Source organism: Citrus sinensis, chromosome 2 (assembly GCF_022201045.2).
Source record: "Citrus sinensis cultivar Valencia sweet orange chromosome 2, DVS_A1.0, whole genome shotgun sequence".
Taxonomy (NCBI): domain Eukaryota; kingdom Viridiplantae; phylum Streptophyta; class Magnoliopsida; order Sapindales; family Rutaceae; genus Citrus; species Citrus sinensis.
The window spans coordinates 8,545,554-8,606,501 of NC_068557.1; the positions used below are offsets into that span (position 1 = coordinate 8,545,554).

Sequence of the window (60,948 nt, forward strand, 5' to 3'; positions counted from 1 at the left end):
ATGACTAGTGGTTCTTTGTTGGGTACTTTGTCATGACAGGAGAACTGCCTATCTAGTACTTTAGAAGTTAGTCTAGGAGATCTTCTCGGTGTGGGCTTTGAAGTAATTTTACACTCTACTTTTTCAGGGATTTATTGAGGAGTTGCTTACGAAATTGTGGTGGGAGTGTCTTTAATTTTACTCTTCACAGATTTTGGAGTTGACTTACCCGATGGGAAATCAGCCTATGCAATAATCAAAATACATACCATTAGTAGTAATACACGCATATACAAATGAAAATAAAATAATGACATGTAACATGCTATATACCTTTCTTTTTCCAAGAGTTTCAGGGGATTGTTGATCATTGTCAATCTGAACACCAGTGGAAGTTTTGGGCTTAGGAAAGTTAGAACTTCCAACTTCAGTATTGTTGTACGCATTTAACCTTGCATTCATGCGTTCTAATTTAGCAAACATGAATTGGAAACTCTCTTGATACATCTTTCTTTCTCTTGCTAACTCAGTGGCATCAGGGACATGAAAGTACATAGATGGGGTGACGAATTGCCCCACTCCTTGCACCATGCTTCCATTTGGCTGCTTCTGAAGAGCTTCACCTAGAATGTCATGTGACCCTTGTGATTGGAATGTTCCTTGTTCAACTTGACTCTTTAGCTCATTCTACAAAAAATTTATTTTGTAAATCTGCAATTATGAGTACAAGACATCAGCTAAACTAAACTAATATCCTTCTTGAATCTTCAACACAGAGCAAGTCCATATACAATTCAAATTGAAACTACAGAAAATATTACAAGACAACACCTCACACAAGTTTTAACCTTTTTATATGCAAAGAAATAAGTTCTGATAAAATCTTACTGAGTTTATGTCACTTGTAAATGTTGCCATACAATTATTACAAAAAGCAGTATATATATACGTAAATATCTAACCACACACACACACATTATAAAGAAAATTCATAAGAATTAAGTATACAAGTGACTTACTATTTTCTCAGTAATTGGCGTCACATCAGAAGCATATTTGCCATCTTGGTCTGCTCGTGCTATTAACTAAGCTTCACTGCGGTCAATCTCCCGCTCAGAAACTCCACTCTCCTTTTTCTGTTACAAGGTGACATAAAAAATAAATAATTGATTCTATTATATTATATGTATTAAATTACTTATGTCACTGTAATTAGTATATTTACCACACATACTTTTCTATACAACATGCCACCATATCTTGTGCTACCCAAGCGATGGTTGTACACATTCTTTGCTCTTTTATCTTTTGCCTTTTTACTTTTTTCCTGCACAAACAGTTTATATGAAGAACAAAAGGTTACCATTGATTATTAGTAACTAGCAACAAACAAATCAGATAATATTAACAAACAACACACCTGAAATTGTTCAGACAAAACTTTGTCAACAAAAAGTTTCCAATCTTCCTTTTTAATGCTTGGATATTCAATAGGAGGCAACCTTAGTGACTTTCGATCGTCCTTGTTAGGTAGAACGAATTCAGTTGCCAGTTCACATCGAAAGTTTCTTGATGCAACCCCCATCCACTTTAATACTTGGCTTTTGCATTTCAAGCTCAATTTGAACTGTAAACCAATAACATGGATTAGAAACAACTTTAAACAAATCTGGAAGTTATATAAAATTTTTAAACATACTATGAAACAAGTAAACAAAACCTGAAAATGAGCCCACAAAGTTTCCTTCATCTCCAGTGGCACACACCTCCAATCATCAAGTAAAATTGAAATTGTTTCACGTACAATGACTCCAATGTAACTCCTAAGATCATTTCTTCCCTTTCCAACTGGAACACCATAAGAATTGTACTCGATTGTAGCTTCATGACTAACTTCTTGTTTTTGCAAACTTTTTTTTTGTTTGTTTTCTTCTCCTTGGTCTTCCGTCGAGCTCCGGAAGACTGAACTCAATATCTTCAGCCATCTCCTACAATCCTGAAAATGATTAAAATAAATAAGTATATCATTTACATTAATAAGTTAATACAAGAGCAATAGCATATAATGAAATAAATAAATCACTTACTGGAAAACTGTGAAAATTAGTGCTGGAAACTAACTACCATAATGCATTCACTGATTTTCTAAATCAATACCTATTGGAATAGCATCACAATCTTTTCTGTCATAAATTTCTTCATCATCTTTCTCATCCAACTCACATACTGGAAGTTTGTTAGATAATGAAGAAAATACATCCACGTCTTCACATCTTTCCTCATTTAACTTATAAGCTTTGTCGGTCACTGAACAAACTATTGATTTATTATTATCTAGCTGGTCCTTTACATAAAATACTTGCTTTGCATGACAAGCTAGAATAAAGCAATCAGATTTATAGCCAATCCGATTTAAATCAAGGGATATTATCATTTTACTACTAAAGTTTTACTGACATATCATGTCAGTACCAAGGTTTGCCGAAAAGTGCATTTTACTACCAAAGTTTTGCGTCATTATCAATTTACTACCATTCCGTTAACAACGTCAAAAATTTATTAATGTCATAAGGGCATCAAAGACATTTCCAGCTGTAAGAGTAAAATTGTCTATTAATTTGATAGATAAATTATCATTTTACTACCAAAATTTTAGGAGAATTATCATTTTACTACCGAATTTTTAAGGGAATTATCATTTTACTACCAAACTCTTGGGGTTAAAATCGACTTTTAACTCAATTTCCGTTAAACATTAACTTTTTCTTAACGAAATGGTAGTGAATTGATAACGGCGCAAAACTTTAGTAGTAAAATGCACTTTTCGGCAAACCTTGGTACTGACATGATATGTCAGTAAAACTTTGGTAGTAAAATGATAATTTCCCTTAAATCAACTACAGTGAAACCTAAATTGTCAGTTCAAACCCCTCTATCATCTATCCAATCACACTTGAAAAGTGTTTTTTTATCCATTAGATAATCAAGCTGCCAAATCTCATCAATGACTCCATAAAACGTCATGTCTCCAAAATGAGGACTTTTATCTTTTGAGCTTGAAATTTGTAGAGTGTTAGTAATAACCCTAACACCATTATTTTGGGTCATACGATTACAGTCCTGGTCCCTTGTTTTAAAATTGAAGCCATTTATCTCGTACCCAGAGAAGGTCACTACGCTTGAGCGTGGTTTGTTTGCCAACCAGCACAATATTTCGTCAATCAGCACATTATTTGCTTTATCATGTGCCACCTATAATTTAAATTAACAAGTACAGTAATTAGTAACATGTAGAAAAATCTTGTTAAAGTTTATATCCTATATTGTATTTAGTTAAGTAATTCTAACCTTTGTTTGTAACCAACCAGAAATTGTATATATGTGTTCATTTTGCAACCACAGATTTGTTTTTGCCTTATAGGGGTTTCTTGATGCCAAATAATGCATATGCTCCCTACAGTGAGACCATATTAAAATTTAAAAACTAGTATAGTAATCTAATAATACAATAGTAATATTTTTTTGGAAAAATTAACAACTTACTCGATATATATTTGGATTTCAAGGGTGTTCATTAGAACACACCGGTGTGCTTGTGCCAACAAAGGATCATCAACCACCTTTATGTTTGCACCTCCCAAAGGCTTTTTGATAGATAAATCAATTGGACAACCGGTAGGCAGCCTAATAACACCACAATTTGAGAGGTACTCAGCACAAAATGCAAGTGCTTCTTCTGCAATATAACTTTCTACAATACAACCCTCAGGGCGGTAGCGATTACGAACATAATCCTTGAGCGTTTTCATTTCTCTCTCAAAAGGATACATTCATCGAAGATAAACAGACCCACATAACTTAACTTGTTCAACTAAGTGGACTGTTAAATGGATCATTATGTCAAAAAAGCTAGGTGGAAAGTACTGTTGCAGTAAGCATAAAGTGATTACAAGTTCCTCTTGCAATTGGTCAAGAGTATTAGAATCTACCACTTTACAGCACAATTGTATTAAAAAAGAAGCACATCCTGATTATAGCCCTTCTCACATTTATAGGCAAACAGTTTCGAATGGCTAGTGGTAGAAATTGTTGCATCAAAGTATGATAGTCATGGGACTTAAAGCCTTGAAGCTGACAATCATCTATTGAAATAAGGTTTTGGACATTGGATAAGTACCCATCAGGGACTTTCACACTCAGCAAGGTTTCACAAACTGTTTTTTTTTTCTTTTTTACTCAAAGTATATCGAGCTGGAGGTAGAACTTTATTTTTTTTTTTTTTGTTTCATCAGGAACTAGTTTTCCCCTGATCTTCAAAGACTCAAGATCTTTTCGAGCATTAATCCCATATTTTGTTTTGCCTGGTTGATGAAGTAATGTGCCATATATGTTCTCGCACACATTTTTTCAATGTGCATCACATCTAATTGATGGTGAACTAATAAATGCTTCCAATCGTCTAACTCAAAAAAGATTGACTTTTTTTTGTACAATTTTTCAATTATGTTCTCATCACCATCACCGCCACCACCGCCATCATGTTTCCACTTTTTGGCCTTCTTTTTCCTGAACTTAATATCTATATCTTCCACCAGATTAAAGATTTCCTCACCAAACAAAGTTTTAGGAGGCTCATTCCACTCTTGCTTCCCATTAAAAACCTTTTTCAGTTTTCGAAATAGGTGACCAAGTGGTAGAAAACGGCGATGGCCCATATATGACATTTTTTTACTATGTGGCAGCCAACATGCACAAGTGTCTATCCCACAAATTGGGCAAGCATAATAGCCCTTAACAGCACAACCAGAGAGGTTTCCGTATGCTGGAAAGTCACTGATTGTCCACATCAAGACAGCCCGTAAATTAAAGGTTTCTTTTCTATAAGCATCATAAACATCAATACCTACATCCCATAGAGTTTTTAAGTCCTCAATCAAAGGTGCTAGGTATACATCTAGATCATTTCCAGGTTGTTTAAGGTCATATATCAAAAGTGACAACATAAAAAACTTTCTCTTCATACACAACTATGGAGGAAGATTATATGTTATTAACATAACAGGCCAACAACTATAAGTAGTGTTAAGTGTACTATGTGGGTTAACCCCATCAGTTGAGAGAGATAAACGAAGATTTCTAGGTTCTTATGCAAATTTTGGCCACTTATTGTCAATTAGTTGCTAGGCTGGTGAGTCTGCTGGGTGGCGAAGTTTGCCATCTCTAATTCTTTTATTAGCATGCCATGTTAAATTTTGAGCTGTTTGTGGTGATTGAAACAATTTTTTCAACCTAGGAATAGGTGGAAAATACCATAATACCTTTTTAGGAACCCCTTTCCTAAATTTTGTTGAGCTATCTTTTTTTCTTTGATACCTAGATGCTCCACAATTTGGGCATTCAGCAAGATCAACAAATTCATTCTTATACAAAATGCAGTCATTTGGATATGCATGTATTTTTTCATACTCTAAGCCTAGCACTTTCATTGTTTTCTTAACCTCATACATTGACATAGGTAGAGTATTATTATTTGGCAAAATATCAGCAAGGACTTCTAACAAAGTAGAAAATTCTTTATCGGACCACCCATAGTTCCCTTTCACATTGTAAAGTCTCATTAAACTAGATAACTTTGAATGTTTTGCCCCCGGATACAAAGGCTTTTCAGCAACTTCAAGCATATCCTTAAAAGAACTAGGATCTTTATCACAATGCTCGTAAGCATCTTCAACCATGTCAATTATGTTACTGTAATCATGACATCTAAATCTTTGACTATGTGAATGGTCTTCACACATTGTAAATGTAGATTTAAAGTCAGCCTCACCATGCCAAGTCCAAACAATATATCTTGGGAAAAAACCTTTTGCAAATAAATGATCCTTCACCTGTTGAGGAGTATGAAACTCCATATTACAACAAAAGGTGCAATGACATCTAATTGACATTCGATTTTCAGCATTCAAAATGGCAAAATCTAAGAAATCAGCAACTCCAGAACGATACTCTACAGACAATCTATCACAAGTTATCCAACTTCTGTCCATTTCAAATATTTTACCTGTTCACATATGTAATGTCAGTTTAAGTTTAATTAAATTGCATGATTAATTTAATGTTCAATGTTATTATGATTATAGTTGCAATAATAAACTTATAATTCTAGAAAATCATTAATAGCCCCTATAAATCATTAATTATAATAATAATTTAGACAAAATCCTGAAATTCAAACAAAAGAAGTTTTGAAACTTAAATAGGAGATTAATAGGTAAGATGGGTGCTAACGGCTTTTTAAGTAGTCGAACTAATTCATAAGTCAAGTAACTAACAAAAGTTAAGAGTTCAAATAAATAATGTCTTCATACCACTTTGCAAGCCATTTTTTAAGATTCTATAAATCACTTTTTAACTTCAAATACAACATGCAGAACTACTTTAAAACAAGCATTTCTTTCTTGAATCAAACACAAATCATCAACTTTATACAATCTCAAAATACTCACAACCACGAACTTAATTAATTCATATCATAGTCATTGTCTCTATTACAAATCTTCCAACCAAAACATAATAAATAAACAAGTAGGATTATATAACAAAATTTGCCTCTCTTCACATGAAACGGAGATGTAAATAGTTTGTAACCACTAAACACACAGTCATTCAGCCAATATAACACCCAAACAATCATCTACTAATCAGAAAGGCAAAAGCTAAAATGAAATTTCATATTTTAGTACATTCAAAATCAACTAACTTATTAATCAAAGTTAAGAAACGGAGCTAACAGTTTATTTCAGAAACTAAAAAAAATGCACATTCTTAGTTTTAAATAACAATGACAGTAAATCACATGCACAAAAGTTTGAAACCGACCTCAAATGTGGCAGAAAAAACAGAGTCGCAGCAGCAAGTGTTTTGAGTTTAAGTAATGCACCACTTAAAATGCCTGTATTTTTGGACTGCATGTGAGTGAAGATATAGAAAAATAAGAACAAAAATTTCAAGTTACAAATAAAGAAAAGAAAAAAAAATGGAAAACAAAACCCACTAGGGTCGCACTACTGTTCAATTTCTGAATATTTAAAACAACCCAAAAATAAAAATTAAAAAATATTATTCATAAGCCAAATTAAAACAAACCCATTAATTAAATTGCCCAAAAAAATAAAATATTCAGCCATTACCAACTAATAACCTCCTCTACAGTTCTTTCTCTGGACTTAACTTGTGAGGGAGAATGAGATTACCTGAATACGCAACCGATGGTGCCACTTCACCCCTTGTCAATGGCTTTTACTTGCTTGCCTAGTATAGGCACTGGATGGTTTAGTTGGAGAAAAAACCCCTTCGATAACAAACGATTAGGGTTTTGGTTTGTTTTTCAATTTGGGGAAAATGGAAAAACGAAACGGAGTTTTAGCTTTTCATTATCTATCTAAATTAATTGAATTTAATTTGTAAAAGGATAGTGCAAAACAGAAGAGATCGAGAAGAGAAAAACGAAAGAGAAAGTCAACGATAAAAGCAAGATAGAGACAGTAGTCTAGGTAGATGGGAAAAAGTCAAGTGAGTTTTATGTTGTTGTTATTTATATTTTCATTTTTTAATAATTTAAATATTATTATGACTTTGACTCATCTAGATTTGATGGTATGTGCTCCAAACATTAAAGTTTTAAATCTTAGAGCTCTCAGGTTCGAGTTCAAGTTAAAACAAATTTTTATGAATTTTTTTTATCATTGATACTTTAGTGTCAGTGATCTTTGATAGGGATGACAAAATAACCCGGACCCGGCCCGGACCCGGACGAACCCGGATAATCCGGGCCGGGTTGAACCTGCACCGCAATATTAAAAATTCAGGTCCGGAATAAATTTTAATAACCCGGATATATCCGGGTCCGGGTCCGGGTTTAGGTTAACCCGGACATCCGGAACCCAGACCCAGATATCTACTTTTAATATTATTTTTTAATTAATTTTATTGATTAATCTAGATGTGTTATTGTTTAGAAATGTATTAATTTTTTATTTTTAGAATTTTAGAAATTAATATTGATTTATTGATCTGGATTCAAAACCTGGAATCCGGAAACCCGGATTTTTTCGGGTTGAACTCGGACCCGGACCCGGGTAAAAAAATCCGGGTCCGGAAAAAGAAAATGGTATCCGGGTCCGGATCCGAAAAGGCTAAACCCGGACCCGGACCCGGATTTTGCCATCCCTAATCTTTGATGTTTAATTTATTGACACCCTAGTATCATTAATCTGTGATTCCTATTTGTCAAAAGCGGAAAATAGTGCATATGTACATAAGTATTGACACTTTTTGCGAAATGTCAGTAACGAAGTGTCAGTAAAGCCCATTTTTCTAGTAGTACCTTATCTTTTAGTGAATCTATTTCTTTATACAATTCACTATCTTAACCTTATCTTTTAGTGAATCTCTTTCTTCATACAAATCTCCACACCTATCATTTAATCTTTTAAAAAATTTTCAATTGTTTCGTAATAATCACAATAAGACAGTGTTAGCAGAAGATGAAACAACTTCATTATTTTGTATATTTTGAACACTTGGTAATCTGTGTCGAAGAAAAGATTGTAAATTGCTAGATGTATCTCTTGCTAATGGGCTTATGAAAAAAAATTCAAACAAATTTGTTGCTTTATAGCATCAAGAGCTGATTTAAAATCATAAAATCCTTGATAATCATGCTTGTAGAAATTTGTAATTTCTCTTAAATCTTTAGGCCAAGTATGGCATGTAAATCCTTTAAAAACTACATAAAAACTAAAATTTTTACCCAAGGATTTGCAGTGAATTTTTGAAAAATAAAACGTTAATGCATTTAAAGCTGTTAAGATCTTTCCACTATCACCTTTTGCATTCCAGATATTATCCAAAAGGCATTGTTGTAATTCATCTATCTAACTATCTAACTACCAAGTAAAGACTTGAAAGACAAATTAGTCTTCTTTTGGAAGGTTGATAGACTAATTTGACAAAATGGCATTCTCTTTACGTCCACTTGCAAAATAAAAAAGTATGTTACAATAAATTTATCTACTTAAATTATCAGTTAATCTATTATCTATACCCTTGATATGTTCAAATTCTACCTTGTAACCATTACTTGCTATAGTATTAATAAAATTTAACCATCTTTTATTGCTTAACTTCTTTTCATTACTTTTATTATAAAATCTAACTATTGCTTCACAAACTATCCTTACTACAAAAGACTGATTAAGAAATTGTAAAAGACTGATTAAGAAATAATGTGAAATTATTTAAAGCATCAATGACTCATAAAATTTCATAGTCTAAACTAGTTAAATTATTTTAAATTCTTTGTAGAGACATAATGAGTATCTACAAATCTTTTCAGTGTTCTTACTATCATATTTATTTGGTTTAGAGAGTAATACTGCTTCTCATATGTGTTCACTAGTTCGCTAGTACCTGTTTTTATAACCTTATACTCACTTTTTAATGGTAAGGCTAATTCTAATCATTGTTTATAAATTGGTTTTATTTTTCTAACTAATTCTATATCAGATGAGTTATAGAACTTTAGACATCCTAGTTTAGTCTTATGGTACAAAAGACTTACAAGCTGACTAAGATCTTTTATATACATCCTAGCGTAATTTAATATACCTAAAAAGTCTTGTAACTTCTTAGTATTTTCTATTTTATTTGGAAATTCTAATATTTTCTTTCCTATATGTTCTTGTAATTTAATTTTTCCTTTTTCTATTTTCATTCCTAAAAATTCTATACATTCTTTATAGAGTTTTATTTTCTTCTTACTAATTATAACTCTGTTATTGACAACCTCATTAAAGACTATAAGTAAGTGATCATAGTGGTCTTCTAAGTTTTCAATAAAAACTAATATATCATTAATATAAACCAAAAAAAAATTTACTATATTTTTAAATATTAGATCCATCTTACGTTTGAAATATATAAGGGGCATTTTTTTAGTTTAAATGACAAAACTATCTATTCAAAATATCCCTCAAGGCAGTTGAAGGCAATTTATTGAATAGAGTCCTCATCCATTTTAATTTGCCAAAATCATGATTTACAATCAAACCTACTAAATATGTTTGCATTTTGGATACAATTAATTAATTGATCTTTATCAGGGATTTTATAATGATCTTCACATGTACTATCATTTTGAGACTTATAGTTTATGACCATTCACGCTTTTCCTTTTTTAATTTCTGCATGATTTCTGTCCACAAATGTAGTACTTCAATGTCTACAGTTATTATGCCTAATTACTCATAGTCTTAATAATTTTGAATGCTAAATTCTTCCATGTCTTTTATACTATAGTCTCATTTAGTTGTTTTAATTGTAAAGTCTATATTTTTTTATGTCTAAATGAGCTTTAAATTTATTTCTATCCTAATATTTAATTGGGTCTTCTTCTAAAACTTGTGTAGTTTTTGCTAATCTAATTATTTCTTCTAAGTCCTTTTTTAAATTTTTTAAATTTGGGCATTCTAATTTGTATATCTATACTTTTTAGAATAAAATTAAGATCACAAAAATATCCAAAATCTAAATCTCTAAATTTTATATCTTTATTTATATATGGTTTTTCTAAATCTTCTCGGAAACTATCTATTTCTATTGTTAGATTTGTTATGTCTACGTATATGGAAAATCAAAACTATTACTAGCGGTTTCTATGTCTAAATCATGCAAAAAATCAAAACAACTACTGCTAGTTCTAAAATCAAAATCCAAACTACTATTGGTCCCACATCTGCATTCTACTTTAATTGATCATGTTGTAGATTTTGAGACAGACGAAAATCAATTAAGGTGATAATTATTCTTTTGAAAGATGCGACATAATTACTATTAATTAGCATATTGTCTTTACTATTACTATAAAATTTAATCATAAGATAAATTTAAATTTGAAATTTATTGGACTAACCCATACTTATGGTAAGTGATATTATTCATCAAATTCATTTTCTATTGATTAAAAGTTGATTTGAGCATCTCCGACACATATATCATATTCTAATCAAGTTCTATTCATTTGTTTAGCAAAATATTAGTTTTGACAATGTTTGCAAACAACCTGCTAGGACAATATTAATATCTATATGAGACTTGCTACTTCTTGTATCTATCATAGTTAATGTATCTATGGTACTACCATTTTTAAGTTTAATCTTACTAATAATACTGAGTAAGGGTGTTTGAAGTACGAGTGGTAAAAATTGACTAGAAATTTGTTTTTGTCTATCATCTAATGTCTTACAGTGTTGATCCAGATCTTCATCATTTACCTCAATAATTTGTTTATTTTTTTGCTTATTTTGATTTTGTTCTAATCTAAGAACTTCCTGTGTAAATTCAAACTTTTGTTTTTCTAATTGAAATTTTGATCTTTCTATTTCAAACTTTAATCATTATATTTCTAAAATTTGGGTCTTTATGGTTTGTTTAGGCAGTTGTGTTTCTATTTCTACCGACTGATTTTTATAGGTTTTAACTAAACAAAATTTACAAACTCCTATTTTATAATTCTTAAACTGATATCTAAATTCTATACTACAAAAAAGTTTACATATATGACATCTAATATTATTAGATCCCTATTTATGTATAAATTCATGTTGACATTCTATTTTTCATCTAATTTTTCTAGATCTAATTCTTCTAGATCTAATTCTTCTAGAACTATATCCACAAAGCTATAATCTTCATCATCTGAATCGGTGGATTTTTCATAATCAGATTCTAAATTTAAGTCTTCTAATTTTAGAGTTTCATAATCACTACTTATAATATAGGCTTCACTGTCATTACTATTTATGCTAACTACATCATCTTTTTGTTATGTGTCAAATTGACTTGTTCTTTAAAACGATCATTTCTCTTGCTAAGACATGCATTTGCAAGATACTTGGGATCTCCGAAAATGAAAAAAGTACATTTTCTCTTACTAGGCTTTTTAACATACTTATTACCCTTTTTTCCTTTCCTATATGTTTGACTTTTCTTAAGAAACCTCCTTTTATTACTGTATTTACGAGGCTTAAAATTTTTTTTGTACTTCTAATTTCTATATATTTTGTCTTTATCCCATTGGAGTATAAATAACCTTTTTACATATATCAAAAGATTGATTTTTAAGAGTCTTCGCAATATTAGCTTGTAAATATTTTTCTCTAACTATACTATATGTGAATACTATTATTCGCCCTATTCCTAAACCCATCTTAAATTTTTTACTCTTCCAATAGTTTTCTATTTATCTCCTAAAATTCTTAGTAATTTTCTAATATATTTATTTCATATTTCTTCATCAAATGACTTATCAGTTTTGCTGGTAATTGATGCATAATGATTACCAAATTCTCTAAGATACTTCTAACTTGAAAATCAAAGTAATTGGTCAAGATCTGTTGACACGACCCAAAAATGTATTACTCTCAAGTATAAGAGTGTTTAGTTATAATATAACCCGGTAAGTCTGAGGTCGAACCACATGAAATTTTAAATATAGTAGTCAATTTAAAACTAAGAAAAATAATTGTGGGGAAAAAAAATTATTTGAAATCAATTTAAAAACATGCTAATGTTCAGGATCCACTCTATGTATTCAAACAATAATTTTAATACTCTCTCATTTATATTTTGCCTCATTTTTATCAGTTAATTATTATATCATTTAATTCTATGTGTGTGGATAAATATAGAATAAAGTACCTAATGTGCCACACTATATTAATGTGTCGACATTATGTTAAAATACCATACAGATCCAAAGAAATTTATAAATTAACATGACATAAAAATAACTAGAAAAAAATAAAATAAACTTAAAAACTTATTTGAGAAAATAATAAATTTAATAATTTGAAACATTGAGCTTCACCATTTACCTCAGCTTAATAAAATTAGTCACTCATATTGAAAGAAAATAGAGCACTCTATTTATTTGATAAACTTTTGAAATACGTTACAAGAAAATTGATTACACAGCAAAAGAAGAAAAAAAAAAAGGCACAATTCCTCCGCTGCACTTTATTCTCTCTCGGCTTAAGCTCTCTCTGCTTAGCTCGCTAACTTCTCAATTCATCGCTCCATGCATTTCTTTGCCTTTAAAAGGCAAGGAATGCATTATCTTTATTTATTTTATTATTATTATATACATATGTACATTGAAATGTGTGATGGTCAGGAGGCACAATGGCCTCCTGATCATCACGAGCAACCAAAGTGGTTGCCTTTTGTTCTTTTTTTTTTGATTACATGTCCTTAATAATGCTTTTAAATTGCTCCAGCAATTCTTCTTTATTTCTGCTTTCAATTCTAATTTCATCTTTATTCCTGAAAAATATTTACAATTTAAAAATTAACATATTGGAATTAATTTAACATAAAAATATATTTGGGGAGTATTAAGATAATTTAAAAATAATGAGCGCATTAATCGACACAATAAGTGTAAAACTAATAATTTTATCTTTATTACACGTATACTTTTTAGTGTTAATCACACCCCCCCCAACCAACTTATTATAAGGCTCTAGTAATTTAAGTGATAAAAATTTAGAGAAATTTCAAAACCAATTTGAATTTTTTTTTTTTGAAAAAATTGTGTTTACTTATTTCATTAGAATAATGACAACAATCAAATAAAAGTATAAGCATTATGTTCAGCCTAAAGAAAATCACACCCGCACAAAACAGTTCAGTAAAGTTCTGTAAAATGATCAATTATCAGAGCTACATTAATCAAGCCACTTTTAAGAATGATACATCAAACCTCAAAATCTCATGATTAAGAGTAATTCTCTCAAAAGAAGATATACCCCAAATTAAATTGTCACTCTAAAAAAAATGGTAAATTTGAGAGAATAATAAAACAATATCACACGCTCTCACCAAGATGAAAAAATAATACCCACAGTTTAGAAATAAAATGATCTCAAGTCCAAGGAGTTACCAACAAAATTTATTTTTATTTTTATGCATCACAATATCTTTTAGTTCATATCACCAGCTTTACTTCAGACTATAGTTCTCTAAAATCAAGAAAGACTTTTATTAAGACTTAACGTAGGCTAGGGTCATGACTAACAAAAAATGGTAATAGGAAAAATAAAAATATATGTTTTGAAAAATAGGAGACTTTTTGGAGGTATCAAGGTGCTTTTTTTTCGCTTGGATTTTTTTTGCTCTTTTTTTCTTTTTTATTTTTATTTTATTTATTTATTTATTTATTCATATTATCTCTTTCTTTCTTTTTCATAGCACCATTATTAGGAATACATAATCATCCCTATTTTTAAACATAATTGGGTGATGAAATACATAAAACATAATGTGATACTCCACATTGAAGTAGGAAAAGATGATAGGTTACCAAAGAAAAAGTTTTTTTTTTTTAAAAGGCTCAAAGGGGTTAACTATGGATTCTTTATAATAGGGCTGGCTAGAAAGGCACAAACGGATCAAAGATGGCATTCTGTCATCTTTTAGGGCTCTAAATAATCTTTCATATCCACTAATTCAATGGACTTTTAGATGCGGCTACACAAACGTTTTTTCCTTTTTTTTAACTTTAAAGAAAATATAGAGATCTTGTACAGTAAATTGTGAAGCTATATAGGCAAACAAGGTTACTCTCCAAGGATAATAGGTTCAAAAACTCACTTGGTCTTTTCATGATATGTAATTCCTCCAAATGGCTTAATCAATTTCACTCATCAAATTTTTCAATTTACGTTTCAACATGTAAAGGAGAAAACATAGTGTAACATAACTCAAGGCCAAAGATAATACAAATACCAAAATTTAAAAATCATCATGTTATTCAATATTAAAAGATCACACTGAAAAAGAAAACTCTTTTTTTTTGTTAAAGAAACATTAAAAAATTGGGACTGATTGCGGAAACTTAAGGGAGATGATTAAGAAAAAAAAAAGAAAAAAAGAAAACAAAAAGTTAGAAAACAAGAAATTTTTTTTGAAGAATAAAACAATAAAATTAAGAACATGTTTTTCTAGAGACACTACATTCTATATTCTGTCATCTTTGACTTAAATTTTTATCCAAAGTTATTCTTTACAACAAAAATTAGTAAAAATATCACTAGAACTGAGACATTCCACAATTATCAACTATTTCCTCCCCCCAACCTGAAGGAGACATTGTCTTCAATGTCTAAAGAAATTGGTAGAATTTAGAAGATATCACCTAGCCACTGCTGAAAATATTTACAAGCGAAAAGTTAAATCTAATTTATACTTTTTACGAGGGTTACTGTCATCGTCATCAGTTGCCCAATCCAACGCCAAAGTCATGGGATCTGGCTCTAGTTTGTAAACTTGCAAAAGATCAAGTAACTCATTAGCAGTATGGGCACAAATGAAGAGTTTTTTCGCTGAGGATGGAATGAAATAATTTTTTTTGCATGATTAAGAAATGTTATTAAGCCATCATAAAAGTTATTAACATTTAACAAACCGATGGGTTTTTTATGGATATTCAAATGGGCCCAAGAAGCAAATGTAATTAGCGCCTCTAAAGTTGTAAAGTCTCCTAGCAAGAAAATGAAAGCGTCAGCATGATTTAACATTTCAAATATTCTTTCTTGCATACTTGAGACAACTAACTCTTCTCCAGTTAGTGGGTCTAGTAGACATCCTAAAGATTTTAAAGTTTTTGGAATGATGCCTAGCACTTGGCTTCCTCTAATGAAAGCAGCTTTAGAGACAAGTTTTGATAACCCTCGATCACCTCCTCCTTATACAAGATGTAGTTTCCTCTCTGCTATAGCATGACTAAGATCTATGGCTACCTGAACGAACTTTTTATACTTTCCATAGCGAAATTCAGAAAGCACACAAATGTTCTTCAGTTGTTTGCTTGAAGTTGCTGCCATTAGAAAAATTCTAAAAAGAAACAATTTGTAAGTGCTTGAAAAGGAGCTCATATTTAAGGATCTTGGTGACAGACATAATGATATACATCTGTAAATGGGGTGGTGTGTTTGTCAAATGACGTGTGAAGCTTTTAGCTTAATAACTCAAAGGTAAATAGTGAAAAAAAAAAAGCAAACATTGATTAGATATAAAAAAGACACACAATAATAATAATAATGCGAAAGATAAAAGAACAGTAAAATAAAAGGATATTTACCGGTAGTTGTGATTATGGCTCACATCTTCCTCTGGTTTTACGTCTAGTAATGGCTTGAAAGCCCTCTATGGGTCGAAGATAGGTTTCCCATCCAATTTCTTATAAACTGGCAAACATGGTTTTTTAGAGTCAGATTCCTAAGACTAAACTATGCATTTTCATTTTGGAACAACTTCCACAAATTTTGAATTTCACGTTGAACGTATCCGCTCGGATGCATCTCAAGAGATCGTAAGATATCATCCAATGATTCTTTACTCATGTCATCCTTAACGAATTTGATTTTATCTTCACAATTTACAGAAACCATTCCTAAAGTTTTACAACATGGATTTTTGCAAGCAAGTCTTACACAGTGACAACATTCAGAGCCAAGTCGCTTAGCTCTTCTTTTCTTAGCAAATGTACTTTTACCAAAACCATGCATGTAGGAAATGAACGGATCAAAAAACTCACCTGCCAGTCGAACCTTTGCTTCAATTAACCAGCGAATGTTAGCAGGAATCCCATTGATTATTAACAAACACAGTCGTTCACAACAAGCTTTGTAAATCTTCTTAAGAGCATTTTGAGGGAGAAAAGGAAAATGTTGATGTAATTTTTGTTGTATTTCTTCCATGCTTGACATTGAGGTTTCAATTATTGTGGAAAACTGAGAATACCGACTTAAAAAGTCACGGAGTACCTCTATCCGCCATTTATACGGGAGAGTGAATCAAAACAAAACAAATCAAATCTGCAAAATCAAATCAAAAGTGAAGAAGAACAACAAAATAAAACAAAAACACACAAGGAATATAATTCACCTTCGTCCTTTTATTGAATTTACATCTAGTTCTAATTGCATATTATAAATACCATCCTCTATTTCCTTGAGTTGTCTTTCTAGATCTTTCACATGGGATACTAACTCAAGTGGTTGTAGATTCCAAATAGGATGTGATTTACAAAATCGGAGCAATTTCCTCAGGTGAAATTTTACATGTAAAAGCTCTTTAAGATGATCGAAAAGGAAATTTCTCATGGAGGTACTCATGACAAGTATAAAAATTTGGTGAGCTAAAGCACAATTGTCAAACAACATAAAATTAAAAACAATGCAATGCACTCCATTCAAGACATAGGGAAAAGGAAAAAAATCAAACAATTCAAACGATAAAGTAACAATAAATCAAATTCACAAAAAGTTAAAATGAAAATACTTAATTAAAATTTGATGGGTCACTCAAATTGATTTCAGTATCTGCTTCACGTGGTTGGTATTTCATATATGGTTTCAATCTTTGACCATTAACTTTAAATGTGACATCATCCTTTGGATTCTCAATTTCTACGGCTCCATATGGATACACATTTTTTACAACAAATGGACCATTCTACTTTGACTTTAACTCCCTTGAAAATAAATGAAGACGAGAATTATAAAGCAACACTTTTTGACCAATTTCAAATGTTTTCTGAAAAATTCTTTTCTCATGAAAAAATTTGATTCTTGCCTTAATAATTTTGGAATTCTCATATGCATCATTCCTTAATTCCTCAAGTTTATTTAATTGTAATTTACGCACATTACCAGCATCATCAAGATTTGAATTAAAAGCTTTCATGGCCCAAAATAATTTATATTCAAGTTCAACTGGTAAGTGGTAAGATTTTCCATAAACAAGCCGATAGGTTATGCATGCCTCCACCAGATGGAGATGACAGGGGTTTACTTGATGACTCATAAGAACCAACTGTATCTCAATGTTATCCATTATGTGCTATGTAGGTCAAGATAGTCTAACGCGTCTTCAGGACTTTTATCCCTAAACTCACCATTACATATCATTTCAACGACTTGTCTACCTTGGGATGTTAATCCCTCGTAGAAATAAGACACTAATCTCCATGTTTCAAAACCGTGGTGTCGACAAATGTTAAGTAGTTCTTTAAACTTATCCCAACATTGGTAGAGGGTTTCTCCTGGTTTTTGAGTGAATGTGGTGATTTGTCTTTTGAAAGAATTAGTTCTATGGGGTGGGAATATTTTTTTCAAAAATTATGCTTGCATTTCATCTCAAGTTCTGATGGATCCTGACCTAAGATTTTGTAGCCAAGTTTTAGCTTTATCCTTTAGTGAGAAAGGAAAAAACTTAAGCCTGATTATATTTATGCTACAATTTTGATCAGTACATGTGTTACAGACTTTCTCAAATTCCCTTAAATGCAAATATGGATTTTTAGATTCAAAACCATGAAAAATATGAAGAAGTTGAATGATATCAGGTTTGAAATTAAAATGTGATGCATCAGGAGGGAAAACTATGCATGATGGTGACCCTGTTCTAGTAGGATGCATGAAGCCTCTAAGGGTCTTAGGTTGTTCATGAAGATTTTGCAAGGCTGGGTCATTTTCGTGCTCTGAAAAATTTTCAACTCCGAAAAATTTTCAGCACCTATATCAGTCATATCTAAGGGTGGTGAAGGTAATCTTCTAATTAGTATGCCACTATTTGTACGAGACCAACGACGCATGCAATGCTAATGATGTGTGCTAAACTGATGATGTATAAAACGCTAAATGAAAATTGCAGAAAATAAAAATAAACTGGAAATTAAATAAGCAAAAATGCAAAATAAAAATAAACAAACTGAAAAATAAATAAAATAAATAAATTAGGCAGTGAAACCAACCATAAAAAAAGAAATTAAAAGAAACAGTTTAAGCGGTATTTTAAAACCAGCCATACAATAAAACATAAAATTAAATAAATTAATGCACAAAATAAATAAACTGAAATTAAAATGTTATGCGATAGAACCGACCATATAAACAAAAATACATAAATTAATAAAATTTAAAAAACAGTCAAGCGGTAAAACTGACCATTTAAAATAAATGTGGAAAGTAAATTACAGAAATTAAAAGAAATAAATTCGATTTGGGGATTGATTTGCAATGGTTTCTGGGTTAAAATGAAGTTTTTCATAAATTTTATGGATAATGTTAAAGTTTGAAAAAAGGAGGGGTGCTAACAGAAGTTTTGCAAAAAGAGAATAAAAAAGAATCACGGAAAGATAGTAACGACAAAAAAAATAATAAAATAAAATAAAAATAAAATAAAGACAAACTAACATCAAATTTAGAAAACTCTCCAACAACGACGCCAAAAACTTGACACGACTTAAAAGTGTATTACTACCAACTATAAGAGTGTTTAGTTATAATATAACCCGATGAATTCGGGATCGATCCACAGAGAATTTTAAATCTAGTAGTTAATTTAAAATTAAGAAAATTAATTGCGGGGAAAAGAAATTATTTGAAATCAATTTAAAAATATGCTAAGGTTCGGGATCCACTCTCTGTATTCAAACTATAATTTTAATACTCTTTCATTTATATTTTGTCTCACTTTTACCAATTAATTATTATATCATTTAATTCTATGTGTGTGGATAAATATGGAATAAAATACATAATGTGCCACACTATATTAATGTGTCGATATTATGTTAAAATACCATACAGATCCAAAGGAATTTATAAATTAATATGACATAAAAAAAATTAGAAAATAATAAAATAAACTTAAAAACTCATTTGAGAAAATAATAAATTTAATAGTTTGAAACAATGAGCTTCACCATTCACCTCAACTTAATAAAATTAGCCACTCATATTGAAAGAAAACAGAGCACTCTATTTATTTGATAAACTTTTGAAATACATTACAAGAAAGTTGATTACACAACAAAAGAAGAAAAAGAAGAAAAAGGCATAATTCCTCATATGCACTCTATTCTCTCTCAGCTTAAGCTCTCTCTGCTCAGCTCTCTAACTTCTCAATTCATCGCTCCCTGCATTTCCTTACCTTTTATAGGCAAAGAATGCATTATCTTTATTTATTTTATTATTATTATTATTATATATATATGTACATTGAAATGTATGCCTTCTGACCATCACAAGCAACTAAAGTGGTTGCCTTTTGTTCTTTTTTTAATTTTTTTATTTTTTTATTTTTTGATTACATGTCCTTAATAATGCTTCCAAATTGCTTCAGCAATCCTTCTTTATTCCCGCTTTCAATTCCAATTCCGTCTTTATTCTTGAAAAATATTTACAAAATAAAAATTAACATATTGCGAATTAATTTAACATAAAAATATATTTGGGGGTATTAAGATAATTTAAAAATAATGAGCGCATTAATCGACACAATAAGTGTAAAACTAATAATTTATCTTTTTACACGTACACTTTTTAGATTTAATCATCTGCTAAGCCTACATCTTGTATAGAGGTGTTGCCTCTGGTTGGATCTAATCCTATTCATATTTCTCTAATAAAAATTGTAAAATTGTAGGGGTTATTTCGTAATGCTTTGGTTTCTAAAAGCCTATTTAACAAAATCTCTTTTATAAGTATGTATCAATTTCCTATTGTTTCTCCTAATAGCGTTTCTAAAAAATAATACATATCATCACTATGAGTTTGATTTTGCCAAGCTCTGACTGCATCTGTTTCCCATCTATGTATGACTTATAGTCATCGTTATGGATTCCAAGTTGCTAAATTTAATATGCTAGCAGATTGACTTGTTGTTTACATTGTCCTAATCTTATCTACAGGTTACCATAGGTTTCATAATCTTTGTTGTTTCCACTATAATTTCCTTTAGGTACAGGATATCTTCCTTCTAAATTATATGTTATATCCCTTGGTGCTGACTAGCTAAAATTTATTCTACCACGTTTAGGTAGATGGGTAATACTGCAACTAGTTTCCTCTACGACTTCATTCATTTTGACAGATTCTCATGTTTTAAATATCATGTTAGCTTCTAATTTACATTATATTATACCATCTATATATTGTGTATTATATTCTTTGTCTAAAACCTCTATTGTCTGATGGTGGCTCATTTCCATCATTAGTTCATCATATCAAGAATCAAGAATTTTGTCCATTTCTTTTCTTGTGAACTCTTATTTTACAACCACTAGACTACTTTCATTATCTTGGTTGCTGGTTGTGCTAGCTTAATAATTATAGTTTCCAAATCGTAAATCTATTAAACCGCCACTATTATGATAGTTACGCTATCTTCTAGTACTAAATTTGGTTTTTCTATAAAAAAATTTAGCTTCCAATCTAATCCTACATTAGTTTTTGCTGAGAAATTTTTTACTCAGATAGCCTTAACTCCTTTAGTTCCTAAAACGTTTATTATCTAATTATTATCTAATTTATATTTGTCATACTATTTTCACTAAGTCGTCCTATAAATTATGTGAAAACTAATCAATTATCCTCGTTCCATTTCATGTGGTAACCTCTAGTTTTTATTACTATTCTTAAATCTTTGTAAAAAGTATTAGCTTTTACTAAATAATTCAGGGCAAAATATATTATTCCTCTTTTTCAATTATTTTTGTCTAATCCTATGCTTTCTAAAAGTTCTTGTTCTATATTTGTAAAGATGTTATCATAAAGACAAACTAAGGCTTTTGCCCCTAGGTTTTCTCTATGTAACCAGTCCTAAATGAGATTGTTTGAGATTTTTATTACTAATCTAATTATAAGAATGTTTATCTATTAAGTATAATTTAATCATTTGATCTTCATGAGTACAAGATACATATCTTTCATTATAATTTTGATAGACCAAAGATTTACTAAATAAAATTTCATTTTTGTATATTATATTGAGATTGATCAAAATTTAATTTATTTAGCCTAAACCTTTCTATTTGTTCATATGAATCTATGAGGTTTTCAATTTTAACATCCTCATCTTTTTTTCTTCTTCTAAATAATATTTTCAAATAACTACCTCTAATTTACAGCCACTGAATATCTGCTTAGCCTTATTTATTAGTAATATCTATAGCTCTTTAAATTTCTTGGGTTTCAGGTTTTTTATATCAGTGTTAATTTTAATTTTTTTTTCAAATCTTCTAAATCTAAAACGGCTATAATTTCTGAGCTCTTGGCTTTTTCTACTTGTTTAAATTTTAATCTTCCTTCTCCTATCCTTGAAATTTTATCTAATTCTACTAAATTTTGATCCTTATAAAATATAATTTTTCTTACAAATTCTTAAGACTAACACTATTTTATCTTAAACTATCTAAAACTAACTTAAAATTCTTGTTTATTCTATCAAATTCTGATTTCAAATTTCTACCTAAATTAATTAATAAATCGACTAAGAATTTTCTATACGTAAATCATTCTAAAGTTTCCTTTTATATTACATTCTGATGCAGCGGAAGTTTAATGTTCAAAATATTCCGTTGATTTTAGAGAATACCGGAACAAAAGAACAACTAAATTCACGTTGATTCAAAAAAATACCGCGAATTTAGGGATTAAGACTCGTTGATTCCGCAGAATACCGAGAATTAACTGTTCAAATACTCACAAAGAGATTTGAAAATTGAAATATTATTAAACTCAAAAATCTCTGCTTGTAAAAGCTACAAAAGACACTTATTTATACTAAGTAAGACTTATCCTAATATGATTAGAAAACCTATTTTAATAAGACTTATGCCTAAATTAGGAATATTACCTAAATAAGCAATACCTAAACAATAAGACTCTAAATAGGAAACCAAATTAAACTAGAATACAAATTAATTAAAATATTCCTAAATATTATACATTTAAATATAATTAGGATTTCTTCAATTTCTTGCTCTGCATCACATTCTATATTATATCTATCTAAAGTTACCTTTGTACTATGAAAAATACTAATTTCTCAATTTAAATATTCAATTCTCTTCATAATCTATTGGATCTTCTAACTAGAATTAACTAGTTAAATTATACTCTGATACCAGTTCATGGTCGAGGTCGAGGTCAAGATCCAGTATATGAGAGTTGTGTATATTTAGAGACTGGGGGTGTAAGTGGATAATTCTCAATACTGAAAAACTTTTTATAATTTAAACTTATCAAAACTCATCGTTTTGTGTTTAATTTTGTTCTCGTTTTTGTGAGAGCATCATTTCCTCTCTACACATAGGCAGTATAAAATCAAATATTCAACCCAATGGTCCCCACAAACCGCTCAGTCCAAGTGGATTTTTAAACTAGATTTATCTCACATAACGTCCAATAAAAGGGTGGCACGCAAACTCCAGGTAAAATCCATCTGCTCAACGTGTAAAAGAATGATTGTTTTTTGTTGCTGGCTTGCGGGATTATTGTTGCGACTTCCACAATATGAGATGAATGCAAAGATTAGCTTAACAAAGTGATCATGACGTCTGAAATGAGTGAGGGTCTCACGCAAAAGACTCTCAAGCTGAAATAAACATTCCTCTCTTTATCAATCTTGTTAACCTTAAAGCATACATAAATTTTATTTTTCCAAGAGCTAAATGGCCTACTAGCAAGTCCTCCAAAAGCTCAAAGATTCACTCCCTCAAAAAGGCTCTAAGATCTACTTACGAACTATCTAAAGTATAAAAAACTCTCTTAAGAGTTCTTAAAAGCTCACTAACAAAATCTTATAACTAACTTGAGCATTAAAGGGTTCTCGTCGGCACCCCTAACAAATGAAAGCATGGTATGGATTTTTTTTTTTTTTATGCGTGTTAGTATTTCAAACTACACATTTATAAGAAAAGAGAGCAAAAATTGATTTAAATTGAGAAATTAGCTTCAAACTATTCTAAATCTCTTAGAATGTGTTTGGGATCAAGGTTGAAATATTATAAGTTTTCAACCAAAATGTGTTTAGTAAATTTTTAAAAAACTACTTATTTTATAAGTTTTTTCATTTGACAACAGCTTTTAAAAACATGTAGAGATTTACTTTTTATAAGTACCTTATTAAATAAGCTACATTTTTAAAAAAATTTCTATTATAATCTTAATATTTTAATAAAAAAAATTATGTCATATTTTTCCATAAAATGTAAAATACAAATAAAAGGTAATCTATAATATTTTAGTCATTATATAAAATAACAACTTTGTAATAAAATTTATAAAATATATGATATTCTACTTTTCTAACTCGCAACAACCATAATAACAAAGTTTTTCAAATATCAAACTTCTTTTTCAATTAACAACTTATTTTATCTGTCCAATAAAAGCAGTTTATTGTATCAACTACTGCAATCTCCAACTAGCACTTAATCAAGTGTTTATTTACTCCTTGCCTTTTTGTTTATTTTGTCTTTTACCAGTTATGATTTGGTTGTCTAATCTAAATTAACTTTATACTAATTAACACGAAAGGGCTAGGGCTTGTCCATACAAGCGAGTCGTGTGTGTAGCTCTCAAAAGTTCCTCCAAAACCTAATTAGTGCTCTCTATTATCTCCTTCAATTTTCTTGGTCCACTGTCTTCTTCGTCTTTCCTGCACTGAGAAATCATCCCCAGAGTGAAAATTGATCTTTAGCTCAGTGCTTATGCACGCTTCTGTGCCGTTGCCGCACTGCTGTTTTCGTATTGATGTGCCCGCCAATTTGATAAGGGTAGTATAAGTTTTGCTTCAGACGTCAATTTGATAAAATCTGTTTAATTAGCTGCTAAATCAAGATTGAAATTGTTCACCAAACACTTAGGAGCATTAGTTCAGAAGCACTAACATAGGTAGCCTTCCAATAGTCACATGACAACTCTAAATATCATACCAATTCATAGATGCAACCATGGATCCATGATACCATTACCCTACCACCAATAAAGCCAGTAATGGCAAATACACCTAAAGTAACCGAAAAGGAGATTTTATTCTACGAGCTGAAATTACAAAAGAACAACACTTGAGTTTCTGTGCTTTCTGAGGCATGACTAAGAACACAACTGTGAAAGATGCTTACCCAAACTACCAATTCTCCAAACATATGATGACTGATGACCTACAAGCATCAGTCTGGTCTTGTTCGTACCTCTACAAAATGAAAATGAGAACCGAATTTCATTTACATACTACTTGAGGTACAGAAGAACTACAGTTAGTTTCTTCACTCACAAGGTGGTTGAATGTACAGCTATTCGATTTTACATCACATCATGGAAGCCAGCTGTATCCAAGAGCACCGATTTGATCTGCTTGGGCAAGACATCCTGGCCTTCCCTGCATTGCTGTTAAAGAGAGAAGGAATTAATCTCTTGATTACCATATACCTGATGTGCTAAGAATTAGAAATCATGAATGAATCAGGCTGCTTTAACAATAAAATTTCTGATGCAGCCATAGAAGCAAGAATATGTTGTGCTCTGTTGAGATATTTGAAATGATTGCAGTCTATATAGCTAATATGAGGACAAGAGTTCAAGATGCCAAATTAAATGAAGGGAGCAATTGCTTTTAGTAGTGATTGAGAGCATGATAGCAATATTTAATGTGTGTCCAGTTAATTATTTTGCCATCTAATATTAGTCCTTCGATGATCAATGATAAACAGTAACAAATTAATAACTGATGTCTAAAAGGAAGGGCAAAGTTGACAAAGTTTAAACACTATTTCATCCGCCGATATCCATTGGGCTTGTGGAAACTACTCTTACAAAAAAGGCAGAAAATGTGCTCCCTTCAACTTGTATGTTTTGGTTTTCAAGACAATTTCTTCCAACTGTTTTCACTTGGCATTATCTTTCTAATTTTTTAACTGTTTCTTTAACCAGTATATTATATGATCATTTAGTAATGGTTATAATCAACATTTGAGAAAGGAAAAAAGCTCTGCTTCCTGTGCATAAAACTAGAACTGAAAAGACAAGAAAAAGTGTTTGTGCAGCAGGCGGTTGGGGAGAAGAAAAGAGGACCAAACATATTAGTTGAGAGTTTAAACATTATTTTACTTGTAAGATGCCAAAATCTGCTAGGCTAACCAAAACATCTAGGATACGACCCATGCAAAAAATGTTAGTTAATGATTGATATTTAAAAATGAGAAAACAGAGAGATAGCCGGGTCTTTGTCAATCTCTTTCATTGACTTTCCCCACTATAAAAGTCATATTTCAAGCCCCATCCCACTCCTCACAAAAATCCACATAAACAATCAATTATATATAATACTCCAAACGTATTGGTTGACTAACTATAGTTCTTCTTAGTCTCATAACAAAAACCAACAAGAAGTTTTCCATAAGTTTCACATTGTCCATCATTTTTGAGGAACATAACTAACAATGATGAATGTCGGATGCAAGTCAAAATTAAACTCTCAATTTTTTTCTTTACCAGGAATCGATTGTTTTTGCTTTATACTTGACAATTTGGGTCATGAAAAGAGATAACTAAGATAGACAAAGAAGCACACCTCTGCTCGGAAAACATCCAGTGCAAACCCATTGAAACAGCTGATGACAGCCTGCTGAATGTCCAACCCAAGGCTGTCCAGAGCCCTCATAGTAGAGAGCAAGAGACCCGGCCTACGAGCGCAGAACATGTGAATGTTCACAGCCCTTCCTTCTCTAATCCTAACTTCCACCTGCAAAATTTTGAAGGAACAAAAACTTGTAATAATGTATTTCACATTAAGGAAAAGCTGTTCATCGAAGGAAGAAAATAAGAAATTAATAATCTTATTTTGAATCCATTCTGACATATATGTAATCATGGGCATTGGACAGTGGTGTATGTGCAGCCACCTGTGTCCATGTAAAGTACTTTTAATTGTCAATGCCATGTGAAGAATTACAGCAATTTAGCATTTCATCTGAATTACAGTGATTCACCGAAACGATAAATGTATCACAGTTTCACACTAATAAGGAGCATGCAGTGAAAATCAGAATTGATGATACAACAAAATGGGGTCCGTAGATCAATTTTCAGCCTTAATTTTCTTATCATTTTCATTCCTATACTATATATCACACTTTCAAAATCACATTGTCCAATCATCAAACTTAATGATTTCCAACATGTGACCGCTCACTGCCTCATTGGTCAGTCTTATGTCCTTGGGCACATGTCACATGTATGAAAAGGATAAAACATTAGACCCAATTACCAAGTACATTCACAGAAGCATCTTCACTATTAAGGTGAATGATTGAACTTCAAAAATGAGTGTACATACGCAATAATGAAAGAAGTTCCAGTCTGCAAATCAAAGCTGGCTCACAAATCTACATAGCATGCTTGTTTGCAATAATAACTTAATTGCCACTCTGAGCATACAGACATATGCATGTGAGACACCATGTAAAAACAAAAGCACCCATGCCCAAGTTTCAACTTTTCAACTTAACTTAAACACTAGCCTTAAGGCCCTCAAGTAAGTCACAGTTAAAAATTTATAAACCACATAAAAGCATCAAGCAATTGCGGAAAAGTATAATCGAAGTCCTCTAGGCAAACCAAGCTCAAAGCTTAAAAAGTATATAATGAACAGAATTTACCCTTGCAGCTTCGCCTGTTGGACTCCGGCTTATTTCTTCCTTGACGCGGCACGGAAGGGTGGGTGGAGTTGGGGTCATAGGTTGGATGCTTGTAGAGGGCTGCATCAAAGAGCCAGTTGGGGTTGACTCCAATTCATTGTGAAGATCATTGATCCTCTGCAGGAGTTCCTTTAGGTAATCAATGGCATCCCCCAGTATTGAAGCCCTATCCATCTTCAAACACAACAAAGACAGTCATATACCATAGTGCTAACAACACATTATTATAATTCAATTGAATTGAAAAACAAAACAAAACAGAAAGTAAAATGAAATAAAATACCTTGCTAATCTTGGGCACAACAGACCTAAGCATGTAAAGCCTATCATTAAGCTTCTTCCTTCTCCTCCTCTCAGCCATCAAATTCTTTGCTGGCAAACCTTTCCTTTTCCCTTTATTATCCCCAACAGTCGCACTACCACCAGCATTCCAATTCTTGACACTCTCATCCACCTTACCATTCACATTATTGTCATTACTAGCATTATTATTATTATTGTTATTATTATACTCATCAGACTCATAATTCAAACTTGAAATATCAACACTAGCCTCCTCATTTTTCCGACACTTGATGTTCTCCAACAGCAAATTCCCTCCCAAAATCTCCAAGTTTTCTAATTTACCAGAACTCTGCCTCAAAGCCGCTCGCTTTTCAAACAGAGTTGGCTGTGACTGCGAACACACTTTAGCCTTGCTGTTACTGTTAAAAAACAGACCCTCTAAATTATCAAAGCAATTGCTATAAGAAGAACCGAACCCATGAAAATCAGAGTCATTAGTGGCACAAATCTGAGTTGTCGTTAGGCCCATGAAACCCGAAGCCGGCTGAATAAAACCAGCAGCTTCACCACCCAAATCAAAGCCACTTACAAAAGGGAGGTGGCTGTTGCTGTTGTTGTCGTTGTTGTTTGGTGGCAGCAGTGAATGTGTCGGGTTTAAGGTGAAAGGGTGTGATTCAATTGGTTGAAAAAAGAGGTTGGTTTCTTGAAAAGCGTTGAAAGCTCTGAGTTCTTGGTGGGTTTCTAATAAGCCGGTGGTGTTGGTAAAATCTTGAGGTGGGTTGTTTAGAGTTGAGTTCAAGAACCAGTCAGTGTCGAGAATTGATTTGAAACCCGACAGAGAGACAGCATTGACGTGCATTTCATCTTCTTTAGGCTCCGTGGTGGCACGGGCGGTGGTGGTGGCAGTGGCGGCGGCGGCTGTGGTCCAAGAAACTGAGAGTGGCTGCTCCTCTTCACCTTCCATCCAAACGGCGCCGTTTGGTTCCAGAACCATTTTTTCCTTCTTTTTATTTTCTTTAATGCTTTTTGTTAGTGAGAGAGAACCACAGAGGAGTAAAATTGTAAAAAGCTTGGTGGGTTTAGTAGCAGAGGCAGCAGAAGCAGGGCGTCATCGTTTGGGAAAGGAAATGGAGACAAGAGAGAAATTGATTCCAAGTTTGAACGTTATGTTATGTTATGAAAATTTGTACTGAAATGAATTGAGTCTGTTCTGTTTTTATCCATTGGCCATACTTTACTCTCTGCCTTACTGCCTTTGTTGCTGTTGTTGCCTTGTTGGTTTGGTAGAACTTTTCTTTTCAAATTTTTAATTTTTTTCTTTTTGCCCCCAAGAAAAACATGATTAGAATTTCCTTTTATTTAAAAAGAAAAATTAATTTATGTTACACTGTTTAAATTTCTTATCAAATCTTGAATGCAATATGCAATAGTTTGTCACATGTTATATTAATTAGTTTCTTTTGTGAAAAAGATACTTAAAGGACTTCTAAGTTTATCCATAATTTGAGAAATATGCAACTGGACTTAGGGCATTTGTTTTTTAAACTTAGTGATCTAATTGATTTAATTTTATTTAGTTAAGTCATCCAATTTATTTTTTTTAATTTAATTATTTTCAGTTATTAAATCATTAAGTTACTAAATTAAATTTTTTAAGTTTTTACTTAATCTAAAAAGTGCAATATCTCTATTTGAATTAACTCATTTTAATCTTATCTAAATTAAGCCTACTAATTAGCATTAACGTTATTTTTATTTTTACTTTTTTATTTTCTTCAAAATAACATTATTTATCTTAATAAATTTTTATGAATATTTTTTATAAAAAATATTATAAAATACAATAAAATTTATCAATATATTCTAGTTTAGCATACTAAAGGGTTGTATTCATTTTAACATAATGTATGTTATTATAAAATATTATATTATTTATGTTCTTTGAGTTATTTAATATTTCTTTAACATTAAAATTATATAAGAGCATAAATGTAAAATTACTTGATTTCAAATTTGCTAAGTTGAAAAAAAAAACAAAATACTTGTTACTTATTTTTAGAGATTCAAATAAAAAGAAACAAACATGTCACTAAAATTCAGACATACAAATCTATTCAAAATTCAAACTAACCAAAACTAACAAGCGCATAGATCAGCTAACATGAGATTGTTCTATCTTAATTAAGGTTCTCGATTCGAGACTTGTGAATGCAGTTGCGTTAAATATTTGTTGGAAAAATTTTACCGCCGTAATGGTCCTACTTAGCTTAAATCTGGGTTAGTCGAGGTTTAATGTGATCTTCGGATATCAGATAATTTAATACAATGAAAAAAAAACTTAACCAAACTCTTATATTTCTACGTAGCAATGATGAATTTGTAAATAGAATCATTAAAACATCTTAAATTCAATAATAATTGCAAGATTTTTGTGCGGTTATATGGATAACAAGATGGATCTAAAAGATTAAAATCATAAGGTAAAAAAATTGACCAAAAAATCTCTCTTATAGTCTTATTTAGTGAAATTAATCATTTCCTTTTTTATGTTTTCGAAATTATCAGAATAATATTATTAACCATAGAAGATTATGATGAATTTTAAAACAAGAAGGAAAACTGATTGATTTCTCTGAGTTTAAAATCTTGGGAAAAGTAGGGGACTGGTAAAAAATATATATTTGAGCTTTTATCCACCCCTCTACCTTTTAAAAATATAAATAAACAAATAAATAAAAGAGAACTGAGCAGAATTTTTTTATTATTTATATATAAGCATAATTTCAAAAATTGAAAACCCTTTATTCAATGAGATCACAAGACATGGCGCTTTTTCTCTCTTTCCCTATCATTTTAATTTGCCCAACGTCTTGAAAGATTCTGATATCAATTTGATTCATTTTGAATTGAACAATAATTCATGAGAGAGAACTGAGAAAGAATAGTGCACAGGAAATAACCCAAGGGGACCAGGAGTGAAAAGTAGATAGTAGATGCAACTTGTATTGCTTTCAAATTCCACCACTCATTCTAATAAAAATCAATTCTAGTTCTTCTTCCTCATAGCATATTGTTGAAAGAAGAATTCCGAACTTGCATGTAGCCACAATTCATTTGAAGATAAGATTAGCCATTTGACTGTGTTGTGTCAAATTGAGTTGTTTTGGCTGCTAGGAGGAAAAAAATAAAATAAGAAAAATAAAAAAAAGAAAGAAAAAGAAGAGAGAGATGATTTTTTTTTTTTTAACTCATATATGAAGGAATTTAAAAATTTACAAAAATATCGATTACCATTACTTGTAATTTTGTTTTTGCCCTTTTTTCTATAAATATTTTCCAGTAATGTCTTCGTTAATATGAAATAAAACTTTCCAGAATTTCTTAAAGCATACATTAGTAAACGACCACAAAAAATCCTTGTTATTGTTAACAAATTTTGTTTATTCAAAGCTTTAAGATACTTAATAATTTTAATAACGAGAAAGTCTTAGATAATAAGTAGATTGGGCGATATACTATGTCACTTTAGTTGTGGCCACAATCCAATTTTCATATAGCATACAATCACATAATACGAACACAATGTGTTTATGATAATTTTAAACTAAGTGTATACTTAATGATATACGATTAATTGGAGAATAGTATGCTAATGTAATGTGGTAGCATTGACGCCACCTAAATCTTTCTCAATGGTAACAACGATAAATTGGTGATCTTTTAACACATAGCATGATCTATTAAGACCGTACGTTCTACGCAAGTCTTTCTTCTCTAAAACGACACTACTAATTGTCAAAACACATGCATGCATTATCCAAGCAATTCCCCTTCGCACAGGAATGTGGCTATCGGTCGCTGTTCAAAGTAAAGCTGTTGTTGTAGCTTCCACTTTCAAATTACATGGAAACCCAGTTGCCATTTGAGCCATGCAATTGCAAAGACCTAATTTGGAATAAATTTTCCAGAAGAAATCCCAAGTTTCTCGTGACTCCTTTTCCTTTCACCGCACCTACTACCCAATCAAAACTTTAAATCAACTTCAATTCCCTCTAGTTCAATTCAAACAAGCTCATTGCCGCCTCCTCTACTTCTTTGGTTTACACGCGCCCCTTTCTCTCTCTATCTTGGAAATTAATAAATAATCCGAATCCAACTTTAACTCTTTCGAGCTTTTAACACATAATGAGGCTTCTGGGAACTCCAAACATGTTTAATTACCAGAGCCAAACCGTGGCTGCTGAGCCTGGGTTCCATCAACTCATAATCTCTTCACGTGATATTCTTGTGTGCGTAAAAATTACACGGCCATGATTATTATTAATGAACAATACAAGACAAACTCTGATTAATTAACACACACGTGGCAAACATGCAACTAGTTGATAAGACTGACCAATCAAAACTAAACAGTGTAGGGTCCTGATAAAGCATGAAAGGCCAGAAAATCATGCATGGCTGTAACTTGTACCTTTATTCGTTTTTGTACATGTATCATCAAATTTATCATAATCATCTTTGGCTGTTTGCCGGACATGCATGTGCAGCGGCTGACCAATGTGCTGTGCGGTGAATACAAATTCATCTGTAATTTTTTTTTTTTCCTTTCAAAAGGGGTTTCAATTCTCAAGCTTAATTTCACAGAAATTGATGGGAGAAAGATTTAGGTTTACAGTTAGCCCTGGACATGGAGGATCCAAGTTAGATATTTTTTTTAAAAAGAAAAAGAAAAGTTGTAATTAAGCAAATAATAGGTGAGGGGATGATGAGCACATGACAACTTGAAAAGAGGGACCATACCAAACCGTGGGGACCTTGTTCCATCCAAGGTCTGATATTAATACATAGCTCTGTTAAAAGCTTTGCTATCTAAATTTCTTGCAATATCGCATGCGAACCCATAGCCATGAGCAACATTGTTGTTGATGATAACGAAAGCAATATTACAGAGCAACCATTGTCAGTTACAAAACAATATCATTATTTTTTTTGTTAAACTTTTTTTTTTTGTAAACTTCTGCATTTTTCTTACACACCCTCTAGTTATACCTTTTTTTTTCCTTCTTTTTTAAAATAAGGGATGAAGTACAAATTCATTTTTTAACCTCTGCTAAAATTAGAATTTCGGTGGCCAACCACCCTCAACTTGTACATGTTAATATAAAGTTTATGATAATTAACGAGAACTTAAAGTTTGAGATATTTACTCTTTTTTAATCAAAACTACCTATAAAAATTCATATACTGATTCATACATTGAGTTCAAGAGTTGAGGATAATCCAAACTTTAAAGATTTAACCCAAAATTTATTCTAATCAGTCGATATGAGATGATGTCCCTAATACTCCCGTTAGAAGCATACAAGTCTTTTTTTATATATCTTTTTCATGTGGTAAGGTAACATGAGCCAAATTGTGTATTAATACTATATAGAAACTCATGGCTTACTTCATGCCAAAAAGCTAAAACATAAAATTGAGATTTGTACAAGCTTTATGTATCCAAGCCAAGTTTTGTTGTCAAGCTATTGAAGATTATGTCCCTAACTAATAACAAATGTCAGTTATTTTTTAAACTTCGACATTAGATATTTCACTATATTAAGTCGTCCTAACATTAACAGTAGCATGTTCTGACACCTAAAGGCTAAATTTAGATTTATCTCACATATATATATACATACTAGTTAGCCACCATAATCTGAGAAAGGGGAACTTATCAAGCGCAAATGCCCACATTTTGCAAAGTTATATATTGCTAAAAATCTGTAATTTTAATTGTATATTATCCTAAACATGAAAGCCAAAGCTTCAATGGTCCCGCCTCATTGTTGGAAATTTGGAATATTAGTTGATTTGTAGTAACTAGCAATGTAAGATCATTAAAATGTAGGACATTTTCTCGTGATGGAATTAAGATATTGACAACTCTATTTACCCTATGCCTATGGCAAACCATGTTAAAAAACAAAAAAAAAAAATTGCGGGTCACTTTGCCCTCCTCAAGTCACTGAGGACGGATAAATATGGGGCTATCCTAATTCCTACCCTTTATATCATTGCTTTTTAACAAGAATTTTGTGTTGGGCATAAGGGCAAATCCATTGTCATTACGACTGAGTTACCAAAAAAGAGCGGCCCCAAGTACTTATATTTTTGGATTTTATTGAATCAAAGACTTAAATATCTACTGAATTACGTATTGGTGCAGCAATAATTTCCAAAGCCGTGACCTCTTTTTAATCAATATCGCGAGTTAAGTAGCCAGCATTTCTAGTTTGCGGATGGTTAGGTCGGTGCCTTGTGGGCTCTATCAACCGTTATCCAAAACAGTTTTTTTTTTTTTTTTTGCGCGGGGTGGGGGGTTGGGAATGTTTATGATGTGGCTAGCTACGACGCATTTTTTTTATATACTAATATATTATAATTAGAATTTGATAATTTTACAATCTAACATTAATTAGGATTCTTATTTGTAATTCTAATTTTAATATGGGAGAAAAATTTATTTTACCCTTAAAACAGAAAGTCAAATAAACTCCTAATAAAGGAGAGTTGAGTCCCAACAATTGCTGGGACTCGAATTCATGCGCCCAAGATTATTAGACGCATGAGTTAAAAGAGAAGAAACGCTGAAGAAGCTATAGATTGAATAGTGTCTTGACCTTGTATAAAGTAAGGTTTTACTATAAACTACCCTAAAAATTCTTGATTAAATTAATTGCTCTAAATATACTGTTGTTGAATAGAAGTTCTTGGGCTAATATAATGTTTTTCAGAGAGCTTAATTTATACAATTATCAAGATAATCCAAAAACCACTTGCCAATATTTAGTTATCGTAGAAAATGAGGCAGAAACTTCCTCTACAAATCCCACATCAACACTCCCATTTTCGCTAATTGCCATGCATATTACACAAATTTCAAACAACTAGATTAGCTTAAAGTTGTGATCAAATTATTAAAAACTATTAAACCGAAAAGCAATAATATTACACAAACTGATCAGGAGAAGGGAACCCCAGATGCTTAAAGCAAGTGAATCCTCCATCCACCACAAGATTATGCCCCGTTACATACTTGGCATCATCTGATGCCAAATACAAAGCAGCCCTTGCCACATCAGTCTGCTCACACCTGACTCCCTTCAGCTCCCCAAGCCCGTTAATGATTTCAACTATTTGTTCTTCTGAGGCCCCGGGGTAAAATTTTGAGATCTGGGTCACAGACATTGGTGTTGGTATTGGGGCCGGTGAAATGCAATTGATCCTGATCCCATTGCTGCATAACTCACTGGCCATTGACTTGACAATCCCAGGAATTGTAAACTTTGATATTGTGTATGGATGTGGGCCTAGCCCACCCATTAGCCCACTAATACTAGATGTACAGAGAATGGAGCCCGAGCCCGTCGGTACCATCACTCGAGCCGCATGCTTTATCCCGGCGACCAAACCCCGGATGTTGACCTGCATAACTCTATCGAAGTCGTCTAGGTTAAGGTCCACAATGCTCGACGGGATAGTCGGGCCGGTTATTCCAGCGCTGTTGTACATTATATCAAGTTTTCCGTGGCGGGACACAACGGTATCCACTGCTTCGGCTACTTGAAGCTCGGCAGCGACGTCGCATTCGAGATAATGGGCCGCAGGGCCCAATTCCTTGGCTACTTTTGGGCCCATCTCAGAATCGACATCAGCAATAATCACTTGGGCTCCATGTTGAACAAATTCATCGGCCGTTGCCTTGCCAAGCCCATTTGCACCGCCTGTTATGAGTGCTACTTTACCTTCTAGCCTGTTTTAGAAAGCAGATAAATTATTAAATCATACAAATAATTGATAGATATATTCATGGTGCCGTTGAAAAAAATGCGACGACAAATCTACAAATCGGTCGTTTCTTTTGACAAATTTTTGGCAAAGTACAAGAAAAAAATTGAAAAGAGAATGTTGATAACGATAAGAATGTGAAGCCAATTCGACGTCCAATCAAAATAATTATTGCGGGCGGTCGATGATGGAATATGGACCAAACTTTCTCCATAATCATCATTATCACTAAAGACGATTGTGACTCGGAAAACAATTTCTTCTCCTTGCAACAACGGTCCTTTGAAAATGTTTTCTTTCTTTCGTTTTTTCTTTTTTTAAATAATGCTTCGAAGTCAATATTCTTAGATTATTTAATGCTATAAATAAGGTTACAAAGAAAAAATGTCAAAGTATACGGAAGAGATTGTGGCAACTTTTCAGTTTTCGGCACACATTTATGTTCACAATTTGTATGTTAACTGTATGGATAAAAAAATAGACAGTCTAGCTAAGTTGAAGTATCTTCAACCTAAAACAAGCTTTATAACCATTGGATCTAACTAGCAGTTGTTTCAACAATTATAATTAAATAACATATGTAGGTCCTCATAAATATTTAATGGATATCGATTCCACCCATAAATTATTAGTAGAGAAATCTATCTCTATTAAAATTTTATTTGGAAGAGGACGTATGAATCCTCTTAAGAGAGACTCGAACCACTCTGCTAAAGGTCGAGTAGCAATAACACATGCAGATTAAAAACATGAATGAAAAAAAGAAATGGCGACACAGTTAGCTGCTCTACTTTGGAGATGTTCCAAGTTAGTAGTTGCCAGAAAATAAACCCTTAAAATTTTGGCGGACCTTGAGCTTGCATGTGGATTTATCTGGTAATGGTAGTGTTGTTTTCTATATTGTATTTTTCTAACAGAATCCTAGCTCGCTAGATCTGTGAATCGGAAACATGCATAAACAATGGAACTTGTCCGCGCTAAGAAATACAATTGAAAGTACTTACTAGTCGTCATGTGTTGATTTTAATATTTATTTATTTACTTTTCTTTCAATTCACAGTTTGTGGCTAAGCAAATGAAAAGAAAAATAGAAATAGACCACAGTTTAAATTTACCTTCTTGAAATTGGCTTTGATATGTAAAACTGTCATATTGTAAATGAAAATTGAATTGAGGAAAATTTTAGCGTAAGAAAAAAGAAAAAAAAAACACTAACATGAAAAATTTATATATAAGGAAATAGAGAAGAAATGGCCCCAACTAATAAAAGAAACGTAAGGAGAAAATCGTTACACCAGAGGGGATGGAAAATTTGGCTTGAGTACAGTACGCATCATATCATCTACAAGATGGCATGTCACATTTTTTGGATTTGTAACAAAATTCTTATTATTGAACAAATTAATTAATGATGACTACTTTAAAATTGTAAATTGAAGTAAATCTTTTATTCAACCACAAAGGACCGTTATTGATCATTATATGAATTATGAAGCATGAAAAGAGAGAGGGTAACAACTAAAAACGAAAATGGCAAAAATAATGCAAATGAAATAAAGAGAAAGAAAAATCCAAATGGTAATAGCATTTTCAATTTCTTGGGCAAAACTCATTTTTTAATAGCATGCAAAATTAAGGTTTGTTCAAAATGAATTGCAGTTATGTTTGGACTTACCTTTTGGCACCAACTGTGGAGTAGAGTCTTGCACGCTTAGTGAACAAATCATCAGCAATGAACTTGAACTCCCTGCAGAAATATAAACAAATAAGAGAAAGCAAAGAAGAACGACCAAAGAAGCAAGAAAGCTGAGTTAGGTTGTGAAAGCTATGGTTAGTGACCTGGTTAATGATCTGAGCATATTGAACAGCTATGATGATGATGATCTGATAAAAAGAAGAAGAAGAAGAAGCTAGCTAGCTTGCTAGGGTACCCTTTAATTCTTTTTTTTTATTTTTATAATCTTTGGATCTCTTTCAGTTTCAGGGTATGTGAAAAAGAAAGAGAGTTAGAGACAGGGCAGAGAATTTATTGGAGGAGCTGGAGCTGTTGCTTCTGAAGTTGTATAAACATTATACACACATTTCCATGCAACAAAACTACAAACACAAACGCACAATCTCTGAGAGATAAAGAGAGGAAAAAAATAAAGAAAGAAAGAGAGACGACTCATTAACAGTCATGACCTGTCCCTATTTAATGATCCATTCAAAACAAAAGTTACAATAATTTGTTTTTTTTTTTTTTTGAAAGAAAGGAGGGTAATATTATTGCAAATGGTTTGGTGCTTGCTTTTAATTCTTTTTACTTGCATGCACTACAGTTGTGGGTGTGTGTGGATGGAGACGAGCAATGAATTTCATGATTGCAAGGAATGTATTGAGTGCGATTGCTAACTAACAAAAAGAAAAGGTTCTATAAAGTACTGTTACTTGTACATTCCATTTTTGACCAATCTTTTATATAATCTTTTAAGTCCTTTCTTCTTTTCAAATTAAGGCAAGCGTGGTGCAGTTTTTGGTATGAAATAGTTTCATAATCCCCAACGATAGTCCATTTGATTTGGCCGAAATATTTTGTTCTTAGATGGAACAAAATGTCAAAAGTTCAAGCCGAAGCAGATAATAAGTTTAATTTGGGGTAAAATCTAATGCACACCAAAAAAAAGGGAGCAAATGGGAAATTACATTATGGTTATGACAGCATTAATAAAAAATTAAAATGAAAGGTCCCTTAATAATGTTAACACAGAAGTGTTAAAAATAAGTAATCACTACCAACAAAGTGTTGGCTCCACTGGTAATGGAGTTCCCTTAAGTGGCTTGATTGGGTTTGCTCCCCAGTTTGAGTCGCAGGGAAGTCGCATTTGTTGGGAGAACCCGTGCCTCTCAGTTCGAACAGGGACTTCTAGTCTGGGTTGTGGTACGGGCTTAAAGGTGCCTCCCACAGTTGGGGCCCTCCTCAAGATACCTCGTGGTCAAAACCAAAAAAAAAAAAAAATAAGTAATCACTAGATACTAACAATGAGATCATTCCATTAATTATAAAATTTTTTTTTTTTAGCTAAAACAATGAATTAAGTCTAAGCCAGCTGTAGTATCTATAACAGAAAAGGAATTTTGCTTAAAAAATCAAAAATATTAATTATGCTACTGTCGAGAGAGATCATGCAGAATCGAGAATATAAATAGATTCTCACGCAAGATGATCTGCTGGACCGACCATATATGTCAACCTTATTGTTTATACATAAGATAATAGTTATTTAAGTTTTAATTGTTATCACTAAGATCAAAATTAAAGGAAAAAGTAACCTTTTCGAAAAGACTAACCTAGACGGCTAGACTCTAGTAACTCTCTCCATTTTTTTCTTCTTTATTATCATATTATACATATTTAAAAAATGAAACTTGGTTTCTTTTTTTCTTTTTTTTTCCATATTGTTCCTTCTTTGATCATGATTAGGAGATGGGGACAATTAATCATGCGGTTAATAATTATATGAGCCAGCGAACGGTCGGGATCAAAAGTTATGGGAGCCCACGATGAAATAGCATTTGCACTGCATGATTCAAGTTTCCACCAGATTTAATTATGCTGGTAATTTTCGAAATTTCATTAATTGATGAACAATAAATTTCCGAACGATGCTGCGGCATTTTGGCGTCTTTCAACTTTCATTGTTAAAATCACGGTGCGGATAAATTATCATTATTTTGAAATTGTGCATAAGCTAATTAATTACTTATAGTTTACGTTACAATTAAAATCGTATACAATTAAAAGTCAACTTAGGTAGTTCGGCGGTGATTAATTTAATCAATCTCTTAATTTCAACGGATCTCGAAAACCTATCAGTCAATTTACTTTCCAATTATTTTGAATCTGCTAACGATTTCATTTAAGCCATAAAACTCTGTTACATGAGAATCACAAAAAAAAAAAAAAAAGCCCCATAATACGAGGGAATAAGAAAGTGGAAAAAGTCTAAATTTATTTGTTAACCCTTATTTTTTTTCACAATTTAAATTCAAACGGTGATTCAAATAAAATTACTTGAAACTACTCGATCAAACACCTTTCATTTAATTTTTTATTCCTGAGATGTTTTAAATAGAATATTAATCACAACATAAGCATTGTCCTAACCTGAGATTAAGTTAAATAAATAGTTAGATTTTAATGTTTAAACATAAATCAAAATTTTAAGTTGAAATAATCCCCAATAAAAAAGAAGAATCACCGGTATTATCTCTTATTCTAAAAGAGAGAAAAGCATTAATAGGATATCTTTTTTGTGGTGAATATGTGAAAGAGGCTAAAGGAGGATGACTTTCCTCCACGCGAAATGAATCAATTCTGAAACTAATACAAAATATCTGAGCAGACTCTCGTGCACGAAACTATAATTGATTTACTTACAAATTAATATCTCCTTTTGTCTCATATAAAAAAAATAAGCAGTATGCATGTCATCCCTCATCATCAAATATGTATATATTAGATTAGTGTAAAGCAACATGTGAGCGATTAGTAAGACTTAAGAGACAAAGTGCTTTTTTTTTTTTATTGGGGTAGTGGAGGCCTGGATGGTCCCAAAAGTGCTTCTCTTCTCAGACTGTTGGTGTCACCAGTGGCTTGCCTAACCAAATTAAAAAAAATTGACCCAAAATTAAATTAATCGTGGGTTTATGTAATCATAAATAATACCGATAATAATAGTCATTAGGTGGCAAGAGCAATTAAGAACAAGGTTGTCATTTTATCGAGATTGTGGAGACAACCGTGAGACAACTCGATAATGTTACAAGGTGGATTGTTTGTTAACTGTCTGTTAATGCTGTCTATGCTTATGCTGCTTATTAAAAAGAGTGCTTATCGCTAAAGCGCTTTAGCATTATTGGTGACCAGATCAAATTAAATTAATGCATAATTTAGCTTAACGGGTTTGTGATGATGGTGTTTTTGAGATGGATATATGTTGCTGCCAACTGACTCACTTTGAGAAGAGAAGAAACAAGATTGCATGCGGATGAATTTTTTTTTTCCTACTTTTTTCTTTGGAGTTAAAAGTTCCACGTGGATGCATGTGCTTTTGGGCAGAGCTTTCACCCGGACATATCAAGTATCCAATCAATCAATGGTTTTGTACTTAAGTAGTGCATTGAAACTCGACACGTGGTTGCTTAGTAGCGAATTAGTGGCTTGATTCCATCTAGTGTGATGGAGGTTCGGGCCTTGGAGATGACTGCCTACGATGTCCGTTTGGGTCGATATGGATCGGGGACAATTCGTTGATAGTGAGGACTCAAGGCAAGAGCAAACATATTGTATCCACTTGAGAGATACGAATTCATTTACAAACATATTAAGTAGGAAGTGTGCGTGCCCAAAAACGTCATGTTGCTGCGTTTGCGTATTAACTAGGGAGTCCCACAGTAGACAGCGTAATCTCTCCAACAATAGCACCAATCCCCGCTGGTCAACATTTAATTTTTACGAGCACAACCGATGACCACAATGAGAATGTGCCTCACGAAATGCTTTATGTTGATGCGAGATTCTGGTTCTCCTCGTTCTACGACCAGGGTCTCTGCTCGATCAACTTCACCACGACCAGGATCTTTCCTCGTAAAGCTTCTTCTCCAGAGGTTCCTGCGCACACAGACAAGTCAGAGTACGCCGGTTGTTTTCCCGGCGCAAACCCTCCGACGCTCAAGTCAGATATGAAGGTTCGGGGAACGCTTGCCACAGATCTTATGGCTTTTGGGTAGTTTTCTCTCTTTTAGAATGGCTTTTATCTCTCTTCTAGTCTCCAAATTGCTAACCATTTTACCTTCGTTGGCTACCTTTTTATAGGCTTCCTCTGAATCCCAGTTTTCCGCAGTCTACGTCCGTTATCCTCCCACCTCTCGAACGTGGATTCCCCATTTCCGTAGTCGTGGGTGGTTGCGTGGCCTTCGTGCCTAGATTCTCGGGCTGGAGAGCATGCCTCGCCAACTGTCGTTGACCGGATCTCCTCGAATCAACCCTTAGCAAGAATACAGCAGGAATAGCTTTATGCTTCTTACAGAAAATTAGCCTCGCGGATGACGTGCTCATGGATGAGCAGGATATTCCTGCCCCTGTTTCCCTTCTACCTGACTCTTACAGGACACACCTGCTCGCAGACTTCTGCCACCAAACATCTGCTCATTACGTCTAGTCTCGTCGGAGTATTTCCCCCAAACACTTTATATTCGATAGCTCTACTACATCGGACAAGAACAAACGTAATAAAAGATCAGTTCCATCTAATCTAGTGCGAAAGCTTTGTGAGCTCAAAACAATATTAATTTTCTATTTCAGGTACATAACTTGGGTGGTGTCGGCCCAGACGCTGGCTCAAGAAAATTAGGCTCACTTGTGCTTTGGGCTAAGTTTGCGCCTATGCTTTTTGCTTTTTTTGAAAATTATAACAAAGCTACATATATTATAAGGATGAGGATATTTGAACCCATCATAATACTATCTACACCCATTTATTAATAAATAATTTTTGTTATTGAAATACTCCAAACTTAAATTACTGATATAGACAAGTCAATATTCATTTTTATGCTCATCTTTCAACAGTCGTCTATATTGCGCCTTCAATCTCCACAATAATATAGTGAATTACTAGAGATAGATCCAGCTATTATGATTATGAAATAAATCTTCACTCTAATTCAACAATAAACCAACATTTGCAAACCCAAAAAAGAAAAAAAAAATCTCAATGGTTCCAAAATACACAAGCACCCAGCAAAAAAAAAGAAGAAGATGATTATGAGATTTTATCTTCTAAGAAAATTATATGTGTAATAAAATTTACGTTCCACTGGCACTTAGTTTTAATTTTGATTTGTTATTTTGCAAAAAATTGTTGGTAATTAGACACATATTTAAAAATTTCGCTAGTTTTAATTTTGAATTGTTATTTTTGCAAAGAAATTGACAATGATTAGAGACATATTTAGAAATTTAGCAAAATCATTTTTAGACTTGTAATGAGTGGAACCAATAAGTAAATGAGTTTATAGAGTAATTTAGTAGATTCAAATAACTCCACTCATATTATAATCTCAAATTATAGGTATACAAATTTTACAATACAATTCACATATGTGCTCGAAAATTTGCTCCTGAGTCCTGGCTTTTTTTAGGAGATACATTTATCTTGTTCAAATCCTTTAGATAAAGGGTATAATAAGCCCATGTCGGGGCTCGAAATTTTTGCCCGTGTGTCATTTAAAGAGATTGACTTTAAAAGAACTTATTATTGCCATGTTTGGATAGATTTAAAAAAATATTTATCAAAACTGAAATACTGAATCCCTCAGATTTTGTGTAATTAGCTCGGTTGTTACCTTTTGATCTTTTTTTTAATTGTTTCGTTTTTCCTTTGGAAATTGAGACCGGTCTAATGTACAGAAAATAATAATAATCACTAGCAATGTTAGGAGAGGATTCGGTTTCCGGCCCCACTTGACAAAGGCCGTTACAGTCCCCACTATAGGCTTTTTATGCTTTGCAATCGTCAGTTGTTAAACACAAAAATTAAAAAAGAATATAAGAGCTCGCTTGTATCAAATATCCATAAGAGCATGCAAAGCCAATCTTTTCGAATCATACAAGTGCATATATATCTTGGCCAATTATCAATCTGCTAGATTATTTAAACGACATTTAATTAATTAACATCGAAATTTTAATTACTTGGGGAAATGACCAATAATGATTTGCCTTGAGGTGTGAAATATGGAGCTTTAAACAGTTTAAGGAAGCCTAGGGGACAGCTCTTGGAGAAGAAGAATTCAAGAAACCTCACTACCAACATTCATAAAATTATAAACATGCATGAATTGAATAAAGAAAGTAATAAAGAGAATTAAATCATTAGTCTTGGTAACTGGTGTAGCAGCTACTGCTAGTTGCATTGGATTTTGTACCATTTTGGTTTATAGGTAGAAGAACAATTTGATGAATTGTGCTATGCATAAAAGGAAAAACAAGATCTCAGTCTGAGTGAAAATGGAGAAACTTGAGAAGGAACAATCTGTAAAACTGGAAACCCTGCGCAAATATGCAACTGACCTGACCAATATGGCACAAAAGGTGATAATATGGCATTTTTATTTTTCCCAGATCACTTTTGTGCTTAAATGTGTCAAGTTACATGTAAAATTGTAATCGATCAATTTTAATATGTTCAAAATAAATGAACTTAAACAGAATTTCTCTCTCTCTCTCTCTCTTTTTTTTTCCTTCTGCTAGGGTAAGTTGGACCCCTTGGTAGGAAGGGAGCAGCAGCTTGAGCGTGTAATGCAAATATTATGTAAAAGAAGAAAAAATAACCCATGTCTACTTGGTAACCCTGGCGTTGGCAAAACTGTAATTGTGGAGGGATTGGCTCAGAGAATTGTAAATTCCTCTTCCCCATTTAAACTCCAGGGGAAGAAGGTTAGCTTGCAACTTATTCGTCAGCTTAAATATTTTCATTGTACTTTGGCAATAATGTCATAGTAATATTTGAAATTTTGAATGTGTAGTAATGCATTGATCATTGACTTGTTCAGATATTTGCCTTGGAGATGGGGCGTCTGATTGCCGGTGCCTCAAATCGTGGGGAGTTTGAGGAAAGATTGACGATGATTGTTGATGAAGTGAAGCTTAGTGAAGGAGGCATTATCCTGTTTATTGATGAGCTTCACACTCTTATTGGAGCTGGCGGCGGCGGCCAAGCACTTGATGCAGCTAACATTATGAAACCTGCTCTTGCCAGAGGGGACTTGAGGGTTGCTTTAGTTAACTTGACTGCATATAATATATATGTTGCACATAAATTTGATTTTCAAATTTAAACCATATCTTTAATATTTACTTAATTTACAATGACCAATTTCTGTGTTCAATGCAGTGCATTGGTGCCACAACACTGGATGAGTACCGAAAATATGTAGAGAAGGATTCAGCATTGAAAAGGCGTTTCCAGAAGGTGTTAGTGGCTGAACCATCAGTGGATGAGACAGTAGATATACTGCAAGGTTTGATCTCTAAGTATGAAGCATTTCACAGTGTCAAATACTCCGAGGAGTGTTTAACAGCGGCTTCCTCTTTATCTAATCAATACATAAGTGATAGATTTAATCCAGACAAGTCAATTGATTTGATCGATGAAGCTGGGGCACGGGTGATGCTGCACAAACCCAGAGGAGCCACGGGGCTGATCACGGAGGGCGACATTAGAGAGGTAGTTGCATTATGGACAGGGATTCCGGTAGAGAAAGTTTCTGCAGAAGATTCTCAACGGCTTCTGCGATTAGAAGAGTCTCTGAGGAAGCACATTGTAGGGCAGACTGAAGCTGTTGAGGCAATTAGCCGCGCCATTCGTAGAGCTCGAGTGGGAATTAGGGACCCTAATCGCCCTATATCAAGCTTTCTATTCACCGGCCCAACTGGGGTTGGCAAAACAGAACTTGCCAATGCTTTGGCTTTCGAGTACTTCGGCTCGAAGGAAGCAATGGTAAGGATAGACATGAGCGAATACATGGAGAAGCACACAGTCTCGAAATTCTTCGGCTCCCCACCTGGCTATGTTGGCTTTGAAAATGGTGGCCAGCTGACCGAGGCTGTACGACACAGGCCTCATAGTGTGATTCTCTTCGATGAGATTGAGAAGGCTCATCGCGATGTTTTGAATGTCATGCTTCAGCTGCTGGATGATGGGAGAGTAACCGACGGTAAGGGGCAGACCGTGGATTTCAAAAACACAATCATTATAATGACATCAAATATTGGGGATTCAGTGATAGCCCGGGAAAGCATATTGGGAAGTGATCAAATGGAGAGGGAGGTAGCGGAGGAACTGAGAAGACGTTTCAGGCCAGAGTTTTTGAATAGGATTGATGAGGTGATTGTTTTCAGGCAGCTGAATAAGATGCAGCTCATGGAAATCGTTGATATAATGCTGAAAGAAATTTATGAAAGACTAGAGGCTAAAAGTATCGATCTTACTGTGACTGATACATTCAAAAAGAAACTTATTGAAGAGGGATACAATCCGAGCTATGGAGCAAGGCCACTGAGAAGGGCTATCGGGAGGCTTTTGGAAGATAATGTGGCCGAACTAATTTTGACTGGATATATTCAAGAGGGTGATTCTGTCACAATGGATTGTGATTCAGGAGGTAATGTAATTGTGTATTGTCGCGGAAATGGCTATGTAACTGTGTGCGCCCGCTAATTTTTTTTATGGACTTGAAAATTTTTAGTTGTTATTGCGCTTCGTATAATGTGAACTAAAAGGTCGCCACTGTTTGTTTCTGAGTTGTCACATATTTTTAAAAAAATTTGAAATTTTAAGTTGCATTTGGTATTATTTTCAATTTGTTGTTCTTCGTTTTGTAAAAAAGTAAATGCATAAAACTTCTTCTGTTTTTTTGATCTTGAGAGAAAGAAAACAAAATACTAACTAAAATAAAATATTCCTTTATTTTTAGAATAAAATACAATAACATCGAATAACTAGGTTATAAATGTTACTTCATAACTACTGGAGAAGCTCTATAAATTATTAGGGTGGGATAATATAAAATTTATTAATTAAAATAGACATTAAATAATCGATAAATAATATTTTATTAATTTACAGCATTACTCACAATTTAATTAACATATATTTAATAATCGAGCATTAAATGTATTTCACTAATGTTGAATATGAATTAAATTATACCTTCAATTAACCAAAATAATAAATATGTTGTATGTGTCTATTTGATTAAATAATATTCATGTTATATTAACTTAATTAAATTCAATGAATTAGATTAAAAGTAATTTAATTCATATTATATTTAATGCAATTAACTATTCATTTAACCAAAAGAGTAAATAAATGGTACTTATCTATGTACTTAATTAAATAGTATTCGTGTTACTTAACTTAATTAATTGTGTTTAATGAATTTGATTAGAAATAGCCTTTATATAAACAACCATTAAGTCTTCTTTTATTTCATATTAAATTACTTGAACATTTACAATAGCTTTTTGTTTGAAATGTGTTCAAAAATCAACCATAACAGATGAGATGCATAAAGCATTAAGCAAGTATAGTAAAGAGCACTCCCACATGCGGATAAGGATTCTCTCCTGATCTGATGATGTTCTGAGCAAATAAGTCAATTATTAATTGATAGTTAATAAATAAAAAAATAAAAGAAGTTGACTTTTACTCATACACTACTATTAAAAGACACATAGCTGAAGATCTTGAAAAGCTCATAATGGATCAGATCGGGAGAGGATCATTTTCCCCCACATGCTAGCAAAAAGAATTGCAGCAATGGGTTTTTGAAAGTTTTCACGTGGAAGTTAGTGAAGGTACAATATCAAATACACTCAAACGATCACCAGAATGTCTTTTGGTTGATCTCACAAAAGGTGGTCTTGCTAAGCGGCACAAATTATCAAAATTTCCACACATGGAAAAGGTCGTTTATGAGTTGTTTCTTCAATATCAAGATCGTGTGATGTATAATAGGAGAGTTAATCCTGGAAAAGGCAAGAGAGACTATGAAAATATTAAACTCTCAAGAGATTGCAGAATTCAACTTTTCCATGGGTTGGCTTGAGAAGGTCAAGTAAAGACATGATATTAAGTTATTTCGTTGTTTTGCAAATAGTGGATCAGTTGATACACAAGACCTGAAGAAGCAATGGGAGTTCATAAAGTGGAAAAATAGATCAGTTCGCCATACAAGATGTTTTTAATATGGATGAAACAGGATTGTTTTGTAGGTTACAAGTAGATCACTCTCTTGTAACAAAGCAACTTGAAAGAAAGAAGCAACACAAAGAAAGGATTATAGTTGTTATCTGTTGTAATAAGAATATAGCTCAGAAAAAATTCCTCTATGGATCATTGGAAAGTATGCAAAACCATGTTGCTTCGAGAATGTAAACATGGAGAGTTTGAATTGGCAATACCGATCGAGCCAACCAAAGATCATGGATGATTGGGATGCTTTTTGAAGAAGATGTTCGATGACTTGACAGAAAAATGTAAGGGAAAAATCTAGCCCATACAAAAAACATTGAAGGATTACAAAATATTGAGCTATTTTATTTGCCACCTAACATGACATCAAAAATCCAACCATGTGATGCAGGGATAATAAGAGCTTTCAAGATGCATCATCATAGCCAATTTTACCGTAGAATTTTGGAGGGTTATGAATTGGGGCAAACCAATCCAGTAAAAATAAATGTTTTGGATGCAATTAATTTTGTAGTCACAGCTTGGACAACAAATGTTCAGGCAAAGACAATGGCAAATTGTTTTCAACATTACAAAATTCGTTGTGTGGAAGAAATGACCTCTCAGAACTTAGATGAATCCTAAGTAAAGAAGCCATTCATGAACTTGAAACAATAATTAAAGAATGGGGTTCTGTGGTTGAATTGATGTAAATTACCTCTTGGATTACTCTAATGAAAGTAATGCAAGTTCAGAGCTTTTAAAGTTTAGAAGAAATTGTTGTTAACATCAATGAAAATCTCGTTGAAAGAAATTGAGGTCATTAAGTAGTTTTGGAATTTGTTACGCGCAGAGAAGCACTCAAAGTATCAACAACACTTCATAATTTCATATTATAATTTGAGAAGTTGACCTCAAAGATTTAAGATGCAATAAGAGAAATAAGAAATGAGATTCAACTAGATTTAAATTTAAGAAAAAATAATAATAATGTCATATTTTATGTAAATAAATAATAATAGAGTCATATTTATGTAATTAAAATATTATAGTCAATTACATTTGTAATTTTAATAAATTATTAATTTATAATTTAAATAAGATCATAATATTATATAAGATTTTTTTTAAAAAATATTATTTTATAATTCTATCAAAATTATTAATTTAGTCTATTTACGTGAGACCATGAAAATTTATTATAAGAAAAAGATTATTAATTTATCGAATTATGATTTACAGTGGCTTTACTTTTGTAAATCCAATTGTACCATATATTCGCACCTCTCTCCATAACACAGGACATTCCCAAATATCAATTCGATTTGTAGCAAATTCTGTTAATGTTGTCTATGCTTATGCTGGTTATTAAAAAAAGTGCTTATCGCTAAAGCGCTTTAGCACTATTGGTGACCAGATCAAATTAAATTAATGCATAATTTAGCTAAAGGGTTTGTGTAGAGCCGGCAAAACGGGTCATCGGGTCGTGTTTATGTCGTGTCAGTTTCATGTCATGTCAAATTTAAGTCGACCCAAACCCGATCCATTTAATAATCGTATCAAAATATTGAGATATAAACCCGACACAGAAAAATAATCGGGTTACCCAATAACCCGGTTAATATCTATATATTGAACAAAAGTTACATCAAATATTTACACACTATCATACATACATATTTACATACATACATATATACATAATTTATCGATATTATAAAATATACATATCTACCAATATATTACACATTCACACTATTGATGTTTTAATTATATTATATTATATATATATATATATAATATTATATATCAATATTATAAAATATACATGTCTATCATTTTTTTACACATTTACACTATTGAAACTCTAAATGTATTTAAAATTTTATAAATAAAACATTGTGTTTATATTCACCCTTTTAAAGAATAAAAAATAATATTTTTTAATATTTGAGTTTTAATGATAAGAATATGTAAATTATTTTAAAATAAAAAATATAATCGGGTCATTGATTGGGTAAATGGGTCAAAAATTTTAACCCTAATCCGACACGGAAAAAAATCGTGTTGATCCAAACCCGATCTATTTAATAATCGTGTTAAATTTAAAACTCATACTTATTTATTTATGTTGTATTTATATCGAATAATAGAGTCGTGTTAAATTTTGTCAGCTTTAAGTTTGTGAGGAAAGTGTTTTTGGGATGGATATATGTTGCTGCCAACTGCCTCACTTTGAGAAGAGAAGAAACAATTTTTTTTTTTTTTACTTTTCCTTTGGAGTTAAAGTTCCACGTGGATGCATGTGCTTTTGGGCAGCGCTTTTACCAACGGTTTTGTACTTAAGTAGTGCATTGAAACATGACACGTGGTTGTTTAGTAGCGAAATAGTGGCTTAATTCCATCTAGTGTGATGGAGGTTCGGGCCTCGGAGATGGTTGCCTGTGATGTCCGTTTGGGTTGACATGGATCGGGGACAATTCGTTGATAGTGAAGACTCAAGACAAGAGCAAACATAATGTATCCACTTGCGAGACACAAATTCATTTGCAAACATATGAATTAGGAAGTGTGTGTGGCCAAAAACGTCATGTTGCTGCGTTTGCAAATTTAACTAGGGAGTCCCACAGCAGACCGCATAATCTCTCCAATAATAGCACCAATCCCCGCTGGTCAGCATTTAATTTTTACAAGCACAACCGATTACCACAATGTGCCTCGCGAAATGCTTTATACTCGATAGCTCTACTACACCGGGCAAGAACAAATGTAATAAAAGATTAGTTTTCATCTACTCTAGTGCGAAAGCTTTGTGAGCTCCAAACAATTTTAATTTTCTTTTTCAAGTGCATAACTTGTGTGTGTCGGCCTAAACGCTGGCTCAAGAAAATTAGGCCCACTTATGCTTTGGGCTAAGTTTGCGCCTATGCTTTTTGGTTTTTTTGAAAATTATAACAAAGGTACATATATTATAAGGGCGAGAATTTTTGAACCCATCATAATACTCTCTACACTTACTTATTAATAAATATTTTTGTTATTGAAATACACTAATTTAAATTAATGATATAGACAAGTCAATATTCATTTCCATGTTCATCTTTCAACAGTCGTCTATACTGCGCCTTCAATCTCCACACTAATATAGTGAATTACTACAGATAGATTCATGTATTACGATTATGAAATAAATCTTCACTCTAATTCAACAATAAACCAATATCTGCAAACCCAAAAAGGAAAAAAAATAATCTTGATGGTTCCAAAATACACATGCACCCAAAAAAAAAAGAAAGAAAAAAAATAGATGATTCTAAGATTGTATCTGTTGGGATTATATGCTCTTTAAAGCATATTAATTTATTTATTTTTTGATTAATAAAATATTTGAGATATTTTCAATTGCATAAATATTTTGAATAAGGTCTATTTAATCATATTATATCTATTTATTTGATCATCATATGGATGCACAGAAGATATAAATATAGTTATCGTATGATTAAATAAATTAAGTTCGCAGTTGATAAATAGAGTTGGGTGCTCTATTTATGTTTAGACTGTAATAAATTCATTGAATGATTTGTCTTAATTATATATGAATTTATTGATGTAGTACGACTATATAGTGAACACGATCACATATGAGATTTTACTAACTTTGTAATAACTATCAGACTTATTAAATCTCATAGGCATTGGTTTTACTGTAATCTTAATCTTGAGTTAGTCATGATTTCATGATTATAATTGTTATTTCATTTGAGTTACCAATGGGCACGACACATATTTGTAGTCAACATTACCTGGTATCTTGGTATGAGCAATTATGAGTATTGGAGTTATAGATTAACAATATAGAATTTGTACAACACATCTCTTGATGGGTTTTCGGCACTTGATCATAGAATTCTCTGGCTAGAGTGTGTCAACATATTTAGTATGTTAAAAATGATCATTAGAGAAAACCAACAAGTATCAAGGAACAAGATGTAATTAAATTGATTGGACAATTGAGATATCGATTTAACTAACGATGTGGTACAAAGGATTGCGCAGTAAAGAAATCAATGTGGCATGGGTCGAATTATTATTCGAGTACACTATTCTAGATAGCATACAATTATAGAGGTCAATTCTAATCTTTTAGTGGAGTAGATTTGGAATTAAATAATTGAGCTAGTTTAATTACATGTCTAATTATTGTAGCCACTATTGTATGTACCCAAATGATCCCCATATTACCTTATTTAATTGACTGCAGCACTACTGAATTAATAAGTAAGATAACTAACTATTTGGGTCAAAAGCCTAAATATATCATTTAGTGGAAGGTTCAATTTAATATGCTTGTATGTAAGGGGTCTTATGTTATTTTATAAGGTGGGCCTCCTATAGAAAAATCAAGTAATGTGACTTTTGAATTTTATTATTTGGAGCCTAGGGTTTTCACTAAAGGAAGATATAAAAAAGCTTATTTTTTCTAAAGAAAAAAGCTTATTTTTTCTAAAGAAAAAAGATAGAGACCACATTATACAGGTCAGCGAAAAAGATTTTTTCTCTCTAATTTTGAGAGAAAATTTTTCTCTTGCTAATTGCTTTCAGTGGTGATAAAGGCGTCCACACGTCAATTGCAGATCAAATCTGAGTCATAACTTGGAAGATCATTGGTGATGGATCGTGATCTAACAAGCGTGATGGTGACGGATGGTGATCTAACAGGCGTGGTGGTGAAAGATCATGATCTGGGAGCCTAAATCACTTACGAATTCTTATATATTATATGAGATCGATCCTCAAAGTTTTTATAAAAATTTAAAAAACTGATTTTTCTCCAACAGTATCTTCTAAGAAACTATATGTGTAATCAAATTTATGTTCTACTGGTACTTAGTTTTAATTTTGATTTGTTATTTTGTAAAGAAATTGTCAGTGATTAGACACATATTTAGGAATTTAGCTAGTTTTAATTTTGATTTGTTATTTTTTCAAAGAAATTGATAGTGATTACAGACATATTCACAAATCTAGCAAAATCATTTTAGACTTGTAATGAGTGGAACCAATAAGTGAATGAGTTTACAAAGTAATTTAGTAGATTCAAATGACTCCACTCATATTATAATCTCGAATTACAGGTATACAAATTTTATAGTACAATTTACATATCTGCTCCAAAATTTGCTCCTGACTTTAGCACTAGGCAAAAAAACTGAGGTCTAGGAAAAACCGAACCAAATTGGTGAGTCCGTTTGGGTTCGGATCGGTTTTAATTCTTATAAATATCCGAATATCAAATTTATAAGAAAAAACTAAAATACCGGTTTGGATATTTAATTCAGTTGAGTGATCCGAATATCCGAACCGAAGAATTGGGATGTTTTTGTGATTTTACCAAAACATGAAATGTGTTCTATCTTAATTGGCTATGCAAAATTATTACAATAAATCTGCTCACACACAATTGTTATTTTATTTTGTGTTGTAACTATTGCTATTTTTATTTTTCATTACAACTTTATGTTTATTTAAATGGAGCATTGGAGTTTAGATTTGTATTCTTAAATCTGAATATTTCATATTTTGTTAGGAGTAGTTAGTAAGACAATAGTGAAAAATATGTTTTGAATATATTGTCTTTATTATTAGTATTTGTAATTAAATTATGATGAACTGATTGTTGAGAAAAATTATTCTATTAATGAGGCCCAACGAGCCAAAAATTTAAAATTAAAAATAGACACAAGAAGACCAGAACTGAAAAAACTGAATCAAACCGAACCGAAACGAATGGATCACTTCATGTTCGGTTCTTTACTGTATTTGATTTTTATTCAATTATTTTTATAAAATAATCAATTTTAATCTATTCTGCTCAATCTCGATCCAATCCAAAACGAACTGTGCCCACCCCTACCTGACGTTTTTGAGGAGAAACATTTATCTTGTGCAAATCCTTTAGATAAAGGATAAAATAAGGCCATGTCGGGGCTCGAAATTTTTGCCCGTGCGTCATTTAAAGAGATTGACTTTAAACGAACCCATTATTGCCATGTTTGGATAGATTTAAAAAAATCATTTATCAAAATTGAAATACTGAATCCCTCAGATTATTGTGCCACTGTGATTTGGCCTATAGGCTTTTTATGCTTTGCAATTGTCAGTTGTTAGCACAAAAATTAAAAAAGAATAAGGTCTTTCATTCTCATTACATAAGAGCTCGCTTGTATCAAATATCCATAAGAGCATGCAAAGCCAATCTTTTCGAATCATACAAGTGCATATATATCTTGGCCAATTATCAATCTGCTAGATTATTTAAACGACATATAATTAATTAACTTCGAAATTTTAATTTCTTGGGGAAATGACCAATAATGATTTGCCTTGAGGTGTGAAATATGGAGCTTTAAACAGTTTTAGGAAGCCTAGGGGACAGCTCTCGGAGAAGAAGAATTCAAGAAACCTCACTACCAACATTCATAAAATTATAAACATGCATGAATTGAATAAAGAAAGTAATAAACAGAATTAAATCATTAGTCTTGGTAACTGGTGTAGCAGCTACTGCTAGCTGCATTGGATTTTGTACCATTTTGGTTTATATGTAGAAGAGCAATTTCATGAATTGTGTTATGCGTAAAAGGAAAAACAAGATCTGTCCGAGTGAAAATGGAGAAACTTGAGAAGGAACAATCTGTAAAACTGGAAACCCTGCGCAAATATGCAACTGACCTGACCAATATGGCACAAAAGGTGATAATATGGCATTTTTATTTTTCCCAGATCACTTTTGTGCTTAAATGTGTCAAGTTACATGTAAAATTGTAATCGATCAATTTTAATATGTTCAAAATAAATGAACTTAAACAGAATTTCTCTCTCTCTCTCTCTCTTTTTTTTTCCTTCTGCTAGGGTAAGTTGGACCCCTTGGTAGGAAGGGAGCAGCAGCTTGAGCGTGTAATGCAAATATTATGTAAAAGAAGAAAAAATAACCCATGTCTACTTGGTAACCCTGGCGTTGGCAAAACTGTAATTGTGGAGGGATTGGCTCAGAGAATTGTAAATTCCTCTTCCCCATTTAAACTCCAGGGGAAGAAGGTTAGCTTGCAACTTATTCGTCAGCTTAAATATTTTCATTGTACTTTGGCAATAATGTCATAGTAATATTTGAAATTTTGAATGTGTAGTAATGCATTGATCATTGACTTGTTCAGATATTTGCCTTGGAGATGGGGCGTCTGATTGCCGGTGCCTCAAATCGTGGGGAGTTTGAGGAAAGATTGACGATGATTGTTGATGAAGTGAAGCTTAGTGAAGGAGGCATTATCCTGTTTATTGATGAGCTTCACACTCTTATTGGAGCTGGCGGCGGCGGCCAAGCACTTGATGCAGCTAACATTATGAAACCTGCTCTTGCCAGAGGGGACTTGAGGGTTGCTTTAGTTAACTTGACTGCATATAATATATATGTTGCACATAAATTTGATTTTCAAATTTAAACCATATCTTTAATATTTACTTAATTTACAATGACCAATTTCTGTGTTCAATGCAGTGCATTGGTGCCACAACACTGGATGAGTACCGAAAATATGTAGAGAAGGATTCAGCATTGAAAAGGCGTTTCCAGAAGGTGTTAGTGGCTGAACCATCAGTGGATGAGACAGTAGATATACTGCAAGGTTTGATCTCTAAGTATGAAGCATTTCACAGTGTCAAATACTCCGAGGAGTGTTTAACAGCGGCTTCCTCTTTATCTAATCAATACATAAGTGATAGATTTAATCCAGACAAGTCAATTGATTTGATCGATGAAGCTGGGGCACGGGTGATGCTGCACAAACCCAGAGGAGCCACGGGGCTGATCACGGAGGGCGACATTAGAGAGGTAGTTGCATTATGGACAGGGATTCCGGTAGAGAAAGTTTCTGCAGAAGATTCTCAACGGCTTCTGCGATTAGAAGAGTCTCTGAGGAAGCACATTGTAGGGCAGACTGAAGCTGTTGAGGCAATTAGCCGCGCCATTCGTAGAGCTCGAGTGGGAATTAGGGACCCTAATCGCCCTATATCAAGCTTTCTATTCACCGGCCCAACTGGGGTTGGCAAAACAGAACTTGCCAATGCTTTGGCTTTCGAGCACTTCGGCTCCAAGGAAGCAATGGTAAGGATAGACATGAGCGAATACATGGAGAAGCACACAGTCTCGAAATTCTTTGGCTCCCCACCTGGCTATGTTGGCTTTGAAAACGGTGGCCAGCTGACCGAAGCTGTACGACACAGGCCTCATAGTGTGATTCTCTTCGATGAGATTGAGAAGGCTCATCGCGATGTTTTGAATGTCATGCTTCAGCTGCTGGATGATGGAAGAGTAACCGACGGTAAGGGGCAGACCGTGGATTTCAAAAACACAATCATTATAATGACATCAAATATTGGGGATTCTGTGATAGCCCGGGAAAGCATATTGGGAAGTGATCAAATGGAGAGGGAGGTAGCGGAGGAACTGAGAAGACGTTTCAGGCCAGAGTTTTTGAATAGGATTGATGAGGTGATTGTTTTCAGGCAGCTGAATAAGATGCAGCTCATGGAAATCGTTGATATAATGCTGAAAGAAATTTATGAAAGACTAGAGGCTAAAAATATCGAACTTACGGTGACTGATACATTCAAAAAGAAACTTATCGAAGAGGGATACAATCCGAGCTATGGAGCAAGGCCACTGAGAAGGGCTATCGGGAGGCTTTTGGAGGATAATCTAGCTGAAATAATTTTGACTGGAAGTATTCAAGAGGGTGATTCTGTCATAATGAATTGTGATTCAAGAGGTAATGTAATTGTGTATCGTCACCGAAATGGTTGTATGACTGTGTGCGCCCGCTAATTTTTATTTTGGACTTCAAAATTTTTAGTTGTTAAACTTGTTTTTGCGCTTCGTATAATGTTGAACTAAAAGGTCGCCTCTGTTTGTTTCTGAGTTGTCACATATTTTTAAATTTTTTTGAAATTTTAAGATGCGTTTGGTAATATTTTCAATTTGTGGTTTTTCGTTTTGTAAAACGGAAAACGTAGAAAACTTCTTTCTGTTCTTTTAATCTTGAGAGAAAGAAAACAAAATACTAACTAAAATAAAATATTTCTTTATTCTTAGAATAGAGTACAATAAAATTAAATAACTAGGTTATAAATGTTACTTCATAACTATAGCTCTTTAAAATAATAACATTGGGACAATATAAAATTTATTAATTAAAACAGACATTAAATAATCGATAAATAATAATTTATTAATTTACAGAGTATTTATAATTTACTTAACATACATTTAATAATTGAACATTAAATGTATTTCACTAATGTTGAATATAAATTAAATTATACATTCAATTAACTAAAATAATGAATATGTTGTATGCGTTTACTTAATTGGATAATATTCATATTACATTAACTTAATTAAATGTATTCAATGAATTAGATTAAAAATAATTTAATTCATATTATATTCAATGCGTTTAACTATTCATTTAACCAAAAGAATAAATATATGGTACTTATCTATGTACTTAATTAAACAGTATTCATGTTAATTAACTTAATTAATTATATTTAATGAATTTGATTAAAAATAGTCTTTATATAAACAAACATTAAATCTTCTTTCATTTCATATTAACTTACTTGAACATTTATAATGGCTTCTCATTTGAAAGCTGTTTAAAAATTAACCATGACAGATGAGATGCATAAATCATTATGCAAGTATAGTAAAAAGCACCCCCCACATGCTAGCACAAAGAATTGCAGCAGTGAGTTTTTGAAAATTTTCACTTGGAAGTTAGTCAAACAAGAGGAGGAGGAGGTGGAGGAGGAAGAGGGAGAGCAATCCGAAGAAACTGGCTTCACAAATCTGGACGAGAACCTTCTGTTCGAGGTGTTGAAACACGCGGACGCCAGGACTTTGGCGCGGGCGGCCTGCGTCAACAAGTTCTGGCACAAGACGGCTCAAGACGAGTGACTCTGGGAGTTGATCTGCACCCGCCACTTCGCTAACGTTGGGTGTGCTACCCAATAGCTGAGATCCGTGGTCCTGGCTCTCGGTGGCTTCCGTCGCCTTCACTCCCTCTACCTCCACCAGCTTCCCAGGCTGCCACCCGGCGCTCCGCCTTCTTCCTCCAAGTAGAATCCTCTCCCGCGCGTCATGGGCCCCAAGACCCCGGCCCACTGGGGGAGAGACGAGGTCCATCTCTCCTTGTCTCTGCTTTCCGTCCGTTACCATGAGATGATGACTATTAGGGATCTAACCAAGCAATGATATATGTACTCCTTCCTCATTGTCTATCTACCTTCTATCTCTGTTTTTTTCCCCTTTTTTTCCTCCTTTTTGGGTGGTGAGTTTTGGTTTTCTTTTCTTTTTCTTTTTTATAAAGAAAAAAGAAAAAAAAACTTTTCGTATGTATGTAATCTGGGATTTAAATTTGTGATCTGTATTCTTATTGTGCTAAAACTAGAATTGTGAATCTGTCGGAATTTATCAATTTCATGTGTTATTATTTTTGGTTGGAGGTGAGGATGATGCGTTTTTTGGGATGGAACACAAGCAGAAAGGAACAAAAAGGGTCCAGTTGGTGTTGAATGTCTGTTAGTGGCCACGTTTTGTGGTTGTTTCGGTGGCCTGATTATCAGTAAGTAACAGACAAAGTGATGGGTTTCTGTATAGATTTAGATCTATAAAAGCCAACGTCCCCTCAGATTATTATGATGACTTTTTTGTCCTATTAACAAAAGTAGTAGTCATTGCGTCTCAACGATTTCTTTTTGAGAACCGAAAGGGCCATACGCATCAGAGGCTGCCACAGCAGCTGCAGGGCCTTTCTAACTTTTTCTATGCATTCGTTACTTATACCTCGCCCTGATCACTGTATGCAGGCTTGAAAATTATTGGGTACTCTTATAATTGGAATTAACATTAATTTTGTTATGCTCCGTGACTTTCTGATCCTTTTCTGTTACGGAATTCTCTAAATAATGTAGTAGGGTATGATTGTATGGTTTGTTGTATTCGGAAGATTAATTCAACTGTGGATGATTAATACCCAGTACAACTTTCTTCATTGTTATAGGGAAACGAAATAAATATATGGTACTTATCTATGTACTTAATTAAATAGTATTCATGTTAATTAATTCAATTAATTGTGTTTAATGAATTTGATTAAAAACAGTCTTTATATAGACAAACATTAAGTCTTCTTTTATTTCATATTAAATTACTTGAACATTTATAACGGCTTCTCATTTGAAAGCTGTTCAAAAATCAACCATGACAGATGAGATGCATAAAGCATTATGCAAGTATAGTAAAGAGCACCCCCACATGCTAGCACAAAGAATTGCAGCAATGGGTTTTTGAAAATTGGTACGATATCAAATACACTCAAACGATCATCAGGATGTCTTTTGGTTGATCTAACAAAAGGTGGTCATGCTAAGTGGCACAAACTATCAAAATTTCCACACATGAAGAAGGTTGTTTATGAGTGGTTTCTTCAATATCAAGATCGTGTGAATATAACAAGAGAGTTAATCTTGGAAAAGGCAAGAGAGACTATGAAAATATTATACCCTCAAGAGATTGCAGAATTCAACTTTTCCATGGGTTGACTTGAGAAGTTCAAGTAAAGACATGGTATTAGGTTATTTCGTTGTTTTGCAGAAAGTGGATCAGTTGATGCATAAGACCTGGAGAAGCGATTGGAGTTCATAAAAGGAAAAATAGATCAATTTGCCATGAAATATGTTTTTAATATGGATGAAATAGCATCGTTTTATAGGTTACAAGTAGATCACTCTCTTACAACAAAGCAACTTGTAAGAAAAAAGCAACACAAAGAAAGGATTACAGTTGTTATCTGTTGCACCAAGTATAACTCAGAAAAAATTCCTCTATGAATCATTGGAAAGTATGCAAAACCATGTTGCTTCGAGAATGTAAACACGGAGAGTTTGAATTGTCAATACCGAGCCAACAAAAGATCATGGATGATTGGGATGCTTTTGAAGAAGATGCTCGATGACTTGACAGAAAAATGCAAGGGAAAAATCTAGCCCATAGAAAAAATATTGAAGAATTACAAAATACTGAGATATTCTATTTGCCACCTAACATGACATTAAAAATCCAATCATGTGATATTTGACTGCGTGGTTGGCCTACTGCCCTCACAAGTTCAAGTCCCCACAAAAGCATTGCGGGGCTTAAGTTCTTCCTCATTTATTTGAGTGAAAACTAGTCTTCTCCCTTACCAATGTAAGTGGAGTAGACGTCCAGTAATAGTCTCACGTAAATATGAGTGATTGTCTTATTGTAAATAGTAGATGTCTAATATTCGATGTCCCTTAAATATTAAAGAGAGTAAAAATCTATACAGTGCTTCATGAAAATTTATTTACTAGTCCCAATAATAGTCTCATGTAAATATGAGTGATAGTATGATTGTAAATATTAAGACTCGTATAATATGAGTTACACGTCTGATTGTAAGTCAGTTAAAAAAAAATACAACCATGTGATGGATAATAAGAGCTTTCAAGATAGCATTATCATAGCCAACTTTACTGTAGAATTTTGGAGGGTTATGAATTGGAGCAAACCAATCCGGTAAAAATAAATGCTTTGGATGCAATCAATTTTATAGTCACAACTTGGACAACAAAATGTTTAGGCAAAGACAATAACAAATTGTTTTCAACATTGTAAAATTGGTTCTGTGGAAGAAATGACTTCTCAGTACTTAGATGAATCCTTCGTAAAGAAGCCATTCATGAACTTGGATAATAATTAAAGAATGGGGTTACTATGATAGAATTGTTGCTAACATCAATGAAAATCTCAAGAAAAAGTTGAGGTCATTCGGTAGTTTTGGAGTTTGTTACGCGTAAAGAAACACTAAAGTATCAACAATATTTCATAATTTTGTATTACAATTTAAGAAGTCGACTCTAAAGATTTTAGATGCAATAAGAAAAATAAGAAATGAGATCCCAAAAGATTTAAATTTTAAAAAAAATAATAAAGTCATATTTTATGTAAATAAATAATAATAAAATCATATTCTATATAATTAAAATATAATAGTTAACTACATTTATAATTTGGATGAGGACATAAAATTATATAATTTTTTTAAAAAAGTACCATCGTATGATTTTATCAAAATTATTAATTTAATCTATTTGTTTAAGCGGGACCATGAAAATTTATTATACTAAAAAGATTATTAATTTACCGAATTATAATTTACAGTGGTTCTACTTAACTATGGCCAATGGGCCGTGCCGTGCCGTGCCCACATTTTTTTCAATTGAGCCCGGCACAGTCCACAGCACAAGCCCTCTCGTGCCGTGCCGTGGGCCGTGCCCAAAAAAAGCCCACCAACTTTTTTTTTTTTGTGCGCT

The 60,948-nt window shown here is 32.6% G+C and overlaps 5 protein-coding genes across 8 annotated transcripts; 2 read left to right on the plus strand and 3 right to left on the minus strand.

The window, feature by feature from the left end:
- Nucleotides 1–4,292: 4,292 nt before the first annotated feature.
- Nucleotides 4,293–6,026, minus strand: LOC127900275 (uncharacterized). The gene is made up of 2 exons (XM_052434881.1): nt 5,298–6,026; nt 4,293–5,006 (listed from the first exon to the last, which is right to left on the minus strand). Exons 1-2 carry the CDS (start codon nt 6,024–6,026, stop codon nt 4,293–4,295), a joined length of 1,443 nt encoding a protein of 480 aa, XP_052290841.1.
- An 18,880-nt stretch (nt 6,027–24,906) lies between these two features.
- LOC102620321 (transcription factor ICE1) lies at nt 24,907–29,135 on the minus strand. Its single transcript, XM_006468819.4, has 5 exons — nt 27,873–29,135; nt 27,551–27,763; nt 26,464–26,634; nt 25,168–25,280; nt 24,907–25,086 (listed from the first exon to the last, which is right to left on the minus strand). Exons 1-4 carry the CDS (start codon nt 28,866–28,868, stop codon nt 25,197–25,199), a joined length of 1,464 nt encoding a protein of 487 aa, XP_006468882.1. The 5' UTR covers nt 28,869–29,135; the 3' UTR covers nt 24,907–25,086; nt 25,168–25,196.
- Nucleotides 29,136–34,630: 5,495 nt separating this feature from the next.
- On the minus strand, nt 34,631–37,930 carry LOC102620037 (secoisolariciresinol dehydrogenase). Its single transcript, XM_006468818.4, has 3 exons — nt 37,547–37,930; nt 37,383–37,454; nt 34,631–35,672 (listed from the first exon to the last, which is right to left on the minus strand). Exons 1-3 carry the CDS (start codon nt 37,564–37,566, stop codon nt 34,868–34,870), a joined length of 897 nt encoding a protein of 298 aa, XP_006468881.1. The 5' UTR covers nt 37,567–37,930; the 3' UTR covers nt 34,631–34,867.
- A 3,228-nt stretch (nt 37,931–41,158) lies between these two features.
- On the plus strand, nt 41,159–41,746 carry LOC127900416 (uncharacterized). Its single transcript, XM_052435446.1, has 2 exons — nt 41,159–41,475; nt 41,565–41,746. Exons 1-2 carry the CDS (start codon nt 41,246–41,248, stop codon nt 41,713–41,715), a joined length of 381 nt encoding a protein of 126 aa, XP_052291406.1. The 5' UTR covers nt 41,159–41,245; the 3' UTR covers nt 41,716–41,746.
- A 2,014-nt stretch (nt 41,747–43,760) lies between these two features.
- LOC102618608 (chaperone protein ClpC4, chloroplastic-like) lies at nt 43,761–56,457 on the plus strand. 4 transcript variants are annotated; one of them, XM_052434116.1, is made up of 4 exons: nt 43,761–43,844; nt 44,004–44,189; nt 44,306–44,524; nt 55,049–56,457. In XM_052434116.1, the coding sequence occupies exons 1-4, from the start codon at nt 43,761–43,763 to the stop codon at nt 56,372–56,374; spliced, it is 1,815 nt and encodes a 604-aa protein (XP_052290076.1). In that variant the 3' UTR covers nt 56,375–56,457. The 4 variants fall into 4 exon arrangements, with proteins under 4 accessions (XP_052290076.1, XP_052290080.1, XP_052290077.1 ...); XM_052434120.1 differs by lacking the exon at nt 44,306–44,524 and adding an exon at nt 54,708–54,926; XM_052434117.1 differs by lacking the exons at nt 44,004–44,189; nt 44,306–44,524 and adding exons at nt 54,406–54,591; nt 54,708–54,926.
- Nucleotides 56,458–60,948: the final 4,491 nt, after the last annotated feature.

Bases quoted from the DNA above. Each gene is read 5' to 3' on its own strand.
- LOC102618608 (XM_052434116.1), top strand. From the start codon at position 43,761: ATGGAGAAACTTGAGAAGGAACAATCTGTAAAACTGGAAACCCTGCGC. The intron at 44,190-44,305 runs GTTAGCTTGCAA...TGACTTGTTCAG, and splicing joins TTAAACTCCAGGGGAAGAAG to ATATTTGCCTTGGAGATGGG. The intron at 44,525-55,048 runs GTTGCTTTAGTT...TGTTCAATGCAG, and splicing joins TTGCCAGAGGGGACTTGAGG to TGCATTGGTGCCACAACACT.
- LOC102620037 (XM_006468818.4), bottom strand. From the start codon at position 37,566: ATGCTCAGATCATTAACCAG. The intron at 37,455-37,546 runs GTCACTAACCAT...ATATTTCTGCAG, and splicing joins ATGCTCAGATCATTAACCAG to GGAGTTCAAGTTCATTGCTG. The intron at 35,673-37,382 runs GTAAGTCCAAAC...TTTCTAAAACAG, and splicing joins TCCACAGTTGGTGCCAAAAG to GCTAGAAGGTAAAGTAGCAC.
- LOC127900416 (XM_052435446.1), top strand. From the start codon at position 41,246: ATGCTTTATGTTGATGCGAGATTCTGGTTCTCCTCGTTCTACGACCAG. The intron at 41,476-41,564 runs GTAGTTTTCTCT...ACCTTTTTATAG, and splicing joins ACAGATCTTATGGCTTTTGG to GCTTCCTCTGAATCCCAGTT.
- LOC127900275 (XM_052434881.1), bottom strand. From the start codon at position 6,026: ATGGACAGAAGTTGGATAACTTGTGATAGATTGTCTGTAGAGTATCGT. The intron at 5,007-5,297 runs GTATTATGGTAT...CTTCCTCCATAG, and splicing joins GGAAAGGGGTTCCTAAAAAG to TTGTGTATGAAGAGAAAGTT.
- LOC102620321 (XM_006468819.4), bottom strand. From the start codon at position 28,868: ATGGTTCTGGAACCAAACGGCGCCGTTTGGATGGAAGGTGAAGAGGAG. The intron at 26,635-27,550 runs GTAAATTCTGTT...AAAATTTTGCAG, and splicing joins CAACAGGCGAAGCTGCAAGG to GTGGAAGTTAGGATTAGAGA. The intron at 25,281-26,463 runs GTGTGCTTCTTT...TCTCTTTAACAG, and splicing joins TGGATGTTTTCCGAGCAGAG to CAATGCAGGGAAGGCCAGGA.